The 70,092-nt window shown below is 51.7% G+C and overlaps 2 protein-coding genes across 7 annotated transcripts; both read right to left on the bottom strand.

Annotated features, from left to right (window-relative positions):
• Positions 1 to 8,952: 8,952 nt before the first annotated feature.
• On the bottom strand, positions 8,953 to 20,441 carry CD300A (CD300a molecule). Its single transcript, XM_063080516.1, has 7 exons — positions 20,381 to 20,441; positions 16,060 to 16,401; positions 15,412 to 15,571; positions 13,080 to 13,174; positions 10,057 to 10,094; positions 9,525 to 9,632; positions 8,953 to 9,087 (listed from the first exon to the last, which is right to left on the bottom strand). Exons 1-7 carry the CDS (start codon positions 20,439 to 20,441, stop codon positions 8,953 to 8,955), a joined length of 939 nt encoding a protein of 312 aa, XP_062936586.1.
• A 15,995-nt stretch (positions 20,442 to 36,436) lies between these two features.
• Positions 36,437 to 59,994, bottom strand: GPRC5C (G protein-coupled receptor class C group 5 member C). Of its 6 annotated transcripts, none has more exons than XM_063080582.1 (5): positions 59,901 to 59,994; positions 45,247 to 46,329; positions 42,818 to 42,912; positions 40,575 to 40,724; positions 36,437 to 38,725 (listed from the first exon to the last, which is right to left on the bottom strand). In XM_063080582.1, the coding sequence occupies exons 2-5, from the start codon at positions 46,295 to 46,297 to the stop codon at positions 38,693 to 38,695; spliced, it is 1,329 nt and encodes a 442-aa protein (XP_062936652.1). In that variant the 5' UTR covers positions 46,298 to 46,329; positions 59,901 to 59,994; the 3' UTR covers positions 36,437 to 38,692. The 6 variants fall into 6 exon arrangements, with proteins under 6 accessions (XP_062936652.1, XP_062936651.1, XP_062936655.1 ...); XM_063080581.1 differs by lacking the exon at positions 59,901 to 59,994 and adding an exon at positions 53,321 to 54,522; XM_063080585.1 differs by lacking the exon at positions 59,901 to 59,994 and adding an exon at positions 52,946 to 53,200.
• Positions 59,995 to 70,092: the final 10,098 nt, after the last annotated feature.

Raw genomic sequence — 70,092 nt, 5'->3', positions numbered from 1 at the left:
CTCCGCAACAGGAGCATGTTGTGGGCTCCACTGCACCAGAGGACCCAGATTCCCATAATGCAGATCAAAGGGGAGCGTCCAAAGGCTTGAATTTGAAGGAGATGGGAAGAGCCCTAAAGGAAAGCACTGGCAACGGAGAACTTGCTGACAGTGAGAATACAGGTCAGGGGTGCCTGGAAAGAGTCACAGAGGCAGCAAACAGCATGGAGGGCAGCGTGGGGCAGTGGCAGGAACCTTTCCTAGAGAGTTCGCTTCTGAGCCTGCTGAAGGAGAAGGTGCTGGAGGGGCACTGGGGAATGGATGGCCTTGAACGATGGCCCCAGACCATGTGACCATGACGACCAAGGGCAGAGGTGAGATTTAAGACCTGTTCTGTCTGACCCCAAATCCATTACACCAACCACAGGTGGAGTGACTGTCCCTCCCTTTGACATGCTGCAGTCAGGGTGGGAAAAATTCAGGAGTGGGGAAGAGCCAACGAGAGATGAAATAGCAAAACTCAAGGCTGGGGAGAAACTGAGTTTTCTTTTAGCACAATAACATCCAAGGGGTGGGTGGGAGGGGGATTGGAGAGCTGCACAGGGGTTTTCTGGCCTTTCCCCTACTTCAAGCCTTTCCCCTTCTCAATTTCAATTTCAAAATTGAAAGTGACCCAGAAAATACAGAATTCCCTCTGCATGGATAGACCAACTGCAGTAAATTCGACTTGCTTGGGATCCAGGGATGTGTGATTCCAGATATGGCCACAGGGTGGGGAAACGTGATTAGCCCATCTCTGCGTTTCCATCCGAGGCAGGGCCAGATCCACAAACCACTGCTGGGGTTTGCCCAATCAATGAACTTTGTAGGGTGTAAGGTTTAAATACAAACAACACACAACACAGTCTTGAGGTCATTTTCCAAACCTTGGATGGGTCAGCCCTGGATTATCTTTCTGATGGACTTAGGCTAATTTAAACACACCTTTTGCCTCCTTGGACCAGTTGTGAATAGACTGATGATTAACCTAACATTATTTGATCCTACGAATAGTTATCACGTTGGCACTCTGTGCCAAGCAAGGTGCTGTATTTTGAAGGGGAAACTGCATGGTAAAACAAAGGCAAGGCACAGCTATAGGAGGCCTTCACCAGACACCATCCAAAAACACAGCAGGAGGGCACCTGGTACCCAGTGCATTTGAACAGAGACCATGTCAGCAGCCTATTCTCAGATGGTTCAGGAAAAAAAAGGTATAGCTATAAACAGAATAACAACAACAAAAAATGTAGCAACATGTTTTTAAAAATAGGTGAATCTGGATTAAGGATATATGGGAGTTCTTCGTTTGAAATTGCTTCAAAATAAAAGAGTTTTTTAAGTGCTAAGATTCAGGAGTCCTGGGTTCAAGATTCAGATTCTTCACTACCCATCTGAGTGGAATTCGTCATTTCAAGTAATTTCTCTGGCTCGTGGCTCTTCTGAAAAATAAAGAAGGCAATCTGCTTTCACTGCGGTGAAGCGTTCCATTGTATGAATAAACCTCAGCTCACCCGTTCCCCTAAAATTAAAAAAGAAGGAAGTAAAATTGATTTTAGTGAAATATTTTATGTGCCCCAACATATCCAAAATAGTATCATTTCAAGGTGTGGTCATTGTGTTAAATGACCGATGAGATGTTTTACATTCTTTCATTTGTACCAAGACGTAAAGCACATCTTGGCTGGGACTGGCCTATTTCCAGGGCCCGGTGCCCACCTGCGGGGAGTAGCTCCCACCCCGGGCAGCGCAGGTCCCGGTGCTGGTTCTCTGGGTGACTCCAGGCCCCCTGCAGCCCCGTCCTGTCCCCCACCCCAGTCCAGGAACCTTTTCTGGTCTGAGGCTGGGAAGTTTTTTCCTGCTCCTTGCTATGCCCTCAAATCTATGGCCTGTGTACGTTGCTTCCTCTTCTAACAAAGGCTTGAAGGTTTTGAAACTATGAAGCCAACATATATCCTGTACCCTCTGCTTTCTGCTGTTTCATCTCTGCTCTGCAGAAGTGAGGGAACCACCGGAACAACGAAAGTGCACCGATGAGCTTTTCAAAACTACTTTCCCCACCTCGCAGCTCTGGGGTGCGGGGAGGAACGCGGACAGCTCCCTATCTAGGGAGGGATCCCCCAACTCCTACCTTCCACCACCAGGCCAGGATTCTGTGTTACCCGGTTTCTCTTTTCAGGTTAAGGCTCTGATTATGCAGCGTCATCATCGGCCTCAATTGCTTTGCATCATTTAGAAGTCATTCCAGGGGATGATGGTTTGCTTGGAGGACCATCATGTAAAGGGCAAACACGTAAACAGCCTGGACCTCTCTGTGGGCTGGGGAAGTGTTTTATAGCAGCTGCATTTATCATTTTTGTGTTATGTAACTGCAGTACTTTGCTATCATTTTGTCCTCACCACAAACATATTAAGAATTATAGGATTATTTATCCATTTTATGTGACATCCTTGTTTCATTTAGTTCATAAAATGCAGAAGGGAACTCAGACGCAAGGGTGCCTCCCAAGAAACCCAGCAAAAGGCTTCTTTCTCCCCACGTTGCAAAGAAACCAGGGGTGCAGAGGGGACCGCTTCCATCCATCCATCCTGGAGCTCCCGGGCTCATCTCACCTACCACTGCATGGTCTATGGCTTCTTGCATCTGTTTAACTATGAATTTAAAAGAAGAAAATAGGACTGGCAGGTTAGCTCACTTGGGAGAGCCTGGTGCAAATAACCCCAAGGACAATGGTTCAGATCCCCAGACCGGCCAGCTGCCAAAAATGAATCAATTAAGAAAATAATTGTAAAACTACGTCTACATGTTCCCACACGTCCTTTTTCTGTCTTCGCATGTGTGTATGTTTATGGATGCACACACAGACCTGCACGAAGCACGTTTTTAGAAAACAACGAAAAACCAAGTGGGGCCACTTCTCTCATTTATTTCATGCGCTCATTTCCGGGAACTGACATTGTGCCCACAGTTTGTCATTTTTCAAAGTCCTCTGCCTCTGTGTCACACATGATTTTGCCTTTCCCATCTGGGTCTCTCACCCACCTAGAATCTACCTCTATGTGGAGTCAGGTGAGGTCCAAGCTGGTTTTCTCCACACAGGGAGTGGTTTCCCCAGATCCAGCCACTAAACAATCCCTCCTCTCTGACGACCTCTGGTGTCACTTTTATCGTCATACTTTAAGTCCCCAGGTCTACGGCGGTCTATCTTCGATCTTTCTGTCTTTCTGGCGATCTGTTTGATCTTGTGCCAATTTTACCACACCAGTTTTATGCCTGTGGCTTTATGGGATGTGTTAACACGTCGTAGGACAATTCCCTCCTTTTTAACTCTTTTAAAAGGTGAAACTAGCTAGTCGTAGACCTTTACTCCACTGTATAAATTTTTAAATAAGTTTATTATTGTGGCTGTGTGAGGCCCTCCTGCTATTCCTCCTATAATTTCGTGATTTAATATCATCTCTAGCACTAGGCTGCAGGTTCCTTGAGGACACACATGATGTGTCTTTGTCACTGTGACATTCGCTGCTGTATTTAATAGTATGTGTGAGTGTCTGCTTGATATTTGTTGAACCAATGACTAGATAAATGACTGAATCCTGCCTCAGTTAGGACATACGAGGGGGACTCCAAACCAGTGTCCCCTCCTTTGGGTGGACAGTGTAACAAACATCTGTGACAAAATAGGAAAAGGAACTGGGTTAGAATATGGCATCAATTTAGAATGTAATTTCCTGTCAGTAGCAGAAACCCTGACAAAAAGTGACTTAAAGACATTCAGAGCTATTTATCTCACGTGACATGAACTTGGAGCAGGTGGTCCTAGGCTGGCTCAGGGCTCCTAGTGCCATCAGAAAAGAAATAAGGAGCTTTCTTCCCAACTCCACCCCCCGCCACATTCCACCATCCTTAGCCTGTTGGTCTTCATCGTCATGGTCACAAGATGGTGGCTGTCCCTCTAGCCATCATGCCTGTGTTCCAAGAAGAATGAAGGGCAAAGACAAGGGCGCAGAAGGCTGAAGAAGCGTGCCAGCCAAGTGTGTTCCTTTTAAATGGCTTTCCCAGAAGCCCACCTGGCAACATCCGCTTACATCCTCTTGGCCGGCGCTATGCCCCATGGCTGGCTGTTCCTAGATGGAAGGTGGCTAGGGGGTGGGGGCAGGGGTGGGGGCCGAGTCAGCCAAACACAGGGTCTGTCACAAGTGGTGTTCAAATACGAAGGTGTGGGTCTCTGTGGATGGACCCCTCGTGCGGTGTCATCACAGAGATGAAGGGTGTCAAGGACAAATGACCCCAGCCACCTGCAGGAGGTTGGACTCTGGTCCCCCAAGAGGAAGACAGCAAAACTGGCAGGGGCCAGGGGACACCAGGGGTCTCTTCTGCCCGCAAAGCTGCAGAAGTGGGAGGATGGACGTCAGCAGAGGAGGAAGCGCTAGAGAGAAGACCCGGCTGGCCACGCTCCCTGGGCTGGGGAAGATCTAGAAGAGTGGCTGGCTGAAGGCACAGGAGGACGTATGGACCCAGCTCGGGGGCCTGGGGCAGTCTGGGGGATGCTGCTGTGGGGGCTGTGCTGAGGGGGATTCAGGCCGACCCTCTGCAGAAGACCGGAATTGGACTGAAACCCTGACAAGCTGCAAATGCTCCGCATCCTGTCCTCACCTCACCGTCAGGCCTGGAGACATCCAGCTCCCCTGGTTCTCTCAGGCCCTCCCCGAGGACCTCACATGCACCGCCCCCCACAAATGCACGCTCTGTCCTCTGCTTCAAGCGCCTGCGGCTTGCTCAGTCCCCGTGTGTCTATGTCCATTTCGTGCTGCTGTAACAGAATACCACACACTGGGTCATTTATAAAGAACGGAAATGCATTTCCTCTCAGTTCTGGAGGCTGAGAAGTCCAAGATGAAGGCGCTGGCATCTGGTGAGGGCCTTCTTGTTAAATCCTCCATCTGGAGGTGTCCTCACATGGTGGAAGTCAGAAGGCAAGAGAGAAAAGGACATCCCCCCCCTCAGCCTGGAGACATTTGATGAGGGTCCTAATCCCACCCATGAAGGCAAAGTCCCTTAATGGCCCCACCTCTTAATACTATCACATTGGGGACTAGGTTTTAACAAGAGAATTTTGGAAGAGACAGAAGCGTTCCAACCGTAGCACTGCATAGCAGCACCTGTTTACTCACCTGTGCCCTACGTCAGCAGTGCCACTCCAGGGCCTTCCTCCTTGATGCTTGGGGGAAGGAGGCTCATCTCACATCCACCCCTCCCACCAGGCTCCCTTGCTTTTCCTCTCTGTGCCCCTCATGCAGCTCTGGCATTGTCTGTCCCCCTGGCACAATGCTGCCCCCCAGTCCCCCTGGCACAATGCTGCCCCTCTGTCCCCCAGCACAATGCTGCCCCTCTGTCCCCCAGCACAATGCTGCCCCCCGTCCTCATGGCGCAATGCTGCCCCTGCTTCCCAGGTGGCCTCAGGGACCATGGGATGATGTGGACACGGCCACACTTCCGCCACTTCCTGCCTCTTACTTCCCATGACCACACCAACCCGAGGCTGCGCATGTGTAACAGACTTGACTGAAGAGTTGGGGACCACCAGATGGAATTAGAACATTGGAGAATCCTATTAAAATGGATCTTTCCTATGATTGTCACCAGAGTACGTGGGAAGGCCAGAGATAGAATCCTTGCAGGGCCTCCTCAGGGGCACACCCAGACAATGGGACTTGTTACCATCTGGAGGTTGTCTTCTCACCACAGAAGCCCACACCCACCCGCCAACCCTCCCTGTGACGATTCCACCCCACCCCTGTGCCTGCGGGTTTGCCGCCAGCACCGTCTATGGAACGCAGTCTCGAGCAGGGCACGTCGGCCAGTGGCTGAGCTGTTCAAGCCACCTTAGCTGCACTAGTTCTCTCTGGCTTCTGTAAGAAGTTACCACACAATTATGGCTTAAAACAACACAGATTTTTGATCTGACAGTTCTGGAGATCAAAATTCTTAAATCAAGGCATTGGCAGGGCTGTGTTCCTTCTGGAAACTTTAAGGGAGGATCTGTTTCCTTGCATTTTCCAGCTTCTACAGGCTGCCTGTGTTCCTTGATTCATAGACCCTCCCTCCACCTTCAAAGCCAGCAGTGTAGATCGTCACATCTGTCTCTCCTCGCACCCCAACTTTGGTCATCACGTATCTGACTCTGACCCTCTTGCCACTCTCTTATAAAGACCCTTGTGATTTCACTGGGCCTGCCTGGATAGTCCCACCTCCCAGCATTCATAATTTAATCATATCTGTCAAGTACCTTGTACCTTATAATAATGTATTCACAGGTTCTGGGGATTAAGATGTGGACATCTTTGGGGACCATTTTTCTGTCCACTGCAACAGCACCAGGGAGACCCTTGGCAGGGGGCAGCCCAGGTGGGTTTGGACACTCCAGATCCCATCCCTTTTGGGGTCTCTGCTATTTGAGCTGACGACATCCCTCTGTACTCTCCCTGAAGACTTCCTGTGACTATTCACACCACCCCACACATGCCCCACCCAAGGACAAACAAGTCACTCTCAGAGATGGCACCGTCTAAATTCACAATTAAGCTCAGATTTCCCTCTCTTGATGGAGAAAGTGAGTTTACGTGGGGAGGCAGAGCAATGGCAGCTCCATTTTCTTCGTTCCCAGCTTCACTCCAAGCCCAGGGCACAGAAGGAATGAGACTGTCGCCTTATCTTTTAACCAACAAGGCAGTCAAGCCCTGATGGCCACTCTTCAGCTTCAGTTTGGAATGCTCAGCTTTTCTTTACCTCGGCTCAGATCTCACTCTTTAGCAGGCTGGCTCCCATTGCCCGTTTCTGTAAATGAAAGACAGGCAGCCTTGGAAGGCGTCCCCTGTCCCCACCCCTGTCCACAGCCCCGAAGGCTGGGAGATGAGTAGAGAAGGTCCATGTCCACATCCCTCTGAGCTTGAGAGTTCATCTGGGAAAGGGACTGTGTCACATGGGTCCCTGTGCCCCAGGGAATGGGTGAATGAATGAATGAATGAATGGATGGATGAATGAATGGATGGTTCCCTTGGACTGTCTGCCCCAGGCAGGACAGAGAGATGGGGGAGGCAGAGAAGTAAAAAAAAGAAGGGCGATGGGGCTGCAGCTTTAGGATAGGAGAAGCCATGTTGGGCTGTGTGGTCGGGAGCCTGGGTTTTCCCAGGGGTGTCAGCCCTCCCCCCTTGCCTTCCACCCTCCCTGCTACTTTACAGCCCAGTTTTGGTCACCCGGAGTGCGCAGAATTTCTGCCTGACTGCTCTGGGGCCCAACCCTCTGTCTGTTATTTTGGGCACAGCTTGCCCACTTCCTCCTTAGGGGAACAGAGTCCCATCTGCTCGTGTGGGGTTGAGATGAACAGAGAGGACAGTGCCCACCGCTCTCCTTCAGGTGGAAGGACCCTTGTCGAGGCCCCGCCAGGCACAGCTGAGAGCATCCGGGGTTCGGTGAGCTGCACCCACGGGCTCGGCTGGCTGACCAGCCCCTCCCAGCCCTCCCCACACACAGATGGGCCCAGCTCTGTGTGCGTGTGCGTGTGCATGTGTGTGTGTGTGTGTGCGTGCATGTGTGCGTGTGCGTGTGTGTGCGTGTGCGTGTGTGTGCGTGTGTGTGTGCGTGCGTGTGCGTGTGTGTCCACATGCATGTGCATTTCCCCTTTTGCATCTCAGAATGTAAGTTTTAAAAGGGCAAAAGTACGGGATGACACCTGCACACACATGCACACAAATGATTCCAGTTCTAACGACACCAACCAGAGCAGTGTCTCCACCCTTTGGAGGCCACATCCTCCTTGAAGAATCTTCTGAAAGTGCTGGGCCCACTTCCCAGAGAAAACTGCCCTAAAGGCACAATTTGGTTATAATGTCAGTGGTCAAAACCCCTCAACTTAAGGGACATACATCTCTGGCTTTCAACTGTTATTTACTAAAAACAGAAGATCAAAAACGTTGAGCTAGAAGAATTTCACTGAGACTTCACACAGCCAAGAGGGTGGTAAATGTGGTTTTTAAGCCATTGGTGGCCACCGCAGACTCGGGACAGCCTGGGTAACTGTTTGCTTCAAATTTTAAATCTCCATGACAAGATCACTCTGCTGTGTTTTCCATCGTGGAGGGAAGTGGCTGTGGCTGACCCTCCGCCACCCACTGGTGACCTTTCTCAGGATGTCCCCAACCTGGAACCTCCTCAACGCTTCTCTGTGCTTATCTGGAATCAAAGCCAGGAGCTTTGATTTTTCACATAGAACTGCAGACACGTCGCAGGCATTATTTAAATAATTCTTCTCCCTTAATAAGACATTCTGAAGTTTATTTAGATCTCTTATACTAAAAAGTAAACCTATCTAAGAGTCCAGAGGAACTTGCCACAGGTTCTGGAGCCGTGGGCAAGCCTCTCCACTGTCCGGGCCTCGGTTTCCTTGTCTGTGGGATTGGGGGGGAGGTTTATGATATTTAGAGCCCTCTACTCCCCGTGCCCCCTGCACATGGACACAGATCTCTTCCTTTGTAATCTCTTGGTTCTTCTTGCCAGTTCTCCCCAGTCCCCAGAGATCCCAGACATTTCTGGGGGACTGTGAATTCCAAAGCTCCTTGCCAGCGCCATCCTATGTGAGCCACGTCTTTTCCTGGTGCCCCAGGGGACGAAGGAGCTGCGTCCCCCGTGGACCCCAGAACCGGAATGAAGCAGGGACAGTGAGGGAAGATGCCACAGCCAGGGCCGGTGGGGTGGGAGGGCCTCCTGCTGACCCCCAGAACCCTTGTTCCTGCTCATGGTGGCCCAGCTGTCAGTCGGTCAGTCACCACCAAAGGAAGCAGGCTGAGGGGGACATGGGTGAGGGCTAAGGGGGCCATCCTTGGGCTTCCTGTGGCTCAAGGAGACCTCCAGGTGGCGAGGCTGGGGACAAAGGCCTATGTCTTCTTTATGACGCTGTACTCTGGTTCCTCCTCCCGGGGTCTCTGGGAGGGACTCCTGCTGGCATTAGAATCCCGACTCTGGACGTCAAATACCACCGAGGAATAGTGAAGATCTTCCCTGGGGGCTGCCTGCAGAGAGAGACCTGAGGCTCAGGGACAGGTGGGGGAAGGAGGACACCCAAGGGAGCCATGGGGAGGCTGCCCTGTCCCCAGCCTCCCCACTCTCCTGGCTGCTTTCTCTCGTACGGACTGGGCTCCACGATCCTGTCCACCCACCTGCTCCACCCCACCTGGCCAAGGCACAGCACAAAGTCCCCGGGTATCAGAGGCAGGAGGGTCCCTGGGATCCACAGGGCTGATCCCACCTGGTCCCTTTTACAAGGAAGAAACTGAGGCCACCAGAGCACTACAGAGCTGATCGGGCTCCCCCAGACACCTCTGTGCTCCCTTTGATGGAATGTGCTGGCAACAATGCAGCAAGGGTCCCTCACTGAGCAGTCAGGTGTCTGCAGAGGACACCTGGCCCCTTAGGCAGGGCCTGGGCTGGCCAGGGCTCTCACACTTACCACTGTGCTGTACTCCATCTCTGCCTGCCTTGGTGGCACTGGCTCTTTCCACAGGGGACATGTCTGCAGCTCCAGGTTCGCATAGTGGGGCTCACTCTGCTCGGCAGCCTGGGGTGGGCAGGTGGGGGGGGGGGCTTGCCGGGTGTCACGGACGGAGCCCCTATGGCCTCTGGGCCTGCTTCTCTGTGTGCACCCCCCGTCCCTCCGTGCTCTGGGAGCAACTTTCCCTCCCTGTCTTCACCATCCCCAGCTCTGGGCAGTATTTGAATGCCCCCCAGGTCATTCCAGCTGGGAGGACCTTCCTTCATTCCACTTCCCCTGGGGGGAGGGGACAGACTGTCTGAAACTCAGGGAAAGACCCAGTGACCAGATCTCCCAGGTATCGTTCTCCCTGCTCTGGCGAGCACCCCCTCCATCCATCCATGATCCACCCAGCAGGTCCACTGGCCAATGGCACTGTCCAACCCCCCAACATCCTCTGCGCCCCTTATCCAGACACCCTGGTACATCTCCTGCGGGAGTCTTTCCTTACCTGCCTGGGGCTCTGGGAGGGCTCTGAATGCTTCCCAGCTAGAGACAAGAAGAGATTAAGGAGGCTGAGTCCCAGAACAGGCACAGGGATGGGGATCCCTATAATCCATCTGGGAAAAGGCCTTTCTTTAGAGATTTTGGCCCTGGGGACCTATCCCCCCAGGTCTGAAGCTTGGCAGGAATTCCAGGGTTTGTTGAGTGAGTGAATTAGTGAATGAGTGAACAAATGAATGAATAAATGAGTGAAGACACGAACCAATGGAAAGGTCCTGGCTGGAAGAGCAGGTCAAACGAAGCTAGTTCTCAAAACTGTCACTCACAAAAATGTTCCCAGGTGGGAGAAGACAGGAGGGGGGGATGCCCACTAAAAGGACCTGTCCTTGCAGAGTCCCAGGACTGCCTCAAACCATAAGTCGCCAGGGGCATCTGTTCTGACCTCCTGTGCCTGGGGTCTGTCCCTCAGGACGGCCCACCCAGCTGCGGCCCCAGAAGCCTCCAGGAAGGCCTGTCAGCTCTGTAGGATCCAAGCTCAGGCTGACACCACCTCTGGTGTCAGCTTTTGGCTTCCAGCGCCTGCAGCGATGCTCGGCAGGCATCCTACCTCTGAGCACAGCTCTGTACAGCCCTGATTCTTTCAACCCAGGATCCAGTAGCAGGTGGCAGTGGCTAAGGCACACATAGCCAGATGCCCATGGCACTGAATGCCGCAGAGAGAGACACTGCCCACCCCTCAGGGAGCCTCCAGAGTCAAAGAGAGAAGCCACAGTGGGGAGACACAAGTCCACACATGGCCCCGTGCTTGCTGAGCCGACAGCACAGGTGACCCGGTGCTCTGCAGTGTGAACGCGTTCTGTTGCTGAATGCTGTGTGCAAGCTCCGGGCCACCCTTCCTCTCCTCATCTGGGACAGGCATTCTGATGGAAGGAGGAAAAGGGCTGGTGGGGAAGAGCTGGGCATTCAATGCCGGGGAAGGAAGATTTGGGGGAAAGCGAGATCCAGTCGGCCCTGGTGGCCATGGTGCTCCCAGGGCCCAGCACAGGCCTGGCACACAGCAGCTGCTTAGGACAGGTTTGCCATGTGAGTGAATAAATGAATGAATGGATGAACGAATGAATGATGGCAGTGGGCTGGGCGAAGAGCTGTGAGTGGGTGTGACGGGGCAGGCGTCAGGCTCAGGGGCAAGGAGCAGGAGATTTGCAAAGCAGGGGACAGAGACTCAGGGTGTTCAGACAGAGAGCCTCGCTCCTGTCACTAAGAACTGGTTCGAACAGAATATAATCCACCCATATATGGGTAAACTATGCAGTGTGTGATTTTTAAAGCATTTAATAGGAGGGGAAATGGTACAATATGTTAAGTGCAGAAATATAGGCTTAAAAGAGAATTCATGGTATGTAGTAAATTTTTAAGAAGTCATATATGCATAATAGGCGTAGAAAAAAGACTGGAAGGACATACCTCAGATGTCAGTAGTTGGTTTTCTCTGGGCAGTGGGATTTTTAGTCATCATTGACTATGGGAAGTGGATTTCCTTCTTTGTGCTTTTACTTATTTTTGAAACTTTCTACGACAATCTTACATCCCTTTTTTAAAGGGGGTTGGGGCTCTTTGACAAGCGAGAGACTTTCTAGGTGAAAGGGCACCCAAAGGGACCGCTGGGACTCAGAACTTAGGCGACCCGGGCTGGGAAAATCCCCATGTGGCAGCAGTGTCCACATGGGAGCTGATGTTTAGGAGGAAGGGACCAGAAAATGACACATGAAGCAGATAGGAAAGAGGAAGTGGTTTTCTTTCCATGCGTCATGCACAGTTATGCTGAGGCTGATTTTTCCCCCAAAGGCCTGGGCTGTGCCCCGGGGGAGGCTGAGCCCCACTGGAAGGGCTAGAGGAGAGAGTGTGAGGTGCTGTCCCCACCCCCGCCACATGCACCAGCTTGTCCTGCAGCTACGGAATGGAGTGGCCCCCTCTCTTCCACCCCAACTTCATTGCAGCCTTAAAAGGCTTCGGTAATCATGGGCAAAGATTCCCCTGAGAATCCTCTGCTCATGGAATCACAAATGCTTAGAACAAGGAGGAAACTTGCAGCTCACACTCTGTCTTAGAAATCTGCTCTCCTGGAGGTGACTGGTGGCCTCAGCCAGTAACAAGAAGGCTGAACCGCCATTGTTCTTCTGTTTCTGTTACATATTTAATTCGCTCGTCAGGTACCTACTTACTGAGTGCCAGACACAGTGCTGGGTGCACTGTTCGTGTTCTCTCTTTTAATCTGAGCTCAGAGGAGGGTGACTGGACTGTGGAATGCCTGGTGCCCATTGTGGCTGGAGATACTAAATAATGCAACAGATACTGATTGCGGACCTTCTCGAGTCATGGTCCCTGACCTTAACGAGCGCAGGGGTTGGCGGGAAGGAAGGCAGGAAGGTAGGTGATGACGATCTAGTCTGAAAAGGGCTGTGACAGCAGAGGTACAGAGGTGCACCCAGGAGGGGCCCAAGCCACTCTTTGGAGACAAGGAAGAGGTCCCAGAGGAAAGGAAGTCTGAGGGCAGTCCTTGGAGTCTACCAGGAATGGGCCAAGGAAAGAAGTTAGGGGAGGCTTTCCAGGTGTCCAGAGCAAACCCACAAGGAGAGACTGAGGTTGTGGCTCTTGCCAGGTTACAAGAAGTTGCAAGAAGTTGCCTTCCAGGGTGCAAGAACAGTGCGAGAGAGGTGGGCAGGGCCGGATCATGGAGGGCCTTGGCTATCCTGTGGAGGCCTGGACTCTTGAGGGTGTGGGAGGCTGTGCAAGGGGTTTAAACAGAAGGTCACTGCTTCCCAGGCAACCACCCACAGGCCCTGCAGTGGGAAAGGCCTCCCTCTAGGGAGCCCTCTCCCACAACCTGTGGGAGGTCACCCGGGATGTGTGGGTCTGAGGGTATGTGCGAGATGCCCATTCTGAGGAACAAAGATGGAGCCTGGAAGATGAGAGGCTGTGTCAGGGCCTGCCCACCTGGGCTGGCAGGAGGGACGTGGGGAGCTAACTCACCTTTGCCCCGTTTCTGAAACATCCTCCAGGCCAGCAGCGAGGTCCCCACCAACAGAAGCAGCAAAAGTGCTAACAAGAAGAGCAGCAGCGGGAGCCTGGGGGGACACGGGAAGGTGGAGGTGGGGCGAGGCCATCTCACCTTCCCTAACTTCTTAAATAGTTAAGGTCAAATTAAAGAAATAGTATAAGTCTCCTTTTACACACACACACACACACACACACACACACACACACACACACACACACACACACAGTGTACTTAAGAACCTTCCAGAAGTTCTTTATTCATATACAAGCAGATATGAATATACATGATTTCCCTTCTTTTTTCACACACAGGAGACATAGTATGAACACTATTCTGCTTTTACTTAATGCATCTTAGAGATCTTTCCATGGAACTATATAACGTCCCTTGGGCTGCACGGTTAGCTCAGCTGGTTAGAGCACAGCCTTGTAACACCAAGGTCAAGGGTTTGGATCCCCATACCGGTCAGCTGCCAAAAAAACACCCACAAACAAAAAAGAAGTACCTTGTTCTTTTATACAGCTGCATAGTATTCCATTGCATGAACAGAACATAATTTTTTTAACTACTCCCTCTGAATGGGTATTCCCCCCAGTCTTTTGCAATGACAAACATTGTTGCAATAAGTCACCTTGTGATTCTGCCATTTCACAGTTGGACAAGCAGCAGCAGATCTACTGTGACACAGACACAGCTAAACTTTGGCCCCTCACTTGCATGAGCCTTCTTTTTTTATACCTGAATTTGCATTTATAATTTTCTAGTCTTTTCCTTAAAGATGTCCCTCCTCCACCCCCAAATTGCACAAGCTTCGGGCCCCACAAACCCCCTGCCACTTAGGCATGCATCTAAGTGTAAACTTATGGAAATGGTGTGTTTGGGACCTGAATTTTGCCTTGTTTGATGTTAATGTCATGACTCTGGTTGGCAGGAAGCCTGTGGAAGTACTTCAGGAGTATTGTGTAGTAAAGAATCTGGCCTTGTCCCTGGTTCCTGGGAGGGACGCTCTAAATCCTTAGAATTTCCCAAGTGGGAAAAATTTTCCAAATAGTAGGAGCGTCTTTGTTACTCATGAATCACACCTGAGTTTGGCTAAGAGACGAGATGACGTGGTGGGTACTGGTCACCAGAAAGACCACCATGCAATTAGAGATGTGGGGCGCCCAGGGAAGGAAGGAATGGTGATTGAGATCTGTCACACAGCCAATAATTCTATCAATCTTGCCTATGTAATGAAACCCCAATAAAAACTCTGGACACCAAAGCTTGGAGGAGCTGCCTGGTTGATAAACACATTGACGTCCCAGGAGGGAGATTCTTCCTGATTCTACCCAGAGAGGGCATGGAAGCTGTGTTTGGGGCACTCCAAGACCTCACTCCCCATGTTTCTTCATTTGGCTGGTCCCAATCTTTATTTTTTATGATAAAACTGTATACAAGGATACTTCAAAAAGTTCATGGAAAGATAGAATTAAAAGATAATATGAATCTTTCCATGGACTTTTTGAAATACCCTTAAATAGTGCTTTCCAGAGTTTTGAGTCTAGTGAATTATTGAACCCAAGGGGGTCAGGGGAATCCCCAAATGTGTCACCAATCGGCCAGAAGGGCAGTGACCAGGGGATCCCCCAAGTGCTGCTGGCATCTGAATGAGGGCAGTCTTGTAGAGGTTGGAGCTTTCAACCTATGGGATCTGTGCTAACTCCAGTGCCCCAGTTGGAGTCAGAGTGGGGAGTCTGTGAAACCCAGAAATGGTTTGTGACTGCATGCATTTTTCTGGAGAGAGAGTGTATAAGTGTCAGATTCTCCATGGGCTTGGTGACTGAGAAGCGGGAACTCAAAACTTTGGAGTCACATAAACCGGAGCCCAGCCCTGCCTCTTGTAATTACCTGACTGGGCAAATCACTTAAGCTCTCTGAGCCTCAGTTTACTCATCTGTAAGACGAGGATGACAGCAGCAGAGTGTCATGGAAAGGTGCGGATAAGAGCAGTCATGGGAAGCATTCAGCACGTGCCTGCTAGGATATCACCAGCTGTCATTAACTGTCACTTTCCTCCATCCGCCCTGCAACTTCTCCCTACCCTGAGCCCTGTCTTGGAGCCCAGGGCAGGTGCAGCATGGCCTCAGCAACCCAAGCTGGGATGTACGGACTGAGGCTCCAAACCTGCGCCTGGGCAAAGGGAAACTGAGGCCCCCACCAGCAGGGGGTGGTTCCTACCACCGACTGGATCACGTGGCTGAAGGACCCCATCCTGAGCCCCTCCTGAGTAGAAGGCCCAGATCGGGGACTAGGGTGCCTTACCTTGGGTCTGGGCCCTGCTGGAAGTCGTCCTGGATGTTTGTATTGTGGGTGGCACTCACTGTGGCCAGGGAAGTGGACAACGCAGCTGGAACTTCAGTTGTGACTGTCGAAGTCTCGGCCACAGGGAAACTCATACTTGTAGGTGTCATTGATGTGGGTACTGGTGGCAAAACTACAAATCAGACCTGAAGATCTCTCTCTGACTCCTGCCACTCACCAGTGCCTTTTTGGTTTGATTTCACACCAAATGCTCACTCAGGAAGGTGGCAGGGTGGAGGACCCCAGGGCCAAAGTCTCCCCAGGATCTTCCTGGGCCAAGTGAACATGTCAGGACAGGACAGAGGAACCTCCCCCAGCAGTTCTGATTCCATCTGCTGAGGAGGGCCAGGGCTCTCCTGCGAGCCCCCAAGTTACCTCTCCATGCCCAGTGTGGTCCCCCCTCCAGCTAACACTGCAGGCTGCCAGAGAAGTCTGTCTACACTGCAAATCTGACAGTCACCTGACACCTGACCAGCACTTCCCCGTCCTTCAAGACTGGGCAGAGACGTCAGCTGTTCTACACACCATACAAGTCTCAAACCTGATTCTTCCCGCTCCAGCTCTTCTGACCTGAGCCTCAGCCCAGGTGTTGGTGCGAGAGGGACTCACCTGGGAACACGGACACCTCAACCTGCAAGATGGGATCTCTCTTCATACTGTGCCATGGTGTATCGATCCCACACCAGTACGTGCCTGTGTCCTCCACCATGAGGTTCTTCATGGTCACTGTGAAGCTGAAGTTTTCAGGATGGTCCCTGATGGACACTCGGCTGCCCCTTGCTTTTCTCTCTGACTTTTTGGTCTCCGCGATCTTGTCACATAATAAAATAATCGGTTCTCTGCACCAGTATTTGTTGTTTGTCCTGTATTCCTCCTCATACCGACACTGCACGCTCAGGGATCCCCCCACAGTGCCGTTCACGGTGCTGGGGCCGCTCAGAGAAAAACAACCTGGAAAACACAAGCCCCGTCCTGGGTCCTCACCAGATGGGCCTGGAGCGTGGGAGCCCTTCAAGGTTGCGGGTCCCCTCAAGGCCCCTCCACTCTGCATCACCCCAGCCCTGAGCCCCCGTCCTTCACTCCACATCACTCCCCCATCAGCCAGATCCCACTTTGGGCGTCCTCCCCCTCTGCTCTGCCATCCTCAAGATTTTGATCACAGCAGCCCCTTTCTCAGACCCTAGACCCCTTCCCTCTCACCCCTAAGCACCCTGCTCTCCTGGGAGGCCAGCCCAGCCCTGGGCATCTCAGAAAGTGGAAGGACAGCCCACACAGCGATCTGGCTCTACTAAGGGAATGTAAGCTGGGGCAGAAATAAGGCTGCCAAGCCACTGTGACAAGAATGCTGGCAAAGCTTGTGGATCAAAACAGTCACAAATGCAGAGGCTCACTGACGACAGCCTTCATTTCATCCTGCGTCTTACCTTAGTTTGCCCAGGTCTTGTAGAATTAATTTTCAATTTTCAATTTTATAGAATTAATTTTCTGGTAGAATTAATTTTTCTTACTTTTTTCTCTCTAAAATTTAAACTGGGGGAGTAAGGTGATGGCATGAAGCCATGCTGGTCACCACGCAGAGGACACGCGGCCCCTGCCCTGGGCACATGGGCAGTGGTGGATGCAGCTCCTCACCCCTTGTAATTCTGTGATTGGGCCCCAAGTTTTGGGTGGGGGGATAGAGTGGGCTTAGGGTTACAGCTCTTTAATTTTACTTACTTGTTCAGGTTCTTAAATCCCCATGTTTGAGACTTTGGGGTCATCCTAATGCAAGCCACAGGAGAGCAGGGTCTCCTTGTTACACCTTCAGTGCCTGGCACATAGTAGGTCCTTAGTAAATGCTGCAGCCTGAGCCCCTCCCCCACCCCATCAGCTCCCCACTCTCAGTCCATGGCTCCCCAAAGCTGACTGCAAGCTCCTCAGTCTACGAGTTCACAAGGATCCCTCCTTCTGGCCTGGGTGTACAAATCCCCTGTAGAGAAGGTCCTTCCAAGTCCTGTGTGACATTTACTGAGATCCTCAGTAGCAATTGCCAAGGCAAAGCAGAAAGGACCTCAGAAGAATCTGGGTTTAGTCTCAGCTCTATTACGTGTCAGCTGTGTGTCCGGAGCAAATTACTCAACCTCTCTGAGCTTCAGATGCCTCTCTGTGAAGTGGTGATGATTGTGCCTACCTCACACAGCATTTGGGAGTGTTAAATGAGATCGTGGGTGTAAAATGCATATAATAGTAGGTTGAACCATATGAAATTGCTGATATTCAACTGTTTTTGACCAAGAAAATGGGAATTTTATATAATTTGGTCAAATAAAAATAGACAGCACTCTGTCTGGCTTAAATAAGAAATGAAAAGAGAAAATAACAAATAATACACATACAGAGAAAACGAAAAGAATCGTGATGGTACCTTGCAGAAGTTCTCTATAAAAAAGTGTGACCTGGATGAATGTGGAATTTTCTAGAAAAACACAAATCACTAAGATTGACACATATTAAGTGCTTAACAAAGATACGTCAGTTCCCAGCCCTCCTTTACCCAAGACTCTATTCCAGGCCTCCACATCCTGCCTCTCCTTGGCTGTGAGTTGTCATCCTTTTTTCATCTGGGTCTTGGCTTTTTTCCCTGATCTGGGTGACCCCACCACCCCACCCACAGCACCCAGTCCTGTCTCTTGTTCTGTCTGCAGAGTCTGACTTCCCTCTGGATTTTCACATTCTCTCTCTCTCTCTTGATTCATTTTTCTCCTCTGAAATCTTGGTGAAAAAATTGTTACCCAGCCTCCCAAAAGGCCTGACTCACCTTGAAGGTGTCATTCTAATTTAGAGATAGGAGAGTGTCAGAAAACCTTTAGTTTTATTTCCTCACATATCTGGAATAATAACACCTATTTATGATCTTCCCAATTTTGCTTTTCTATGTTTTCTCCATTTCCGACACTTACCACCACCCCCAAACCTCTGATCATAAACACAGGAGGCGGAAGACACCTTGGGGCCAGGGCCTTTACTATTTTCAAAACTCTTCTACCAGGATCTTTCTCTGTCATCTTAATGTCTTACTTTGAGATCACAGAGTCTCGTCCCATTAAATCCCAAATAAATGAGTGAACTGTCCAACTCAGGAAGCCAGGAGAGGGCACCTGCAGACACAGCCAACGCAGTGGGAAAGAAAGAATAACACTAAAGCAGAATTAGTGAATTAGGAAACAGAAAAACAGTGGAACTAGTACATACATTGAAAAACTGACTTTCCTTTTGAGAGGGGCAAACCATGAAATCGACAGACTAGTGGGTAGCCAAGTCAAAAAAAAAAAAAAAAAAGAAGAAGACCCAAATACACAAATAAAAAGAAAAACAACCACCAGGGTAATTTGCAAGTCTCTGCAAATAAGTCTGTAACCTGGATGAAAACTGTGAAAATGATGATTTTCTAGGAAAATATAAATGGCCAAGTTAGGCCAAGAATAGGTTTAAAAAAAAATAGACCAATAATGATGTGTCATTAAATAATTATTTTCCTACCAAAAAAAAGTGGGGGGGGGGGGTAGCAAAACCTAGACAGTTTCATAAGTTAGTTCACTCAAACCTTCAAGGAACAAACAATTTCAATTTTATTTAAATATTTAACATTTGCAGAGAACATAGAAACAGAGAACTCTTCCTAATTCTTTTCACAAAGTCAGCATAATATACAGAGACTAAAATCTGGCCAGATCTCGTATAATTCACCTCCTGAATAATTTAAAGGAGGAAAAAAATAATCTCTATGGATAATGAAAAAGCCCCTGACACATGTTGCTGTTGTTATTAAAAACCCTTTGTAAATAGACATTGGTGGGCACTTTCTTTGTACTAAATGGGAAACGCTGGCCACCATCCCCTGAGTCAGGGACGAGGCAGGGATGACCAAGACCGCACGGCCTCTGGGCATCATTCTGGCTGTACCAGACAATGAGCCAATAAGAGAAAGAGAAACAGACATCAGAGAGGAACTGCGAACTCTAAAGCTCACAGATGCCATGGAGACAGAACACCCAAGGACTCAGCACAAATGCTAGTAACGGGAGGATGACCAGTTTCCAAACTAATACACAAAAAGTAATAGCAACCAGTTACTATTTAAACCTATAGACAACTAGTTAACAAATATAATAGAAGAGAACCTCCAATTTATAAGAAAAGCATCCAAAAAGATTTAAATTATCCTAGGGCTGAGCCTAATAAGGCTGCAGGACCTGTCTGAGGTGAGTTGTAAAAGCTTCCGAGGGCACAGAAGGTAAATGCGTGGGAGAAAGCCTGGTCCTTGGATAGAAGGCTCAACCCTACAGAAGTCTCCTCCCTTCTCTCCCGCAGTTTCTCTTCCCACCACCCTCTCCCCTCTGTCCCCATCTTCCTCCCTGAAGACACCGGCCCCCCCTGGTCCTCAGGCATACGTGAGGTTGCCACCAACCATGACAGCAGCAGGGCTGCTGCCTGGCTAAACCGGAGACCAGGCCCCAGCCCACCCCACCCCTCCCCACCCCTCCCCCCGCTCCACACCTTGCAGCTGGTGAGCCGGCAGGGCACCTCCCCCAAACTCACGGCCCTCAGGAGCGCCCAGCAGTGGCCACCCCTACCCATTTGATTCATCCTGCCTCTAGTCCTTCCTGTAATAATTCAACCAAAAACCTCCCATCAAAGCCGCTCCTCTGTGCCCACCCTTTGCCCTGAGCCCCAATGTGGCGCATCCAAAGTCAGGTGGGTGTAGAGGAAGAGAGACCCTTGCCCCTTTCCCTCTCAGGGGTGCAGTCCATGTGGTGGACAGAGCACACCCTACTCTGCTTTCTCTCTGGGGTCCAGGGTCTTGGTGGCCCACGCGACACCTCCCTTGCAGCCCTGCCCCTCACACCCTCCCTCCCTCCTGCACACCCGCCCCAGGCAGACAGCCCCTCACCTGGGACCCAGAGAAGCAGCAGAGCTAAAGGCAGCCACACGGCCCAGTCCCCCTGGGTCATTTCTCCAGCACAGATGTCAACTGCTACAGTGCCGGGCTTTAGCCTCCTCAAAGGAGGGTCACATCTCCAAGTCTCCTGCTTCTGCTTTTCTCTGCACCGTGCTGCTTCCTTGTTCAACTTCTTCTGGTTCTGTTCCTGGGCTGGTCAGAAAACAGAGGAAGCTGAGGGAGCAGACGGCCACTGGCTGCCGGACACACCCCGGGAACTCTGCAGCGTCCTCTTCAAGCCCAGTTGAGTGGGCAGGTTTCACAGCTGTTCCCAGTGACGAGCCCTCTGCACCATGAGCCCTGCAGCTCACAGGCCTGCTCTTCCCCCTCTCTCCTACCCCCCAGGACTGCACAGCCCAGGTCTCCTTCTAGCGGGGCCCATAACTCCCCCTTGTTTGCTTGTGGTCAGGATGAGCAGCCCTGAAGGGAGGGCAAACTGCGGCTGCTTTTCCGGCCCTGGGCTGTACCCACAATGAGGGCATCCTGAGGGCTCCCTGCCATGAGCCCCCAGCCCTAGGCCTGGATGTCCTAGTTGGCAAATGGCCCCAGAGTCCCTGAATGGTTCCTAGTCTTGAAAATGTATCCTCAACTTGACCTTCCTCACAGTATGACCTTCACTCCTGTTTAGCCCCCATTGGACCCAGCTCAGGGCTGGGGACAGAGCAGTGACTTGGCAGGGATACCTTTCTTCCCTGATGCTCATGGAGTTTGGACTCCAAACACACACACAGACACACGCGCGTGTGCACGCACCTTGTGATACGCACCCCCAGCTTGCACGGAATGGCCACAAGGGCACAGGAAACCCTGATCCTAATGGGTAATGTGTCCCCTGAGAGCTTGTAGTCACCAAGCTCCACCCACGCCGAGTCTTGCACTAGCTATGGGGTCCCAAGAATGCCCTTTCCTGCTGCTCTGTTTTGGATTTTCACTTCTCTTCTTCCCTCTGGACAAAGGAACATCTTGTTCGGACAGTGCTGGGAAGCCAAGGAGACTTTCTGGTTCTGCTGTTGGAAGACTCAAGGACAGAGCTTGGTAGACATTGGAGGAATTTCTTTCTTTTTTTTTTTTTTTTTACAAGTCAGCTAAAATTTTAATTTTTGCATTCTCTCATCAATGGAACACTATGTAACCACTGAAAAGAATAAGGCAGATCTTAAATGTGTTAATAGGCAAAGATATCCTGAATACCTCAAGTAAAATCAAAGACACAGAATAGCTCAAATAGTAGGAACCCACCATTAGTTTGAATAAACATGTCAATTCTTATAGATGCCTGGACAATTTCTCAAAGGAAACATAAGCAATGCTCTAAGACTGGTTACCTCTGAAGAATTGGACTGGAAATCTGTGGGGAAGGAACTTTTCACTTTATGTGCTGTACTGCTTGATTTTTTTTTCTTTTTCCTTTTTTTCCCCCCTAAATAAAACCTTTTATTTATTTATTTATTTATTTTTTCTTAATTTTATTTTGTCGATATACAATGTGGTTGATTATTGTGGCCCATCACTGAAACCTCCCTCCCTCCTCCCTCTCCCCCCTCCCACCCAACAATGTCCTTTCTGTTTGCTTGTTGTGTCAACTTCAAGGAATTGTAGTTCTTATGTCTTCTTCACCTACCCCGGTTTTGTGTGTGTGTGTGTGTGTGTGTGTGTGTGTGTGTGTGTGTGTGAGAATATATTTATTTATTTTTAGCTCCCACCAATAAGTGAGAACATGTGGTATTTCTCTTTCTGGGCCTCACTTGTTTCACTTAATATAATTCTCTCAAGGTCCTTCCATGTTGTTGCAAATGGCAGTATTTCATTCGTTTTTATAGCTGAGTAGTATTCCATCATGTAGATATACCACATTTTCCGTATCCACTCATGCGATGATGGACATTTGAGCTGGTTCTAACTCTTAGCTATTGCAAAGAGTGCTGCAGTGAACATTGGGGAACAGGTATACCTTCGACTTGATGATTTCCATTCCTCTGGGTATATTCCCAGCAGTGGGATAGCTGGGTCATATGGCAGATCTATCTGCAATTGTTTGAGGAACCTCCATACCATTTTCCATAGAGGCTGCACCATTTTGCAGTCCCACCAACAATGTATGAGAGTTCCTTTTTCTCCGCAACCTCGCCAGCATTTATCGTTCAGTCTTTTGTGTTTTAGCCATCCTAACTGGGGTGAGATGGTATCTCAGTGTGGTTTTGACTTGCATTTCCTGGATGCTGAGTGATGTTGAGCATTTTTTCATATGTCCGTTGGCCATTTGTATATCTTCCTTAGAGAAATGCCTACTTAGCTCTTTTGCCCATTTTTTAATTGGGTTGCTTGTTTTTTTCTTGTAAAGTTGTTTGAGTTCCTTGTATATTCTGGATATTAATCCTTTGTCAGATGTATATTTTGCAAATATTTTCTCCCACTCTGTTGTTGTCTTTTAACTCTTTTAATTGTTTCTTTTGCTGTGCAGAAGCTCTTTAGTTTGATATAATCCCATTTGTTTATTTTTCCTTTGGTTGCCCGTGCTTTGGGGGTCATATTCATGAAGTCTGTGTCCAGTCCTATTTCCTGAAGTGTCTCTCCTATGTTTTCTTTAAGAAGTTTTATTGTTTCAGGGTGTATATTTAATTCTTCAATCTATTTTGAGTTGACTTTAGTGTATGGTGAAAGGTGTGGGTCTAGTTTCATTCTCCTGCATATTGATATCCAGTTCTCCTAGCACCATTTGCTAAAGAAGCAGTCTCTTCCCCAGTGTATAGGCTTGGTGCCTTTGTCAAAGATCAGATGGCTGTAGGTGTGCGGGTTGATTTCTGGGTTCTCTATTCTATTCCATTGATCAGTGTGTCTCTTTTTATGCCAGTACCATACTGTTTTGTTTATTATAGCTTTGTAGTATAGTTTAAAGTCAGGTAATGTTATGCCTCCAGCTTTATTTTTTTTGCTCAGTGTTGCTTTGGCTATGAGTGGTCTTTTGTTATTCCATATAAATGTCTGGATAGTTCTTTCCATTTCTGAGAAAAATGTCTTTGGAATTTTGATGGGGATTGCATTGAATTTGTAAATCACTTTGGGTAGTATGGACATTTTCACTATGTTGATTCTTCCAATCCAAGAGCATGGGATATCTTTCCATCTTCTTGTATCCTCTCTAATTTCTCTCAGCAGTAGTTTGTAGTTCTCATTATAGAGATTTTTCACATCCTTGGTTAACTCAATTCCTAATTATTTTATTTTTTGGTGGCTATTGTAAATGGGAAGGCTTTCTTGATTTCTCTTTCTGCATGTTCACTATTGGAGAATAGAAATGCTACTGATTTTTGTGTGTTGATTTTGTATCCTGCTACTGTGCTGAAATCATTTATCACCTGACATTGGAGGAATTTCTATGACAATTTGGTCATAGATTTACTAAAGCTTGTTGAGATCCAAGATGCTTTGATGAGCTGAACATGAAAATGTAAGATAGGTGTCATATTTGGTGGTTTACATGGCCTGACCATTGCAAAATTTCCCAGAAATGTATTTTTAATCCAGTCATGATCCAAGAGGTGTTACTGCAGTCTTGAATGTCCAGGCCAGAAAGAGAATCAGGAGGTAGGTTCTCGTGCAGTGCATCCACTTACTCAGTGACCTTGAGCAAAACCTGTGGCTTCTGTAAAACATCAGTAACAATAACTCAACTGTGAGAATAAATAATGCAATGGTTATAAATATATTCCAATGTGAGACATTACTTGATGTCTTCAGGCCAGTCTTTTTCCAAGGGGATACAGTGAAAAGCCCTGGGAGAATCGGATTCAACAGGGAGAAGTATGCTACGCAGCCATCTGTGGGATGCAACCATCCTTAGGAACATAGAGAAACACCTGACCTACCGCCAAGGGGCAAGGTCAGGGGACTTGATCCCTGCCACAGCCATTCTACTCAGCCCAATCTGTCCACTGACCCAAAGGAAGAAACAAAATGATGCAAAACAACTGCACAGCATCAGAATGCTAAGGAAGTGACACTGTCCCCGCAAGTCCCTGATAGCCATCACCAGATGTTGGTGCAGGGCAAGATGAATGCCAGGGCCACAGGGCTGAACCCCCTTCTCAGGTGGGATCCAACAGCAGCCACAAAACCTGTGATGTGGTTTGAAGCCTCTTCCCAGTGTGGATGCACATGCTCAGAGGCCTGTGGGGCAGGGTGCTGGTGGGGATGTATGCAGGGCTTTTGGGGCAGACTTATAGCAGCAGCATTGAGTTTTGCAAACTCACAGGTCCCACGAAAATATCTGGGGAGTGGATGAACCGTGGGGCCTGTCAGCAGAACTTCCCTTTCCAAAGCTGCTCAATCTCAGAGCCGCCGTCCCACTGAGGCAGCCCTGTGGTCCCCGGTCCGCTCTGCCGCTCTGTCCCCCTGAGCTGGAGGCGGACCTCAGGGAGGGCGCTAGCTGGTGGGCACTGCTCAGGAGCGGGCAGAGGCAGGAGGCGGGTCTGTGTGACTGCAGCCCCACAGAAGGAAGAAGAGCTTGATGATTGTGTGAGCGTGGGACAAAAGGGGAAGGAAACTGACCTCCACTGAGCACCTGCTACGTGCCAGGTGTTTTTGCTGGGGTTGAATGCACACAGGTAGGGTTTGAATGACTGCAAGATCCATGAGGAACAGAGCCAACTCTGACTGACAAGCTGTCGGGGAGGTGCAGCAGGGAAGGATGGACTGACGACTGGGAGGACCTGGTTTCCCTTCCCCAGGAGCCTGGGTGAGACCCGCTGCCTGGGCCTGACCCCACCCTGTCTGGCCTGGCCTGCCTCGCCTCCCTGCTGGGCTCCCAGGGCCTGCCCACTCCCCATGCTCCTGCCCATCTCTGGGGAAGCTGCCCCTGCGTGGCTGGATCCTTCAGGGGCCGAGGCAGCTTGAACAACCTGAGTTCCAATGTGTCCCAAAGTCCCCGGCCACAGTCCACACCAGCTGGTCATTACAGAGCCATCATGACTGCCTGCTTGGTCTTGGGTGCACTGTGGTCAAGACAGACAGGAAGAGGAAGCTGCCGGCAAGCAGATGGGTGGCTGTGGCAGCCAGAGGTGCGAGAACCCTCACTGTCCCCCTTCCCTGAGTCTTCCTGCCCACAGAGCCCCTGCTGTACCCAGGGCCCATCCTCCCCCCCCACACACACAGGTGCCTGGGCCTGGAGATAATTTTTCCACCAGGGAGAGAGGAGCCAGGGGTGAGAACAACAGGCTGGGGCCCATGGAGCTCAGAAGGGCACCCATGAGCACTTAAGATTTGGACACTTCACCTAAGTTAAGCCTTAACAGAAAATAGGTTCAAGCAGAGGCTGGTGGTCTGCACAGCTGGACAAGGAAGCAGTAGTGGCTTCAAGTCACTGCTCAACCTCCACCCCATCCCCAGGGACACACAAGGGCAGTTGTCTAAGAGGGCAGCCTCTGCCTGGCACAGCCCCCCGGTGTCCCTTCTGAGTTCCCTCCACAGAGCAGGACCAGGGGCAGGAGATGGGTTAAGGGCACCTGCCTCAAGGAGGCCCCCCGACCATGACAATGGGGGTGGCACAGCAGGGAAGATCAGAGCCCTGCCCGCTTCATGCATTGCTGGGAGGCTTGAAATGAGATCAGAGATGTGAATGCACTGGGTAATCCACAGGGATGTTTTGAGATGTTTGCTGAACTCCCACCATGCGCAGAGGTGAATCGACTCCTCACGACTCAGGGAGCTGAGAAAACTTACCTATAAGAACCCAGATCTGGGGCTGGCTGGTTACTCACTTGGTTAGAGCACGGTGCTAACACCAAGGTCAAGGGTCTGGGTCCCTGGACTGGGCATCCACCAAAAAAAAAAAGGACCCACATCTGTCCATATTAACCCCCAAACTCCTGTCTGCCACTGTGACTCTCTAAGGGGGAGCCCTTGCTCACCTTTCTTCTTCTTTTTTTTTTAAATCCACAGATCCATTTTTAGTATTTCAAAGAACTGGACTCTCTCCTTCCTGCAAAGTGAGAGAAAACAGGGAAGGCTGTCAACAAACCAAGTACCAAAACAGTTAAACACTTTTGACAGAGGGAATGGGGTGGCTTAACCTCCCCCAGCCCCTCCCTGCTTGTCTGTCCCATGTCTGGTTGGCCCCGAGGGGACATGTGAGGGCCCTAAAGACTCAGGATGGCAAGGAGAGGAGTGAGTGGGGACTGGACAGAGCGGAGCTGGGGTAGACCTGATGGCCAAACTTGGCCCTGGGGCAAGTAGGCTGTGGGACAATGCTTGAGAAGGTCCTATAGTCCTGGGCCTACCCCCCAAGGTGGCCTGAGCCAGGGGACCCACATCAGGCAGCGGACCCGCTGAGGAGCGCAGTCTGCAGTCTGGTAAAGTTGCTCTCCTCAAGCAGCCCATGTTGCCATCTGTTGGTGGCTGCCAGGACTGCTGGCTTTCTTGGGCAGGTAACTGCTCCTGTCTCTACAAGCTGGGAAGTGGAGAGGTGGCTGTACAGGGAATCCAGATCCCCCAGCCCATAGACTGGGAACAGGGGAAGAGGATCTGAGGGCTTCAGAGAGGCAGGAGAGGACGAAAGGAGACAGGCAGGTGTCACAGAGGAGGAAATCGGCTGCACCCAGCCTTCAGGCCAGGCCACCCAAGAGGGACCGGGCAGGGGCTCGGCCTCTGGGATCTCCCAGGCTCCAGGTTGGCAGATGATGACACCAGGGGTCCTCAGATACCCAACAGGATCACTAGCTCTGAGGCCAACCTGGCACAGTCCAGCTCCCCGCTTAGGGTGAGCAGGCTATATTGCTCCACCTCCTGCTTCTGCTGGACTGTTCCAGAAGAGGGGAGGGGCTGAGCTGCAGGTAGAGAGTTGGGGGGAGAACCTGCCTCTCCTCAGGGACTGAGAAGGCAAAGACAGGGACATGGGTCTCATGCCTCCCTGCCCTCCCCTCCTGGTAAGGGTTAGGTTCTTCACCAGAAGGCTCCGGGTTCAAGGCCATGCCACCCCAAAGTTCCCAGCTGACAGGTATCCCTTCCTGAAGGTGTGTTTTGGCCCCAGGGGAAGGGACTCTAGGATGTGGCCTTAAACATTGCCAAGGTTTCCAGCTCCTAGGGAAGAGGAGGCTCCACTTTATCGTGGGTGATTTGGGGGGTTGGTGTGTGTGTATATGTGTGGGCAGGGTTAGAATGTAGAAGAAATAGTGCAGCACTAAAGGGGACTCTGTGGGGTGAGGCAGAAAGAGGCATGATCCTGAGACAGCCTCCCAGTCCCACTGACCATGACTGTTTCCGCACATGCTGACAGGGGTCTCAAACCTGGTGCACATTGGAATGCTTTGGGGAGCTTTTAAATAATACCCACACCTGAGCCCCCTCCCTAACCTCCCCCTTTTCCCTACCCAACTGCGACCCCAGATTCTTACACAATTGATGAGTAGAGCCCTGGCAGGGCATCTATGCCCTGAGGAAGAGGGAAGGTGGGGAGATGCTGTAGGGGCAGAAAGGAGGTTTCAGACACTGTACTGCGCTCAAGAGAGGGGGAGGGAGCAGAGGAGTCAGCCGGCGGTCTGATTCAGGGAGCTGCTGTCTAACCCCAGACCACCGAAACTCTCCCCAGAGAAGGGCTCAACATGACAAGTCCCAGCCTTTTACTGGATCAGGCCCATAAAGTTGGTTCTCAAAATGAATGAATGAATGAATGAATGAGTGAATAAATGAAAAATGCTGAAAGTGATTAAGAGCATGGACTCTGGGTTTCACTGCCTGGGCTTTAAATCCAAGCCCTGCTTCTGATAAGCTGTGTGACCCTGGCTGAGTTACTAACCTCTCTGAGCACCAACTTCTCCACCTGCAAAACAGGAACAGCAATTGCACTGCTATGTAGCGTCCATAAAGGCTTGGGGCTGTTGGTATCCCCGCAGCCTCTGTTACATCAGGACTGCCTGCCATGTTCTCAGGGTAACGCACAGTGGGCCACAGCTTGGGCCTCCTCTTGTAGACCCAGGGGACAGAACAGCCTCCTGTCCTTGCTGTATTAGTACCGCCTCCTCCTCCTCTTGGCTCTTCTTTTCTCTCTTCTTCCTCCATGCCCTGGGTGTCCCAGGCTCCTTTCCCAACTGCCCCTCATGGTCCTGGGAGAGTCCCGTTTTTCAAAGGTCCAGCTCTCCCCTCCTCACCAGAGCTTGTTTAGGGACCCCTACCCCTGCCCATCCCCACATGACCTCACACTTGGACAGGCTGCCCCAAACTGGAGGGCAGGGACGCATGCTTCCTGGTCTACTGTCCAGGTGGAAATCTAAATCACCACCATAATCTCTGACTCCACCAGGTGGCACTCGATGCCAAGGCTCTGTTTATTTAAAGACTATTTAATGGTTGCCCCCCTTGGGCCAGGCACTAGGCCCAAAGATGGGAACATGAAGATAAATATATGACAATATCTCCTTTCCAAGGAGTTTGTGGTTTAGTGCAAAACATTGAAACAAAGACAGGAAAATAAAGGACTACCTTACAAGGTGAGAAATGCCGCTGAAGACAAGGCAAAAATCCCACTGGCCTGGGGGAAGAGGGGACCAGCCCCCGCCTTCCACCCAGGCACAGGAAAATGACAGACAAGTAGCCCAGAGGTCCTGGACCCCAGCCCTGCACCCTCCCTCTCAGTCCCACTTGATCTCTGTCCCCCTTGAGGAATTCTGGGGGGAGGATGGACCGAGCCCTTGAAAATTCCAGAAAAACATTTGACCTGTCTCCAGATGGATCCAAAGTCATTGGGGATGTTAGGGCACCACAGCCCTAGGTCATGTGACCCTTCCCTCTTCTGCACCCCCCCCGCACAGTCCCCCCAAAAGGTGAGAAGGAGATCATTTGAACGGCCTCCCTGTCACTCGATCAGCCAGCTCCTCTCCAGACTCCCCAGGCAGCCCACACAGGACTGCAAGGTGGGGGTGAGGACAGTATTCAACCCATCTGGGTCTCCCCTACAGCAGTGGGTCCCCAGCTTGGCTGATTGCAACAAATACCCGGGGTACCGGTTAAGAATACAGATTCTGGAGCTGGCCGGTTAGGTCACTCAGGTGCTGATAACACCAAGGTCAAGGGTTCGGATCTCTCTACTAGCCAGCCACCAAAAAGATAGAAGAAAAAAAAAAAGAATACAGATTCTGGGGCCTGCCTCTGATCTCCTGATTCTTAGAAGGAAAAAAAGGGGGGGGGGGACAAAACAAAAAAGGATTCTCTCCAGCTGGGGACTGGGAAGCTGTCATTTTAACAAACTCCCCCAGATGATTCCTAAGATCACACAAATTTAGGAAACTCTGCTGTACAGAAATTATGGGAATACCAGGCACTTTACTGGTGCTCAGTAGTGGCAGGTAGGATGAGATGGGATGGGTTGGGATGGGGTGCGATGAGATGGGCAGGGTAGGGACAGGACAGGACAGGACAAAGCTGTGCATGGCACATGGTAGGCAAATCCGTAGATGTGCATTGAATGAAATGAATTGGTGGGAGTGGGCTTAAAGAGCTCCCCGGTGCCTGCACAAGGGTATGAAGAATGCAGCTCCTCAGCTTCCCCCAGTCTCTGGGAACTTCTGGAGTTCCTGGAGGTCTGGGGCATTACGGTGAATGTCCCAGCTAGAAGGAGGGCACTGGAGTCCCAGTGGAGAACGCAATGCTGCGTTCACTGTGCCTTTGCAACTTCAAAGGTCAGAAGTATTTGTGAAAGCATTGTGTGAACAACGATAATATAACTAATAGTGTGGCAATCTAGATTCTTCCAAAGCTGTGATGGGGGCAGGGTAAGAGGAGGCAAGGGGAGGCTGCTGCAATAATTCCAGCAAGAGACGTGGTAGCTTGGACCCTCTTTTGGTCACCCGTGAGGTTGTGGCTGGAGCATTCCTGTTTGCAGACAGTGCAGCCTGGCCTTAGCCTTGTCTCAGGGCTTTGTGTCCCTGTAGACTGTGTATTGGGAGAGAGGAAGGGGCTGGGACAAAAGAGATCTCAATGGGAGGAGGAGTAAATCCAGTGAGAGGGAAGGAAGGTGGAGGTAAAGAGGTTATGCCCAGAGGAAAGGATTTCAGGATCTGAATTTAGAAGTGGGAGCTCATTGTTATAACACCAAGGTCAAGGGTTCAGATCCTCCGGTAATGGCCTGCCACCCAAAACAAAACTAAACAGAAGTGGGAGCTCATAAAGAAACTTACCCTTATGAAGATAAAACACAGAACTTCCAAGGTCAGCATCAAACTACAACGAGATTCTTCAGACGGGAAGGGCGGTTCTGAAGTCCTCTGAGTCCTGCCCGTCCTCTGACTACCCTTTCCCGGCTGGCCCCAGCAGAGCCCTGCCTGTCCTTCAACAGCTGGTCCAAGGGTGACCAGATGGCCCTTTTCAAAGTCATTGTTCTTGGGCTGGCCGGTTAGCTCAGTTGATTAGAGTGCAGCCTTACAACACCAAGGTCACGTCATGGGTTCCGTTCACCATACTGGCCAGCCACCCAAAAAATAAATAAAAGTCATTGTCCTGAGCTCTTTGTACCACGCTGGGCACCTGCCCCAGTGGTCTTGGGCTCCGAGCTGGCTCTGCTCACTACTGGGGGGTGGTCCCACTTACAGATGGAGAGATGTCCACGGCTTTTATGGCTTCCCTAGGGGTTGACTCTGGGCCCACTGAGACATCCAATAGCAACTCTCTTACCTCATTTGGGATGCAGAGGGGGCAGTTTCTTCCCTATTCTTTTATTAAAACATGAAGGACAAGGAAGTCTGCTTTCCAAACAGAGGTTTACCCTTCATGTTTGCTTACTGCCTGGCCCCGCCTCAACCCATGTCTGTAGCCTGTCTCTGGGAAGGGGCATGTAGTGCTCCATGTCCTTGGCTTATGGACAATAAAGAGATAATTGTCTCTGTTTATGAATCCCATTTGCTTTCCTGGAGGAGGAAAAAATCTCAACATGGTGATGCCAAAGAGTCTCAGCCCTCATGTAGGGGTCCTCATCACCAGAGGAAACCAGACACCCGGGAGATACGTGGAACACAACCACTGCCACGTGCGCAGGTCCCACCTGTGAAGGATGCACTGCATGGCCTCCCCCTAGGCCACCGTGGGAAGAGTCTTCTCCACAGGCCTGCTCCCTCCAGCCTCATGCAAGACCTCAGCCCGGTGTGATGGGTTTGATTGACCCCCTGCCCCCAGTTCACAGGTTGAAATCCCCAGTACTTCAGAATGAGACCTTATTTGGAGATAGAGCCTTTATGGAGGTAATCAAGGTAAAATGAGGTCATCAGGGTGGGCTCTCATCCAATAGAACCGTGTCCTTATTAAAAAGAAATATTTGGACACAGAGACATACATACAGGAGTGACAATGTGAAGAGAGACACAGGGAGAAGACGCCATCTATAAAGTAAGTAGGGAGGCCTGGAGCAGACCCGTCCCTCATGGCCCCCAGAAGGAACCAGCCCCGCCAGCAGCTCGACTTTGAGCTTCCAGACTCCAGAACTGTGAGATAATGAGTTTCTGATGTTGAAGCTGTCCAGTCTGTGGTACTTTGTCAGTCAGCCTCAGCAAACAAATACACCAATTTCCTTTCTCACTGGTCCCCACGGAGAATGCACCTTCCAGTGATTCAGAAACTCCTCTCTTGACCTTTCCGATTATAACCAAGGGAGAGACTCCCCCATCCCAACCCAGGCTGTCCCCTCGGCTACACTTTCCAGAGACACAGCTTCTACCAGGTTATCAACAAGGTCCCCATCAGCTGAGTCCTCATCCCCAGCACAGGTGCATTGACACATATGCACATATGGGAGTGACTTTGCCCTTGCAGACCCAAGAGTATATCAGCCACAGTAAGTGGCTCCTTCTAGAGACATATGACACCTGGCTGAAGTGACTTAGAAAGATGGAGTCTCAGAATTGTGTGCCAGAAAGAATTGGGGGCTGGGGAGAGATCAGCGTGGGAACCGATGTCAGCTCAAATGATGGCAAGGAACAGCCTTTAATAAATATTGATGGAGAACTGATGTATGAATGAATTAATGAGCCAAATGTTATTCCCATGTCTGCTATCGTCTGCCCTGCGGGACACAGCATGTTTTATAATGATGAGCTGCACACAGAGAAGTGGCACGTGGCAACAGCACACCAATCTGTTCTGTGAACGCAAATCTAAGTCAGTCTTCTCAGAATTATTCAGCAAGGCTGGGATGCACGGTGGGGGCCCCTACCACGTACATGCAAGGACCTCACCCCGTCATCCCCAGGCCTGCCATCCTCAGCCTCCTCAAAAGCCCCCCAAGGGGAGAATGAATCCGAAAACCTAGGCAGGGTGAGGGCTGGCCTGTCTAGAAAAAAAAGGGGGGGAGATGAGAGAGTGGCGGAGGATTGCTCAGTCTGGCCTTTGCGAAGGCTGGGGAAGGGCCACCGCAGGCCACAGGGGAGAGCCACTGCCACACTCTGTGGTTCTTTTCTTTCTTCAGATAAATTTTTTAAAAATACGTAATTTATTTTCATGGAGAAAGAGGAAAAGGAATGGAAGGAGGAAGGATAGAGAGAAAGAGAGAGGAAGGAAGGGAGAAAAAGAGAGAGAAAAGGAAGAGAAAGAGAGGCAGAAAATAAAAAAAGAAAGAAAAGGAAACGAAACAAGACAGTAAAAAGTCTTCTTGTTTGTCACCTGCCTGGTCCAGGTGACTGTCCCCTTCTTTAACCTTTGTCTTCTGTTATTCCAGAGCTCCCTTATGCAAATACAGGCAAATGTGAATATATAGGGTGAGGGGTACCACTGGGATTGAATTCTTCTGAAAATTCTACTTTGTATGTGGGATGGGAAGGGCAGAGAGGGTGTGGGCGGGACGGCCGTGGGTACCAGCCCCACCCTCTGTCTGCCCTCCACCTGGTGACCTCTCCCCAGCTGAGACTGACTCATTCCATGTCCTTCCCTGAAACCCCACCCGTGTGGGGGTGGGGGGGGGGGATGGGCCCTGCTGACCAGGCAGGATGCTCCCCCGACCTTCAGTCCTGACAGCCCCTGGGTTGAGGTTGTGGCCTCAGCCCAGCTCCTCTCCCTGAACATGAGGCTGCCTGATGCACACACTATGTGTGAGTCTCTTTCTGGTGCCCCAGCTGCTAGTGACAGGAAACAGGCCTGAGTCCCCAGCATCCCCTGTCCCAGGGCTCTGCTCAGTACCCACATCCGGGTGGGAGCTGAGGTGTTTGCATGGAGAAAGGAGCTGGCCGGTCACAAGCTGCTCAAATGTCGTCAGGCCAAGGGTCACAGTCCCCAGCATGGAGAAGGGGAAGGCCCAGCAATACCATCCCAGAGTCCTGGGCTGCAGGGACCTCAAGCTCCAGACCCCATGCACTGTGTGGCTGGTTCTAATGCCGCTGTAAAGCTAGGAGAGTGTGCCCCCTAAGGAACAGTTGGACATGTCATCACAACTAAGGTTGATGGTACTCCTAGCACTTAGCAGGCAGAGGCCGGCGACACCGCCTAGCATCCTACAATGCCCACCACTAAGAATGTTCCATCCCAAAATGTCAGAAGTGCTGGGGCTGAGCCACTCTGCCCTAGAGCCAGGCCACAGACACTGGTGGGCTTCTGTGGGCCCTGGCTCCATGACACCCACGTGGAAACTTAATGAGCCCAGAGGGGATTCCTCTTCTTGGGAACAGGGACCTGCTTCTCCGTCCTCCTTCTTTGAGCAGGGCTGAGAGATACGGGATAAATGCTGTAGGTACTGGGGTCCAGGTCCTGGCTGGTAGCCCGTAAGGGGACAGATAGCTCACAAACAATCGCAATCCTGGCAGGTCATGTGGCTGGGCCCTGAAGGTGGGCAGGAGATGGGAGGCGACGGGCCAGCCCCGACCCAGCTGGCAGCAGGAGCAGGGACAGCTGGCACGGATCAATTTGCAGGGTGCAGGGGCGGAGATTGGGGTGGGGAGCGGGCTGCGGCCTTGGGTTGGCTGAGGCTGGAGTGGGCTGGTCCTCGCTGGAGAGTGACATCGGATCGTCTACATTCGGGTCCCATCCACACCCCAGGTGCTTGGGAAGAGTAGGGTGACTCAGGGTGGGGGGCCCGAGCCCCGCGCCCTGTGCCCATCCCACCAGGGCACGGCCGCCTCTGAAATGCTCAGTTAAGGACTCAGCATAAAACCTTCCCTGGGCCCCCCAAGGGCCCTCTAGTGCCATCGGAGGTGGAAGCGAGTGGCTGTCGCTTTTGTGCCCATCAGACCAGGGTGCGCTTTCTTGGCAGAACCAGAACCGGGCACCCTCTCCGGGCTTCTGGGTGGGACCTGTCCCAATCGCACACCCGAACCCAGCCCCTGTCTGAGGCAGAGTGAAGCCATGGGCCTGTGTCCGCCCAGTTCTGCTCCAGGCCTTGAGTAGAGGCCCCTGCGGCAGAGCTGCAGCACAGCCCTGAAGCTTGGAGTCCCCTTTTAAGTTCTGGGGACCTCAACTTCAGGGCGTAGGCAGTGCTGGAGGCATCGGAGTCCATTTTACAGTTGAGGAAACCGAGGGAGAGTCGAGGGAGCTGCTCAAAGTCACAGAGCTGGTTAGAGCCTGGCTGGGCCTGAGGACACCCTGCTGGACAGGAAGCGGGTGCCTGATGGAAGCTTGCTGGAGGCATTGCCTGCTTCATGCCAACACCACCCCGACTAAACTCACCACGACCACTTCCACTTTAGTCGGTGGGTCTGACCCGGCAGAGGAGGGCAGGGGCCCGATCTGGCTCACCTCTATATCTCGAGTAGATGCTCAATAAACTTGTTGACAGACAGCAAGCGGCTCCACCCCAGCTCTTCCTCTAGCTTCTTGGACATCCTCTGGGCACTGCTGACCCTCCTGCTGCCTTTACTGTTAGCCGCTTTCCTCTGCCCTTTAGGACACCACCCAGGGCCTGTCCTTCTTAGCATCACCTCCAATCCTGGCACCTGCATCCCACCCACATTGCGGAGCCAGTGCATGAGGCACAGCAGAGGAAAGAGAAGGTGTGGCGCCTCCATGAAACAGTAGATGGTGAAATCTGGCCTGGAGACCAGCTTGTGTAGGCAGGAAACACCAGGCAGCTAGTGCCTGGCTGCTCTGCCTTGTCAACCCAGGGGGTTGGTACTCCCATTTTTCAGATGAGGAGACTGAGGGTCAAGGGAGCAGTCAATGTCATAGAGCTAGTAAGAGCCAGCATCTGAACTCATGGCCATTGGATTCCTGAGCCATGTTCTCTCCACTCTGCAGAGCTGCCTCCTGCTACAAGGGTAGTTGGGTCTGTGGTCCGCACCTCCTTCCTTGAGGATGCTGGTGTCCCTCTTTCAATGATCTGCACTCCAGAGAGATCTGCTACCTCAGCCTCTGCCCCATCAGCAACTTTTTCTTGAGGAGGATGAGGTCAGAGCACTGCTGGGCTAGTGCAGATGCTAAATAATTCATGTGGCTGCTGGGAGCAGGGGCTGCAGCTTCCTGGAGGGCCCAGAGTGGAGACAGCAGACAGGAAACTGTCTGGTCACTGGCACCTGTGCCTGACCTTGGCACGTCCTCTGGGGGCCAGAGAAAATGCTAGTCTTGGTAAGAATGGGCCAGAGGGCTGACAGACCCTCATGAGCAGCATCATCATAGGCAAGTCACCTAACTGTTTCCTGCTCTCTTCTTATGAGCTGTGAGAGGCTGAACAAGAGCCCCATGAGTAAGGTAGAAGGCTGGGAGTGGCACTTGGCAGGTCCTCCTGCCTGGGAGAATCTTCGATCATCCCCTGACCCCACATGCCTTTCTGTGAGCTGAGTATTTCACCCAGTGGGTTGTCCTGGCCACCTCCCCCCACAATGTCAGGTAGCAGCAGGGCTACTAGCAGGGTCGTCCCTCTCCAGTCCTATCCCTGCATCTTGTGGCGCGCGGGGGGGGGGTCACTGGTCTCTGGGCTTGGCTGGCTGAGCTCAATCTTTTCTAGAGGCCAGTTTTCCCCCTTAGAATAAATCTCCAAGCAAGAAAAAGATTAGTTGGAATCAAACATGCTTTGTTGGTATAGAAGGGGTCTGGGGGAAAACTATACCTTTAATAAATCCTAAAAAAAATTCATGAACACACAGGAATTCAGTGGCAGCAAGAACAGAGGATAAGGTCATTTAATTCTGAGCACAGTTATTAAGCCCAAACTCCTTTGCTTCAAGCTCCGCAGTTTGACAGTGGTGGGTGTGAAATTCACCAAGGTGTTGGCCCGATGGTGAACCTGCAGCGACTTCTGGCCTAGTTTTCTTCCATTCAAGGCATGTTTGCGAAGCAGCTTGACCACCGCAATGAAGGAACCTCTCTCCTTCTAAAAACACATCTATCTTCTCCTCTAGGTGGCCAAGGATCAGAGTAATAAGCAGGGCCACTAGATACCCCTGAATCCCAGCAAATAGGCTTCTTTCAGAAGCTCATCCCTCCCCAAGCCTCACCAGCAGACCCCAGAGGGATCAAGCTATAAAACAATCCACGTTCACTGCAGGCTGCAGCCCCTGGCCACCTGGCACTGCCAGGGTTCCTGCAACCTGACACAATAAAGAAGTGAAGGTGCAGGAGTCCTAGGGGATACAGTCCTACTCTGCGGGGACTGTTCACTCAATTTATCTCTAGAAAAAAACTCTAGTGACAAAGGCACAGGCTGCTAGGGACAGGAGGGTGGTGTTGGAGACCTGTGCGACTGCCTACAGGGCACCTCCTCAGGGAGCTCCTCTTGTCCTCACCCTGCACCTTGGCACTCAGTGATGCTGGGCTGAGGACTGAGCTCCCGGGGCACACTTGGAGAGGACCCCCTTAGATAAAGAGTCCCAAGGGCAGGACAAAGCCAGGGAAGAGGATGCTGCAGAGATCTCATTCCCACGAGTCTGGAGCTGTGCCCATCTCTACCGTTGGTGCCAGCACCATGCAGGTCCTGACAACGCCCCACTCTTCCCTGGGTGGCTGACAGGACCCTCTGGAACATGTCCTAAGGCCAAGGACATGAGCGGCTCCTCCGGAGATGAAAACAGTGCCAGCACATCCAGATGCCCTAAGAATGTCTGCTGCTCAAGGAGAGGGAGAAACATACATCCGCCCATCCACCAGGAATGGGCACATCTTCAGTCCTGGATCACACTTACCTAAGGGGCCTCCCCAAGTCCCACAGTCTCAGTCATGGAGAGGCCTAGACCCCAACTCTTCTGGTCCAGGACTCTTAACTTGTTCCTGAGAATGCAATTCTGACCTCCACCCTGAGAATCCTAAGGGTGCTTCTAGGCCCTGACCAGAGATGTCCAGGTAGCCACAGTAGGTCCCTGCTGCATGGCCAGAACCTGTGAGATCCAGGTAATTCAGGGGCATTTACACCTGCAGCTGCCCCAGGAGCCATCTTCTGAACTGGTTCAGAAGCCAAAAGCCAGTTTTGGAGGGGAAAAGAGGCTCTAGGAGTTTTGCAGGCAGGTAAATGGTGCCAAGCCCCAAATGCCCCTGTGTCCTGCCAACTCCCCCACTCCTTTATAGAGTTCTCCATGAGGTAGTGCTGGACGAGGAGAGCTTTCCTGGTTGTGACCAGTGTGGGAGTCCCCATCCCAGATGGTGAGGGGCAGTTGGAAGCAGAGGACAGGGCTGGTCTCTCGGTAGGACCCAGTTCATTGAGGGTGGGTGAGGTTTGAGGTCATGGTGCAAAGGGACTCAGATCCAGAACCCATGGGCCATAAAGAGAAGCAGAGTCTGTCCAGGCCTCGGGCTGAGCTCTGCCCCAGCTCGATGGCTTTCCACAGTCTAGGTGGTGGCAGGAGGCCCTGGTGAGAAGGGCAAGGGCCATCTTCTGCCATGGCTTGGCTCCAAAGGCTCATAGAGAAGATCCACTAGGTACAGAGTGGGGCAAGCTGCTGCTGGACACCAAAAGATGGCCAGGCTGGGAAGGTCCACAGTGTCGAGACAGGGGCAACTGGGGCCTGTTGTTCACAGTAGGGAGGAGGATCTGTGGAGAACCACAGTATGGGGACCCAGGGGCTGTGATTTGGCGAGGGAGAGTGTTAAGGAGGGGAGATGGAGGCAGGCTGGGTGTCTGCAGACAGCTCCTTGCAGCCGCAGTCACCTGGGGACCAGGAGAGGTTGTGTTGGGCAGGAAGAGGGTTGGTCCTAAGAGCCCCCGCCACATGCCTCGGGGCTTTGCAGCGTCCCCCATTCAGTCCACAGCTTCAGGTCGGTGGCCTCCAGTCCCTCCCTGCTCCAATGACAAGGGCGGGAAAGGTGCTGGGCCCTGCCCAGACTGAGTACAGAGGAATGAGGACATCAGAACGACGTGCAGTCCAGGAAAGAGGGCATCTACCATCGCGTTTTATTTTGCGGGGACTGAGCCTAAAGTAACCAGAAAGAACAAGAGTCAAAGGGGACCCTACTGCTGTTTACCCAAGAACTGGCTTTTACTACAAAAAAAGTGTTTTGGTTCCCAGGGACATTGGTGTAATCTGAAAGTAAAAGGAGAAGTCTGGGAGAAATCTTATTTTTTTCGGGCAACCTTTCTCTCCCTTTCAACAAAAACATTTTTTTTTTCCTTATAACCAGTGTCAGAAAATAGCTTCTGACCAGTTGGGGAGAAACATTCCCAAGGCTGGGAGGGGCAGCCCCCTTGCAAATCTTGAGCCAGTGTCCAAGGGTTAGGACACTACTGTCTCCTCTGCACGGCCCAGGCCACTGGGGCCACTGGCCATCCCGGGCAGGGCCGAGCAGAAAGCCCGTTGCACGTCAGTTTCGAGAAAACCCAGCTGGTCTTGATCTGGCCACCTAGAGGCGGTGTGGCCTCACTGGGTCAGTCTGCTTACCTGTGAAAAGAGAACTATCCCTGCGATAACTACCCCTAATGTCCTCTCTAGCCCTAAAATGATTTTTTTTTTTTAAAGATGACTGGTAAGGGGATCTTAACCCTTGAGTTGGTGTTGTCAGTACCATGCTCACCCAGTGAGCTAACCGGCTATCCCTATATAGGATCCGAACCCGTGGCCTAGGTGTTATCAGCACCACACTCTCCCCGAGTGAGCCACGGGCAGGCCCCCTAAAATGAAATTTGATTCTGGAAAGGGGACAGAATACTTGTCCTGCCTACCTTTCAAGGCAGCCTCCGGGGGATTAAAATGAGCTGATGTGGAGAGGCTTTTGTTTACCGTAATGTACTGAGCAAATGGACATTTTGACTACCACCTAGGATTGAAACCAACCGAGACCTGGCCTGACCTTTTCCACCTTGGTAAACCCACTTTGTAAACAACTGCTGGCCCTGTCCGATCCATGCCTTTCCATGTATAGCCCGTGTGGCCTCACAGCATGGAGCAGAATGGTTTTCCACCTCACCCCCTGAAGGATCTTAACTATCATTCCCCCAAGAGCAACTGAAGTGACTTGATCCTCCCTTACACAGACGACCTTCTGCCTGTAGGTCCGCCTTCCCTGTTCTGTCCCTGAATACGGCCAGGGGGTCCCTGAGGAAAGGTGCCTAGCTGCCTGACTTCAGACCAGCCCAGGTGGAGGACCGCGTCCCAGGCCTGAGCTGAGCCCAGACGTTCATTCCAATGCACAGCACAGAGGATCTGCTCAAGAATCCTTCCCTGGGTAGAGGCCGTCAGCTACTTAATTGCACAGAAGGAAAAAGCAGCAGCAGCTTTAAATGTGAGCTGGATTTGGAGGGAGGAGAAAGAGGAATCGCCCACAGGTGGAGGAGAGGTTCACCGGAAGCTGACAGCCCAGATCAGAAACCACGATCCCAGAGCAAGTTAATAAAGCAGAAACGTGTTTATTAGGCACCCTTGTTCCTCACAGAGGAGCAAGATCCAGGCCTGAAGCGCCTGCAAAATCTCTTGAGGCTGCAGGAATCTCCAGAGAATGTAGGCGCTGACGGGCCAACACCCCAAGAAGAACACTATTTGGCTGGAGCATGACCACCGGAGGTCACCCTGGCATGCAGCCGGGGTCAACTCCTCAACTCCACAAACACTGAGGAGTGGGTGGGGGCACCCAGGACACCCACTCGGACATTGGCAGGCAGGGAGGACCTCAGGCTCTGAGGGCAAGCTGGCCTGAGCCAGCAAGGGGGCAGGGGAAGCCATAGGGCACAGGATTCCTGGAGAGTCCCCCACCCCGGCAAGGTCCTGAGGGCCCTCCCCAAATCCTGGCCCCTGCCACCTCAGTCCCACACGTAGGGGTTTCTAAAGACCTGAGAGTTCTTGCCGTCTTTGGGCAGAGCGGCCACCTGGTGGCTCTGGGCCACGTACATGTCTTCAGCCCGCAGGGTGGAGTTGGCACTGCCCATCACCTGGCTGTTAGCTGTGGCCCGTGGGAGGATGACGTCATAAGCTCCTTCAGACTGAAAGGAAGAACAGGCGGTCTCACAGTCAGGGGGACCGGGAGCAGGTTCTGCCAGGGTGGATGAGCACACACTCTGCTTCCTGCAGGGCTGTGCCTGCCAGCCCCACTCCTAGTCCCTCCTACCCACCCTCTGGCCAGGCCCCAGTGGTGGCCAGGGACAGATGACTCCGCCTCTGGGAACAGAGGCCTGACCTTGAACCCCTTTTCTCCCCTGCCTCTAGGCATGGAAATGAGGCCTCTGGTTACCTTAGGTGGTCCTAGGGCTGCACAGAGGGGGGTCCTCTTCTCAAGTCCCCTCCTGCTTCTAGTTTCTTAGGGAAACCTTAGGTCTAATGGAGGATGAACCCCACAGCCTCTATTACCTGCCCGGTAAAGCTCCCAGGCTCCATTCCTCCATGAATTTACCCCGAGTCCCCCAACTTTGGGGGGACGGGTCACTACAACACCCAACAGCATCATGGCTGCTGGTCTTCCTAACCTGGTACACCCTTCTGTTAGGCCCTGGACATGCCTACACATCTCTCGTCTAGGAGTCTGGGCAAGCCAGTCTGATTTGGAGACTTAAAACCCAAATTATCTGCCTGAACGTGGTCAGAGCTGCAGCTGGTCCTGCCAGCCATGGGGTGAAGAGGATCCTGAGACACCTGCCCCAGCCCCCACCCTGGAGGAAAATTGAACTGCTAGCCCCACCTGCTTTATCCCTATGGAGAAGAGCTGCCACCAGCTGCCACCAAATCTCTGCAGCTCCAGGGCCCCAAATCAGCCTTCGATTTAATCTGACCCAGCTTGTCTTCCCACTTGTTTATGATCTCCTACTCCCACGAGGCCCCTGGAACATCCAGATCAGTGCTCTCAAACCAGGGTCTGCACCGGAGTCACCTGGACTGCTGGTTAAGCCACACCCACTCGTAGCTGGGCCCGCTCAGCAGCGGGCTGGGAAATGTGGAACAACTGCAGTTTGCGGGTCTGTGTGGGATAGTTACTCCGAGGGTGGCGGATCCTAAGCTACCAAGGTGATGTCAGGAAGGGACACTAACAATTGGCTCCATCCCACCGTGCCCCTTCCATCTGCATATTTAGCAAGTTTCCAGGTGATGCTTACGCTGGTGGTCTGGGGATCACATTTTAAGATAAAATAGATAAAATATCCCTGTTAGTCCAGATCATCCCCCCAGGGAAGCAGGACTCAAAACACACCAGGGACTGAGGGGCAACAACGGTGGGGGTAGCTCCTGAGGACAGTGTTCAGTGGTCGTCCACACCCCTGGGGGTCTGCCCAGCTCAGGTGCTGGCAGCCATCTTCTCTCCCAGGCCTGGCCGCAGGTTCAGGTTCAGGGAGAGGGAAGGAGCCGGGATTGGATGTTTCTCAGCCTCACTTGCCTCCCCCTGTCCCTTGCTCAGAGGCGGGGTGAGAACGCCACTCTGCTGACCTCCTCGCTTCCTGTTCCCAGCATCCTACCAAGGCAGGTCACTGACCTCTCCCCACAGCCCTGCCAGCCGGGAGGAGCGTGCATGGAGGAGAACCTACCCTACCCCACCGTCTTCCTGTTCCTCCCCTCCCTTGGCTAATGGAGCATCTGGTTTCCAGAACCCAGGGGAGGTGTAAGGTCGAGATTTGCTGCCTGCCAGTAGGGGGAGGGGAGTTGGAGGCCCCTTGGGACAGCTGTGGTTGAGAAGTAAATACCTATCCAGACCTGCTACATTTGGTCCCATGTCCCTTTTGGGAGCACCTGCTAAGACCGTCCCCTTTGTCCCTCCCCAGGCTCCTTAGGATAAAGCTGGCAGCTGCCACCCGGCTCAGTGAGAACTTGTTCTGCATTCTCTACAGCATCCAGCCCCCAGTCTGTGTGTGACACCCCAATAACACGAACAGGTCCCACTGCAATGTAGCCAAAGGTGGTGGATAAGTCAACTCCAGGAAAAGGGTGTTAAGAACTGGGGCTCAGGGTTCCCCAGCTACACACACCAGATGGAGAAGCCGGCCTTCTCCCTACCACCTTCACCCAACCCTGCACTGACCGCACAGCCCTCTCCATCCTGCCTGAGTCTGGGCTCCGTGGCCCTCAGCTGGATCATGGGGACCCCACTCACCGGGCCTTTGTGCATCAGGGCCATCTCGGTGGGCTGGTACACACTGGTCAGCAGCTGCCCATTGTACCCACTGTATGGTGACACTGGTCTCTTAGCTGCAAGAAAAAGCAGGGGCAGTTTGAGGATACTTGGACTGTCAGCTTCCTTTTCCACCTCCCACAACCCAAGCAAGGCTCTCTTGGGGGCAGGGAAGGGGGGCCAGGCTGGCCCTGGTGTAACATCTAACCCAGGAGTGGCTGCCTTGGGGGTGAGGTTGTGAACGTGAGGGTCCCCTCCCAAGCCCAGAATCCCTTTGTGCAAATGGGAGAGTACAATGCCGCTTTGCTTCCCTGCAGTGTGGGACCCCACACCCAATAGCTCATAAAAATGCTTCATCAACAAACTTCACATCCCCATCCGCCCTCTGGGGCTAGAGGCCAAGAGGGGCACATGGGCCTTCGGCTGCCTTCCAAGATGGCCAGCCTCCAGCTCTGTCCTCTGCGGTTGCAGGCCAGCTGCCAGGCACCGGGGTAAATGCAGCTGAGACCCCTCAGCCCAAGACTCTTCATGTCCTCCCAGAGCACAGCTGGGTGCCGACTCTTCCCCCACCCCAACCCAGAGCCCAGCCAGGGAGATCGAATGCACGTCCCATCCTGTGGCCCCTTGGCATATTTCCAGAACTATTTTCAGCTCCAGGAATACTTTCCTTTGCCTTCGGGGTGTTGGCTGCCCATGTGTTCCACCCCGCTGGGCACTCCCAAGATGCTGAGGAAAGCTGCTGGCCAACCTCTGGGGCCCACGAGCAGGCCTCGCTGCTCAACATCTGTCCAGCAGGGCTGATGGTCCCACAGCTCTGAGGGACCAGAACCTCCATAGGGTTTCCTGAGTGCCGGGACCACTCTATTGATTTTTACATTTAGAAAAAAAAAAAAGAAACAAAAACTCACAGCCCCATAAGTGTTTGCCACGAGAGGATAAAGGCCTCTGCTAGGCAGGCATGAGGGCAGGAGCAGTGGTGGGGACAGGAGACTTGAAACTCCTCCCAACACTTGTCCATCAGCCCCTCTCTCCTGCTGGCTTCATCAACTTCCCCCAACCCCACCATGCACGCTCATTTGGCTGTACTCTGTGTCTATGCTGGGGCCACCTCAGGGTGGGGGCCGCACTCAGCCGTGGAGGGCAGATCAAAGGTCAAATGCTCGGCAGGACAAGGGTCACTTCTTTCCCCACAGCAGGGATTATGAGGATCTCACAGTTTGTAGAGAAGAGACAAGGATGTCTGTGATTCTGGAACTTTCACTGCCTCTGCCTCTGACCTGGCAGAGGCCCTAGAGCCAGGCATGATAACCAGGCAGTTAGGAAAGTTGTTAGCCCCCAGCGTCTTGATCAGTACCGCCTGGGTGGGGGTCAGTGCTCTGAGATTGCGCCTCCAGCTTTCCTGGTCACGTTAGGGGAAGGAGCTGTGGCCAGCAGGCTGAGAAAGCACATGAGAGGCAGGCAACAGGACACACCGGGAAGGGGCTTAGCACAGGGCCTGGCACACAGTACGTACTCAAGAAATGTTAGTGGTCCTTAAAATCGGCCACTAAGATCACTACATGGCACGAGTGCTTTTATTTAAAAAAAAAAAATTAACTGAAAAAGACTTAAAGGAAATTATGATTATGAATACATAAATAGAAAAATGGGCTGGCCAGTTAACTTACTTGGGAGAGCATGGTGCTGATAACACCAAGGTCAAGTTTTGGACTGGCCAGCCACCAAAAAAAAAAGAAAAACAAGTTCTGGAAGGATAATAATAATAGTAAGATGTCCAGCTAATAGCTAATTCTTTTAGGGTGCTTTCCATGTGCCAGCCAGGCACGTGCATTAATTAATTTAAACCACACAAGAACCCTATAAAATAGGAACTGTTATTACCCCTGTTTTACAAATGAGGAAACTGAGGCATGTGGGGGGTATAATACCAGTCAACGGTGGTCAGTTCTGGGGATGGAACAGGATGGGATGGGGTAGAATTGGGGAAGCAGTTGAGGATAATTTTGTCTTACCTATCATTTGAAATTTTACAATGAGAATATATGCATGAATTGTATGAATATAGAAAAAAAATTTTATAAAGGGAATTTAGGAACAGTTAGGCAGAATATTGTAGAAAACCTCAAGAGCCTTCCACTTTGCTCAAGAGACTGGCTCCCTGTCCTGCAGTAAAAGACTTGGGATGGGCCGGCCCGTGGCTCACTTGGGAAAGTGTGGTGCTGATAACATCAGGGCCATGGGTTCAGATCCCTATGTAGGGATGGTCGGTTAGTTCATTGGGTGAGCGTGATGCTGACAACACCAAATCAAGGGTTAAGATCCCCTTACCGGTCATCTTTTTAAAAATAAATAAATAAATAAATAAAAAGACGTGGGATGGGGAAGGGACATGGGAGGGTCCCAAGACCTACCTGAGGCTGGCTCATCCATAGAAAATGCCTTGTTCTCCACGAACATGCTCTGGCCCTTCTGCTCTTTCAGGATGGTCTCATACCCCACGCCCCGGGTGGGGTACATGTCCCCCTGGTAGCTTTGCTCTGGGCTGGCCTTAGTCACCTGGGTGACCTCAGGGATGACATAGAAGAGGACAAAGGCCCAGGCATTCGCAGCGAGGGCGATGGCCAGCGTGGGGTCATCCCAGGTGGGGCTGTGGTGCTGCTTGTTGCCGTAGGTATACATGACGATCCACACCACCCAGATGGCGATGGATGTGGCCGTGGTGAGCAACATGAAGACCCCGTGCTTACGCCAACGCTTGAAGCGGCCACACAGCACGGGCCAGGCCCCCATGAAGGCGCCCAGCAGCAACAGCATGACGTAGATGAGTGCCATGACAAAGTCCATGTTGGCGATGGCACAGGGGGAGGCCATGGCCCAGCTGGCACTGCCATTGCCCCAAGGGCCACCCTCACCACCACCCCGGACCAGGGTAATGATCAACCACTCTGTGTTGATGATGACCTCCACAAGAGTCAGCAGCAGAGCCACGGTGAAGATCACCCAACCCCGGGGCCCATGGTTTTTTCGGGCCAGGAAGTTGAGAGCAAAGACATGGGCCACCAGGCAGGAGAAGCAGATGGCAAATAGGACCCCAAAGAGGAACCTCCGAGAGGCGCAGGTGGAGAAGTCAGGCTTCACCACGCAGGCAAACACAAGGCAGAAAAGGCCCAGGGTCCCCAAGAGGAAGAACACCTGGGTCCCCAGAAGGCTCCGCTTCTTGGTGTCCTGCACAAAGGGGAGGCTGGCCACCAGGATGATGGTGAGCACAAAGGTGGTGACGATGCCTGCCCCAGCCACCGCCTCCAAGACAATGCCCCAAGCCTCAGAGCGGTCACACAGGTTGTAGTAGAGAGGGTTGAGGTCTGGGCTGCAGCCGGGTGGGGCATGGTTCTGGGCCTGGGCCCCTGGGAATAGGAAGAGAGGCAGTCCTAGGCACATCAGCAAGGCTTTGTGGATGGCCATCCTGGCTCCCAGGCCAGGCTCCAGCTGGGTCCCTAGAGACAGAGGGAGAAAGGGCAAAATCAGTCCTCCAAGACCAAGATACATGGTGCTGCTTCTCCCATCCAGAATCAGGGCAGACCATGGTAGCTGATCATGAGACTGTCTCTCTGGGCTTCAGAATCCTTCTTAACACAGAACTCCTGCAGGCATATCAATTGACCAGAAGGCAAACGAGATGAAACCCATTTGTCATCCCTATTTCCCGCCATTGGAAAGGAGGAAACTGTCACTGAAATTTTCAGTTCCCTCCCCTCCATCAACCATAATCTGGGTTCAAACATTCCCTGAGCAGGTTACCCAGTTAGCTCACTTGCAAGAGCATGGTGCTGGGAACACCAAGGTCAAGGGTTCGAATTCCCATACTGGCCAGCCACCAAAAAAAAGTGTTAGCCCAAACATTCCCTGAGCTCCTGCAGCCAGGACTGGGGGTGAAGGAGCTCGTAAGCAAGCCAAAACCAAGCATAACACCCGCTCAGCACTTCCTTCTGCCTTGGGACTTCAGAAGGTCAGACATTATGCCCCAAACTCCGTCCCTGTGATGCCAAAGTCCGTGCTAGTCAGCCCCACATTCGTTCATTTAACTATTCATTTATTCAACAAGTGGCAGGCATAACCTGCAGCCAGAAAAAAGTGCAGAGATAAATGGAAAGTTGTGTTCATCTACTCTCCCGCTTCACCTCCTTTGTTTACCCTTCATTTTCCCACTTTTAGCACCAACTCTCCTCTTCAGAAATTAAGGTTCTTTGGGCCAGCCCGTGGCTCACTTGGGAGAGTGTGGTGCTGATAACACCGAGGCCATGGGTTCGGATCCCTATATAGGGATGGCCGATTGCTCACTTGGGTGAGCATGGTGCTGACAACACCAAGTCAAGGGTTAAGATCTCCTTACCGGTCACCTTTAAAAAAAAAAAAAAAGAAATTAAGGTTCTTTGTCTAGCTCAGATGCTGAAGTCAAGAATAAAATAAATGAATTCCCCAGCTAAGGAGTTAATGACTTAATGCAAAAATTCTCCTATGAGGCATTAACATTTTAAAAGCAAGAACCAGGCAAGGGCAATACAAAACCCAAAGGAATTAATCTTTAACGGAAGACTTTAAGACATTGTAGCTGGAAGGCTAGAAAGATCTCTTTTATTAACATCAAGCAGGCTGGCCGGTTAGCTCAGTTGGTTAGAGCGCCACCTTCTAACACCAAAGTTGATGGGTTCAGATCCCTCTACTTGCCGGCCACCAAAAAATCAAAACAAAACAAAAACACCAAGAAGGTAATTTGTTACTCCAAATGCTATAGATCTGTGCCAAAGAAGAAAGCTGTATTAGCCCGTTTCTGTTGCTTATATCAAAATACCAGGAACTGGGTAATCTATTTATTTTCTTTTATTTTTATCTTTTTTTTTTTTTTTGGAACTGGGTAATCTATAAGAAAACAAAATATATTGCTTACAGTTTCAGAGGCTGGGAAGTCCAAAGTCCAGGAACGCATTTGGTGAAGGCAATGGTGGTGACAGTGACCCAGGGTCTCAACAGCAGAAAATGGCAGAGCAGAAAGGGGATAGTTTCTCATGCACTCTTTTTTTTAAAGCCCTCAGGACCATGGCCATGACCACTATTATTAATCCACTCACTGGATATGGTCCTACAATCTAATCACCTCTTCAAGGCCCCAGCTTGCAATTACCATAACAGGATTTCCCACCCTCTTAACAGTCACACTGGGGATCAAGCTACTAATACATAAAACCTGGGGGACATGATCCATATCAAAAGCCAACCCCCTGCTCTCAATACCAATTGAATTTTCCCTGTGTGAAGTGTGGGTAAAGATGTGACAGGTTAAGAGAAATTAAAGACCAAATCAGGGAGTCTTTCAATGAAGGACTTTAAATTTGCTTATAGGAGACCTAACAGAAAATCAATCAATCAATCAATTTATATATATATATATTATATATATATATATATATATATATATATATATATATTTATAAAGATGACTGGTAAGGGGATCTTAACCCTTCACTTGGTGTTGTCAGCACCAGGCTCTCCCAAGTGAACTAACTGGCCATCCCTATATAGAGATCCGAACCCGTGCCCTTGGTGTTATTAGCACCACACTCTCCCAAGTGAGCCACGGGCCGGCCCTTAACAGAAAATATAAATGCTCAAAAAGCAAGTTGTAAATCCCAAAATTCTATGAAATGCAGGTACTCCACATTTAAATCACCCTATATGTTCAAATAACTAGTGGTAACCCTGTCTCTTCCTGCCTCATCCGGAACTCTCCAGAAAGACAGCAACCAAGCTTTCCTGGGCTGATAGTGACCATTAGTGGCTGGTAGAGGAATGGCATTATCTAACTCACTATCCTCCCGACCACTTTACTTCCTCCTTTTTGGGGCTAGCGGGGTGCTTACACAAAGTCTACCTCCTTACTGTTTTTCACCATTCCTGGGTACTGAATTTCTAATAAGCAAACAAAGATCCTAAATTTCAGTAGATAAAAACCGTCTCTCTCTGTAACTGATAAGTGGAAGAACACTTACTAAATCTGGGGAAATGAAACTCATAAAATGAAGTGAAATTGACATAATAAAGATGATCAATTTTCAAATTTTTATACCCTTTGAAAATATTTTAGGTATCTTAGCCATCTCAGCTATCTTCTCATCTTTCAATTAAGTTTGCTTTTCCTCAAACATGACCTATCATTAACTCACAACCTATCACATAGTGCTGATAACACCAAGGTCAAGGATTAGGATCCCCATACTAGCCAGTTGGCAAAACAAAATAAAACAATTAACATGCTTATGAAAATTTACTGTTGTTTTCCTAAATAACCAGCACTGTAATGGCTAGTTTTTCTTTACTTTCAACACAAAAGCACGGTTCGCCTATACCATGACTAAGATAAGCCTTTATAGGGAGCTTTGTATAATCTTATGTCAATAAAGCACCACTGTATTTACACGGGCTGGAAAGAGAAAAGTGGAGTCAGAGGGGGCTAATGGGTATTGAGCCACTCTAGGGAGATAATTTGTGGATAACAACATGCTATGAGATCCTAAACATTTAACTGCATCATGGGCTTTTTTGGCCCAGCGAATCAGCCAGAACTTGGGGTGAAATTGGAAATGTGGAAGTGAATACCAAGAATGACCACTGAGACAGCCTTCAAGGGCTTTTCACCCCATCTGCCTAAGCCAGGTCTCAGTTTAGACCAATTAAGCCAATCAGCAAATATCTACTGTGCTTTTAGAGGGGACAAGGACCTGTTGTTCAGAGCTGTGGAAAATACAAAATGAACACACACAGTTCTTGTCTTGATGGTATTTAAACTCTAATAGGCGATAAGGTAGGTATATAAAACAGGACACAAGGAAAAATATATGAGCGCCGTACAGGATGTACCTGTAGGAGAGGGACACGTGCTTCAGGAACACAGAAGAGGAAGAGGTCTTCTTGCTGAGGGGTCAGAAGAGACAGAACGGAGGTGGCCTTTCAACAGCACTGAATTCAGTATTTAATAAAAACGTGCCACGTCCCAGACATTACCACGAGACATCACAAAGAAGCTAAGCCCTGAGGAATGTGAGGTAGGGGCTGAGCAGGAAGGAAAGGGAAGAAACAGGCAGAAAAGATGGTAAAAGTCAAAGCCCTGAGAGAAGCCCAAGTTCAGAGCAAGAGAAAAAGAAATCGAGTTCGCCAAGTATGAACCGAGTTTGTAAGGGAGGTTGCAGCTGGTTTGTGACAGATTAAAAATGCTGCCAGGGAGGAGTTTGGGGCCTTGTTCTAAAGGCACTGGGAAGCTGTTTTTAGCACAGTGGGGCCATAGCCAGGGTTGCGCTTTAAGAGATGAGTCCGGCAAAAAGCACAGACAATCAATTTGTTGGGGACACATTCATCCCATGGTTTAAACATTAAGGCCAAAGTTAAGCCATAATGGCCAGATCTGGGAGATTCTTTCCAAAAAACAATCTAAGGACTGGTCGAATGTAGAGGGAAAGGATGCTAAAGCCCATATTACAAAGTTCAATGTCGCCACAAAAAAGCAAGCCAATCGCACTTCATGTGGGGACACTTAAGTCACTCATTCTTCTTGATCCATCTGGCCCTAGAGATATTTGCCTGTACTCTGCCCCCAGCACCCCGACGGGCACGTGGGCCAGGGTCAGAAAAGCTTCGCAGCTTTCCCTCCCGCCCCACCCCTCATTTCCTCCTGACTTTGCTGTTGATCCACCAACAACTTCCTCCTGGACCTCACCCTCCAAATCTCACCTCTGTAGCCAACCCTCCCAATATGGGAACTTCTAAGAAATGAAACAGAAGCCCCTAACTGCCCCTCTCCCCTGCCCATCCAGGCAGGAACCATGCTGCTGCCCAGCTGCCCTGAGACTTACCAGCCTCAGAGGAAACAACCTGTTTCCATCCTGAAATGTCTTATTTCTCTGGTCCCCCCTGAAAATGGAAGGGCAGGTGGAGAGACAGAAATACATGGACTCAGGTGGGAAAATGGGGCCAAGGGGCCTGGCTCTTGTCCACTGCCTGGGACAGGGACCCTTGGGAATCAACAGGAGAGTTAAAGGAAGGAAGCTCAGAAGAGCTCAGCTCCAGCTCTTTGACACCCAGGAGTGCATAGTCAGCCAAGGCCATCTTTTAAGATGGTGGCTAAGGGGACGGACAAGACAGACCCAGCCCTGCCCAGAGGCTCTTGCTCAGGGCCCCAGAAGCATCTTTCCTCTTATGGGTCCCTACACCCTGCACTTAGACTGAGCCTCCTGAGCCTTGACCATCAGAATCATGAGAACGTGTATCCCCTGCCAGGCTGCAAGGTCTTTGAGGCTAGTGAACAAGACTCAGCATCCTCTGCAGTGTCTAGCACTACTGTGCCTTGGACACTGCAGGCATTTGAAAATCACCCTCTGAGCAGCTCAGTGCACATTTCTCCCCATCCAGTCCTGCCTCCTCTGTGTGGAGTCACTTCTGCTTAAAGGTTCTCGGAGAATTCAAGGAGAGTGGGAGGGGGACCTCCTTCTGCCCTGTGAGTCTCCCCCACCCCATGGCTGAAGCCCAGCCCCAGTCTCAGATTATTTTCTGCACAAAAGGGCCCTTTTGCTTCACCTCCCTGGAATCAGATGTAGAAATATTTTTAATCACCTTGGAAATCAGCCTTTCCCCAGGCTCAGCCACCCTCCCTCCAGCTCTGGTCTGAGTCAGTCCAATCCAGTTCCCAAATCCCCTTCCTCCCTTTTCCTTTCTCCAGGGAGAGCAGAGAGGCCTCAGTGGTGCTGGTGGGCTCAGGGCCCAGCCAACCCTGACTGGCCACACCCAGCAACAGGTGAGGCAGTCAAGCCTTCTACCTTTCCAGAGCAACACCCCCTTCATCACTCCCCACTGTCCACACAAAAGCCTGAGAACCCTCTCACTCACTCCCACGACCCCCACCCCAGGGCCAAGAGATACCTTCCTGGAAAGAGATCTCCGTGGTCTGTCTCCTTACTCTCCCAGAACAAGATACAGACCCATGGCCAGAGGTTCCCTTCAAGGGTGCCATGACCGTTTAGAGCTCCCTCTTGGAGGGGGATGTTCACCCAGGGGTACCAGAGCACCACCCACTGACAACCTTCCTACCTCCTCCCACTCTCCCATCCCTCCCACCTTAGGTCCCATTGTCTTACTCCTTGGTCCGGGGGCTCTGGTGTTTGACCCATCCAGTGAAGGAGCACTGGAAATACCTGTGCCTGGAAGGAGCTACCTCTGTGCCCAGGTTGGAGGGGGAGGGGGAGGGAGGTGCTTCTTAAACCCCAGCCCATACCCCCACACCAAGAATGGACATTTGGGCCAAAATGCCCTGAGCATTCTGAGACTTGGAAGTCTTCAATCCAAGGGTCTGCTCTGGAATGTCACTCTGGAATGCGCCCCACCCCCAACAGCACACCTCCCCCAGCCACATTACAAGGCACTTGGGGTGAGGGGGGGGGGGCGGAGGTGGACTCCAGGAGTACAAAACCCTACTTCAATACATTTCTGGTCCCAGAGCTTCTGGCTCGAGATCGTTAAGTTTTTAAGTGACTGGGTCTTCCACGGGCTTGGGGGTGGGTTTGGGATCCAGAGACCAGGCTGCCATGAGTACAGGCGCTTTGATAGTCTGAAATTCCAAACTTCCCGCTGAGAGATTCCGAGCTCTCCCCCCACCCCCATTCCTCTCTCCGCTACCGGGGTCTACCCGCGCTCCCCCGAATATCCGAACAGAAGCCAATGGAAGCCAGCCACTCTCTCCCCTTTCCTCTGGCCACAGAAACCTGCCCTCCCCATCCACAGGAGCGGGCAGCGGAGAGGACGCCGACCAACAAGAGTCACCATTGACCGTGGACTCGCGCTGAGACAGCAGGGGGAGGCGCATCCCTTGGAGACCCCGATTGCGGAGTCCTCACCCCGCCCTCCACCAGACCCCAGCCGGCTCGGGTTTGGAAACTTTCTGCGACCGAGCGAAGTTGGCGCGGCGGCTCTCCACCCCGGGGGCTCTGCCCTGGCCCACTCCCCGCCAGCCCGACCCGACTTTTCCGGGCGGCCGAGTGGAGGGCGGAGCGGGAAGGCAGCAGCCCTTACCTGGGACGCGCCGCCCGCCCGGCTGCGGCGCAGCGTTTGGGGCCAGCTCCAGGCGGGGCGCGGGCGGCGGTGGGACGGATTCGGCGCAGGGCGCGGGGCCAGGCCCAGCCCCGGCTGAATGGCGGGGCCCGGGCGGGGGCGCAGGGCCTGCCTGTCCCCGGGACCCCGGCTGAGCTGGCCGCGCTCGGTCGCTCGCTCTCGCGCCGTCCTCTCCGCGGGCAGGAGCCCTTTCTCGGGGCGAGGGTGGGCCGGCGCCAGCATCACCGTGACATCACCTCCACTCAGGACGCTTATCGGGCGCCCGCGGCGCTCCAGGTAGGTGCAATCCGTTTACCCGGGAACAAAGCCCGCCCGGCCCTGCCCCCTCCGACTCACCTCCAGCCTCGGCCGAGTCGCACTTTCCGGAGTTTCTGGCGAAGCGGGCCCGCGGGTTGTCGCTGTTTACTGCCACGCCCCCGCACACGGGCGCGCGCACTCACGCGCACTCACTTTGTGGACTCGGCTTTCTCTCCGGGAAGCGGTTTGGGGTGCAGCCCAGCACACCCACTATCTCCCAGCGCGCGCGCTCGGGCACGCGCGGGGGCTACCTTGGCGTGGCTCTCCGTGTCGGACACCCAGCGTTAGTCACGTCCGTCCTGGCTCTCCCGTGAGGCACACGGCGGGCCCAGTTCGCTTCTCCGGCACGGAGCGAGGCGCACACAGAGGCCGCTTTTGTCACGCCCTCGGCGCCCCCTCCCTTCCCGAGCTTGCACACGTGGACACGCCACACACCGAGTGTCCGCCTCTTGCACGCGTGCTTCTTCCCCGGGATCCCAGCCTCCAAAACGTACGTGAGAACGCCACCGCACGAGCCCTGTACGCCGGGGGCCCAGTCCAGGACCACTCCGGACCGTGGCCAAAGGTCGCCCTGGGTCCGACCGACCCGTGCCCGGGTTTCCTGTAGACCGCCCTAGACAGGGCCCAACTCGGAGCTCGCGCTCCCCTCCCCGCGTCCCCGTTCCCTGTTCCAACTTGTCCTAATTAGCCTTCACGGTTCTGTTCCCCGAGGTACAGTGTTCAAGCCGGCCCCCGCGGTCTGCGCTCCGGGACGCGTTGGCCTGGACTCTGAGTCCTGCCCCTCCCGCGGCCCGGGGACCTTGCCACGACTTCGGGGTCCCTCGCGCCCCACCCCCACTCCCTGCCCTGGGGTGGATCGGCGGGTTGCCTCCCCTTCCCCTCCGGCTCCAGGAATCTGCAGAACAGTAACCGCAGAATAGGGAAGGGAGTCCCAGCGGGGACCTCTCCGGCCCAGTAAACAAGAGGAGATTTTGCGGGCCCCGCGGGAGGGGGGCCGCGCGGCCCCGGGGACCCCGAGGGGGCCTAGTTAGCTTGTGCTGGAGGCCCGAAGGGGCCGAGGCGCTCAGAGAAGGGAGAGGTTGTTGGGACTGGCCTGGGCCCTGGGGACGCGGAGAGAGGGCAGGGCGAGGGTCTCGGGGTGCCGGTTCCCGTGACGCCGAGTTGCCTGGGGGACCGCCAGCAGCGCGCGGTCGCAGCCAGCCGGTAGCGGGGCGGGGTGCCGGGCGTGTCTGCTCTACCCGGAGCGCCCGCGGGGGCAGGGGAGGCAGCTGGGCACGGGCTAGGGGGGAGCCAGGTGGGGGCGGAAGGGAAAGGGGAGGGGTCCCTCCTGGGCTGTTTGTTTGCGTGCCTCGATCTATGACAACCAGGAGTCTAAACTCAGTGAATCACCCGGAGTTGCCCCAGCGATCAACCCCCGGCCTGTTCCTCCCCTCATACACGGGCTTTTCTGACTCCAGGAGGGAATGTTTGCTTAGCGGCGGGAGCTGGCGGTGGAGCCCTGGTTTTCTAGAACCCTGTATCCTTTCCTGTTCCTTGCCCTCGCTGGCTGGTCTAGGAAACGAAAGGAAGACCGAATTGTTTCAGTCTCTTTTAAACATTAGTAGGAGGGCTGGCCCGTGGCTCACTTGGGAGAGCCTGGTGCTCCTGATAACACCAAGTCAAGGGTTAAGATCCCCTTACCGGTCATCTTTAAAAATAAATAAATAAATAAATAAACAAATGAATGAATAAATATTAGGAGGAAGAGCGGTTTGCTACTGCAGAGCTGTGCCTAACTCCCTGCCCCCCCCTCCACCTCCCACCCCAGAACTCAGGAACCCGCATGCTACCAAGGCAAAGGCTTGTATGGTCCAGGCAGCTGGGTGCCCATGCTGGAAAGACAAGCGGCCCATCAGAGCTGATAAGACCACAAGTCACTCTGGCCTCTGGCTAGTTTTCCTTAATGGGACAACTAATACAGAACTCAGTTTGCTGTGGGGGGTGGCTCATTAGCGTATGTGAAAAGCCAGTTAAGAGAGTGAGGGAAAGATGTAGGGGAAATAGTCTGGGAGCCTGGAAGACACATGACCTTAAAGTGCTCAAAAGGAATTGTGGAATTCGCTGTCTGGGTTTGCTTTCCAGTTTTGGCAACCTCTTTTCCCTACCTAGATTCTCCAAAAAGGCAACTCTTCTCCCCTGCCTCCCCACCCAGGCAGGGGAAAGGCTGGGGTGTCTGGAGCCTGGCCACCCACTGGGAGTTATTTGGAAAGAGGCCCAGACACCTCAGCCCTGCCCTCGGCCACCCTGTGCGGTAGGTGGTGGTGGAAATGTAGGCCAGTTTTCTGAGAACCTTTGGCTCTTTCCGTGTTCACCCCATCTCACTCTGGAACAGGATCTGCCTTCAAAGGATACAGCAAGTTCCTCAGGGCAGATGACCTGGGCCGCTGGGTCTCCAGGGTCCCTGTTGCCCACTGCTTTAGTCCCCAGGGTCTGTGCTGACCAGGGGTATGTTGAAGCGGATCCCCCCCCCCACCCACACAGTAAGGCAGACGATGGTGGGTGCTGCTGCACAGTGGACCTGCAGTGCTGGAAGGGGAGTTCTGCAGAGGTGCCCCTGCTCTCCAAGACTCCCACCACAGCGTCACCCATGCCCCCAGACTCCCCTAACCCTGATTTTATAATCCAGTAGGTATATAACCCATTATGAAGTCCTATTTTCACCAAAAAAAAAAAAAAAAAAAAAACCACTTGGAGAAGTGGTCGCATACAATTACTGCCTACCCATTGTTCAAAGAGATCCTGACTTACTGGACTGTGGAGGAGCCTGTGTCCAACCCCCAGCAACCCCCACCCCCACTATGCGGTGCATTCATTCATTGTAAAGTTTCTTTCTTGAGCTGCAAGAGTACCTCTCATCCTGGAGCCCGAGTAGTCTGAGGTACTGACAAGGCCCAGGCGTGGGAACAGCTCTGCCACCTGCCAGCTGTGTTATCTGGGTGAGACACTTCATCTCTCTGAGCCCTACTTTCCTCTAGTGTAAAGCGGGGATGATAACACCACCCCCAAAATGAAGCTTTATCTAGAAAGTTCCTCATGCAAGCCTGGCACTTACCAATGCTCAGTGGTCAGCTTCTCCTGTCCTGGTGTGACTGTCCCTCCCCTCTGAGCCTTAAGCCTTTCAGTTAAAGGCTCTAACAGTTTGTAACCCTAATTCCTGTAGAAGCTGCTTCCCTGACATTCTTTCAGTCCTGTGTCACCATTATCAGACCACCTTTGCCATGCTGTGCTCTGGGCCTCTGCCTGCACTGTTCTCCTACCTCGGACACCCTGTCCCTCCTTCCTCCCTTTCTCAGTCTGACCAAAAATATCTAAAAATCTTCTCTGCCTCGAAGCTCAGCTCCAGTGTCCCTTCCTCTGTGAAGCCCTCTCACCTTCCCCAGAATGAACCATAGTGAGCTTCCCTATTTACCCACAGCCTATTATGCATTCATTTATTTATCATTTATCTTCCTGTATCATATTTAACCTTATGATGATGACATCATAATTGTTGTCTCCCCAATTAGACTGTGCCCTTCTTGAGGGCAGGGACACATCTCAATGATCTTGTTGTCCTGGCCTCTGGCACCTAGCCCAGCACTTGGTAGATGTTTTCAGTAAATGCCTGTGGGCTCTCCATTGCTCTGCGATTTTCCCCCTCACACCAACGGCCTAGCAAACAGTGCCACCCCTGCGCCATGCCTTCCTGGGCAGCAGGCGAGCCCCAGTGCCTGCTGAAGTCCACCTGACCTGGGCCAGCAATGCCCTGCACCAGAGCCCAGGGTAGGAGGCCCTGGCAATCCAGTTTGGGCATGGAAGAGACTATCCAGGGAATGCCAGAGGTTAGTTATGTTCCCTGGAGGGAATTCCCAGTTTGCCTGGGCAGCAGGAGTCCAGGCTTACAGCTTCAGCTTGCAGAATCTTCTGGGAGCTCTTTCCTCCTCCATGGAGTGGGAGGCCCATTCCTTCCTGAGGGGTCAGGTGCCCCTCGCCTCACAGCTAGGCCCCAGTGGAGCGAGAACAGTCTCTCGCTGAGCTGAGTGTGGGGCTCCTGGCTCGCTAACAGGTGGGGGCCTGGAATCCTGGGCTAGGAGGCTGGAGGCCCCACAAGTGACTGGTACACAGTTTGCATTTCACTCTGCCTTGCTCCTAGGCTCTGGGTTAACTGGTTGCTGACCACACTGCGGTCGGTGTCTGGCCAAGTCTCCTCTTCTCATAGGCTCCTAGCACTTCCTGCTTGGAGCAGCAGGGACTGCCTGGTTTTTTGAGAGGACTTAGGTACCATGGTGGCCCCTTCAGAAGCAGGAAGCCAGGGGCCAGGAACCAAGCAAGTTAAAGCCTCATTTGCCACAACCGGCTGCCCACGGATGATCCCACTAGATATGTACCCGGAAGCAGGCCTTGGGCAGAGCCTACTGGAATGTCACCTGGCGCTGAACCCTTCCACAGCAGCCGCAAGATCTGCTTCTCCCTTATCCCTCCTCCCTGCCACGGCTCAGTAGCCACTAACCAACTGCCTATGGAGGGAGAGAACTGGATCTTCTGAGCTGCCTAGGTCTGGACAGCCTCCATCAACAGACACCAGGCCTCAAAGCCAAGGGTCCAAAAACAAAAAGGAAATGTTTAACCAGTGCAGCATTTAGCTCCCCCTACCTTCAGGAAGTCTTGCACCAATCTGAGAACATTTCAGGGTCGAGTGTAACTTCTGCCTCACCCCAGTCCCCAAACTGATTGCCCCTACTTGCAGTCTCCCCTCCAGTCACCCTCCGAATTCTCACCCAAAGCAGGACATTCACTGACTTCGCACCAGCACCCCTTGCTCATAACACCTTCACTGGCTCCCATTGTCTTTGTGAAAGTCCAAACTCCCTCGCCCGGCATTCGAGGCCTCTGCAGCCTGTGCCCAACCTGGGCTCCAGCCTCATTTCCATCCTCTTCCCCCCTGGGAATGGTCACTCCAGCCTGAGAGGTCTGCTCCAAGTCTGCCCCCCAGACTTGCCTTCCTGTGGCTTTGCTCCCATTGTCCCCCACTCTCAATCCAGGGACTTCCCCCTCCTCTCTGCCTCTCCAAGTCCATCCCTTTCAAGGCCATTGGCTCCTCCCAGAAGCTTTTGCTGGTGACCACCCCATAGTCCTCTTTCTCCCTCTGCTCTTGTAGAGCTCCCCTCTGGCATGCACTTGCTGATATTACACTGCCTTGCACTAAGTATGTCTTAGGCAAGATATCTTACCTCCCTAATACAGAGATAGGCTCTATAGAGAATGGACTTTAGAGTTCATATCTCTTCACCCCGGCAGCCCCTAGCACAGTGCGCCCAAGAAATGGACACGAAATATTGGTGGGTTGGTTGGGTTGATTGTCCAAGAGCTGAGAGAGGCTGTCAGCGCTTTCTTTCTTTCTTTTTTATTTTAAAGGTGACCGGTAAGGGGATCTTAACCCTTGACTTGGTGCTGTCAGCACCACGCTCTCCCAAGTGAGCTAACCGGCCATCCCTATGTAGGGGTCTGAACCCGCGGCCTTGGTGTTATCAGCACCACACTCTCCCAAGTAAGCCATGGGCTGGCCCTAGCCTTTTCTAAGGGGAAGGGAGGGCTCAGGGTCTAGCCTTGGCTTTGGTACTGACAAGAACCCTGTGCTCAGATCCCTGGCTCTCTCTGACTCCCAGAATCCCGGGTCAAGAAGTTCAGAGGATGCTGGCTAGTTTGGTAGTACAATATCCATAATATCTTACCTCTGTATAGCACTGTACAATTTCAAAATGCCTTTTATGTATTTTTGATGCTTACAACCCTAGAAGCATCCACAAGGCATGTCATCATCTCTATTTCATCGATTTAAAAACTGAGGATGATAGAGGCAAAGCAACTAGCCATGGATGAGAACCATTTGTTTTAACTCTGCTGGATTTGCACTTCACTGTGCTATTCTGCCCAGAATGCTTTTCTCACTTCTGTGAAGCCCTTTCCATTTTCTGTCTTATTAATGGTTATGTACATGCCTCATGTCCCCAACCGGGGTGTAAGCTCTTTGAGGGGAAGATGTCCACCACCTGATCCATCTTTGCATTCTCCTTGGTGACTTGCCCGTAGTAGGGTGTCAATTAATATTTGTAAGGGAATAAATAGATGGAGGATCTGCACAGGCCTAAAGAGAAGGACACTGGAAGCAGAGCAGACCTGTCAGGCCAGCAAGGGTCTCGGCCACCCTCCCTTCTCCCAATGATCTCTTTGCCTTCAGCAGCCAACCTCAAGACAGCACTGCACAAGGCAACTGCCCAGCCTGTGGCAGGGCTGGGAGTCTTCCTGTCATCCCTCCTTTGTTCGCCAGTGCTGGTCTGCTGGTGGCCACTGGCCCCCTGTGCTCACATCGGTTCTGCACATACTGTAGCCTTCCCTGACTGTAGGGCCATTCAGCCATTCTCCAGCCTCTGCGGCCACCACCAACACAGTCCACTCAACAGAGCCTTCAAACGACCCAGTCGCTGCCCCCATACCCTGGCCTGGGATTTGAGGCCACCCCCTACTCTTGAACCCAGCCAGGATGCCAGGTGATCAGAGGAGAACCAGGGGCCACGGAGGAGCCAGACATGCTCACACTCACCAGAGATGGTGCCTCCGGCAGGGCAGGGCACGGCACGGCAGGGTGGGGCAGGGCAGCCAGCTGGCTTCTGGGCCGTGTCCAGCCCCAGCTGTTCCGGGCGCTGCTGCCTGAGGCCTGACTGTCTCCCTCACCGGAAGCCCCGTTGCGGGAACCTGGCCGCGCTATTCTGGGAGTTTGATGGAGCTCGCGGAGGTCTGGCGGAGGCTGAAATTTCAGTCCCTTTGGTTTCCACGCTTCTCCTCCTTCCCTCTGATGATAAGGCCGAGTTCAGTCATTATGCGAAGTTCAGAACCACTGATGGCGTGTTTGAGGGTCTTAATAGCCGCTGTGGTTATGCTAAAGTGGGACCTGGGCAGAAACTGTACTTCAGCCCTGGGAAGCAACAGCCTTCATTCTCGCTGTCACTCAGGCTGCCCATAGTCATTTCCCTTTCGTTTTATAATTTGCCCTCCTACCCACCCTGCTGCATTAACCCTTCACAGGCATTCTGGCAATGTCCTTCTGGTGATATTCAGTGATGGATTTCCTCCACTGGGCCCTTTTTTCCCCCTTCTTTTTCTTGAGACTGGATGATTCTGCAATGTCAGCAATAAAAGTATGAAGATTGAGTTTGGGTGACGAAATATTAAAGTTTTAATCAAACCCAACTTACAACAAAGTTAAGTCTCCATGATTAACCTCATTTTGGATAGACCTCTCAGAAGCCCCAGAGACTGGAGGCCAGGATGGGAAGAGAGCTGACCCCAGAGTCACACGGCGATGGACACAGAGCTTCAGTGTGGCACTTTGACTTCACGTCATGTAATGACAGAATTTTAGAGCTGGAAGGGGCAGCAGAGGGGTCCAAAGAGCATAGAACTATAGAACTGGCTGTAAACCATTCTGAATATGCACAGGCAACACTTCCCAGGAGTGTCAAAGCGAGCAGAGCCACGGGGCTGAGGAGCGAGGCTGTGGCTGGGTGGTGTGCGGTAGGAGGGCGACCTGAGTAAACGGACACGCGACGATCCTGGAGACAGGAGTTCTCCTGGGGGAGAAGTAGCACGAGTGAGGGAGGGGAGTGAGGATCCTTAGGGGAGAGGCGTGAGCCCATTTGATGCAAAATGCTTGGATGCCAGCATGGGGCATCTTATGTTCTGGTGACAACGCAGGAAAAATCACACCCTGTAATCTGCCTTTGACGTTTTCCACCTGGCCATGAGGAGGAGTCAGAAAGCTGCAAGCACACCTGGAGGCTCTTTGCATCCAATTTTTATACACAGTGTTGCTCATTCAAAGGTAAATTTCACACATCACTGCCTTTTCTTTTTTTTTTCTTTCCTTTTTTTTTTTAGGGGCTGGCCTACAGGGATCCAAACCTTTGACCTTGGTGTGTAACAGCACGATCTAAGCAACTGAGCCAACCGGCCAGCTGCTTTTTTTTCTGCTTTGCTTCCTTCACTCCAACCATTCACTGTTTCCTCCTCTCAGATGAGGGTCGGGAGCCACAGATTTAGAAGAAGAAGGGGAAGTGGGTACTTCTTCTAGGGGAGCTCTTGGCTCCTGAGCCGCTGCTTGTCCAAGGTCATTTTGCTCGGCTTAAGCTAAAGCAGCCCATGCTGTAGAGATTTATTCCCGACGGCCCATTTGCTCTAATACCGGATTGCATTTCAAAACAGTTGTCCAGTTCTCCCGGCCATTTCCTAACCAGGGCTGCAAACAGCAGCTCGACTCTTTCCCCATCCTTGCACCTGCTCTGGCAATGAAACGTGATCCAGAAGAGCCCCTCTCAGAGGGTGTCCAGTCTGCAGTGTGCATGCTCTTGCCCACCTTCCTAACACCTCTCTGCAGAAGAGAAGGGGCTCTCCTCCCAGGGTCAGGCCCACAGCCGCAGCCTGACCCAACTGGCTGCCCTCCCCAGCCCAGTGCAATGTGTTGACAGTGCACTGCTGCTAAACGGCCTGCTGCCGCCGGAGAAGTTGCTGACTCACGGAACATCTGACTTCCCCAGCCACTCTACTGTCAGGTTTCAGTTAAACCATGAGCACTGGACAGGGAGTCCAGAAGACCCAGGTTCAGGGCTCAGCCCGGCCACTGAGTCGCTGCCTACATAGCCCTGGAGATGTCTTTTCATTCACCTCTTTTGAGCTGTTTTCTCACCTGTATTATAACAATAACTAATATTTACTATGAGACATGAGGGCTGGCCGGTTAGCTCAGTTGGTTAGAGCATGGTGCTGACAGCACTAAGGTTCAGGCTTCCATCCCTGTACTGGCCAGCCACCGAAAACAAAACAAAAATACTATGTGGCAGGGACTGTTAGAAGTTATATATTAACTCCTTTGCTCTTTCCAACAGTTTGATAAGATGGATACAGTTATTCTACCTGCTTAAAATGAGGAAACTCAGAGAGGCCAAAGCAACTTACTCAAGGTTAATAGCTAGTAAGTGATAGTTGACCCCAGAAGTTTTAACCACTATGCATGCTGCCTCTGATGGGATAGGAAAAATGTATTAGCAATCTACTGCAAAACTTAATAGTGTAAAACAAGAAACATTCTGGGCCGGCTGGTGGCTCACTCAGGGAGAGTGTGGTGCTGGTAACACCAAGGCCACGGGTTCGGATCCTATATAGGGATGGCCGGTTCGCTCACTGGCTGAGTGTGGTGCTGACAACGCCAAGACAAGGGTTAAGATCCCCTTACCGGTCATCTTTAAAAAACAACAACAACAACAACAACAAACAAACAAAACAACAAACATTTATTATGACATGCAGTTTCTGTGGATCAGGGAGTGGCTTAGGTTGGGGGTCTGGCTTGGGATCGCTCGTGGCGTTGCAGTCAAGAAGTTGGCCAGGGCTGCGATCATCCGAAGGTTTCCCTGGGGGTGGGATGATCTGCTTTCAGGGTGGCTCTCAACCATGAAGCTGCTTGTTGGCTGGGGACCTCAGTTCCTCATCACACAGACCTCTCCATGGGCTGTTTGAATGGTCTCCAGACGTGGTTGTGGGCTTTCCCCAGAGCAAGTGATCCAAGAGAGGGCAGGGCAGAAGCTGAACCATAGCTGTGGAAGGCACGTGCTGCTCTTTCCACAATATCCTGCCAGTTACACAGGTCAGCCCTCTTCATTGTGAAAGCGGACTATACAGAGAAGTGTATACAGAAGGTGGTACTGTTGGGGCCATCAGGGAGGCTGGCTATCACAGATAGTAGCATGTAGCCACTAACAGGGTAGTCAGGAAAATCAATTCAAAGAATAGATATAAACAGGCTGTACGAATTTGCCAGGGCTGCTGTAATAAATTACCATAAATGGTGTGGCTTAAAACAACAGGAATTTTTCTCTCGCTGTCCTGGATGCTAGAAGTCCGAAATCAAGGTGTCAGCAGGGCCATGACCCCTCTGAAGGCTCTAGGGGAGAATCCTTCCTTGCCTCTTCCAGAATCTGGTGGCTGCTGGCAATCCTTGTCATTCTTTGGCTTGTGGCAGCCAGTCTCTGCTGCCAGTCTCCAGTCTCAGCTACTGTTGTCACATGGCTGTCTCACTGCGTGTCTGTGCCTCTTCACATGGCCTTTTTACAAGGACACCAGTCCTATTGGATTCAGGGCCCTAATCCAGTATGACCTCATCTTAACTTGATCACATCTGCAAAGACCTTATTTCCAAATAAGGTCACATTCACACTTATGGGGGGTGGGGTGGGTCAGGACTTCCCCATATTTTTTAGGGGGGGGACAGCGGGGTGGAGGCATAAGGCAAGCCACAGCATGTCTATGTAACGTGTACAGCCATGTGTACCTGTGAGTCAGTATCATCCTCAGTGCAGTGGTGCTGGTAGAAATAGTGACCATGGGGGGGCCGGCCCGTGGCTCACTTGGGAGAGTGCGGTGCTGATAACACCAAGGCCACAGGTTTGGATCCCTCTACAGGGATGGCCAGTTAGCTCACTTAGGAGAGTGTGGTGCTGACACCAGGTCAAGGGTTAAGATCCCCTTACTGGGGCCGAGCCCGTGGCGCCCTCGGGAGAGTGCGGCGCTGGGAGCGTGGCAACACTCCCGCCGCGGGTTCGGATCCTATATAGGAATGGCCGGTGCACTCACTGGCTGAGTACCGGTCACGAAAAAAGACAAAAAAAAAAAAAAAAAAAAAAAGATCCCCTTATTGGTCATCTTTTCATCTTTAAAAAAAAAGAGAGAGAAGAAATAGTGGCCATGGGAGCTGAGTAAAGAGCGGTGGTTAGAACAGCCAGCTTTATCAATGCCATTGTCATTGGATGGCAGTTCCTTAAGTCCCTTTGAAAGCCCGTGATATGGAGGACGTTTTTCCAAGCTGTGGTGTTCTTTCTCATTGAAACTCCCTCATGGTTGTCAGTAGATTATGGACTCTGTCCACGGAATTCGTCTCCATGAATTTCTTCCTTGTAGATGTTCCATTCCCCTAAGGCTGACTCTGCTCCAGAACCTCATCTGAGTGTTCCAGACATATCTGTGGCCCATATCTCCCTCCATGTTTCTGAAGCCACCATTTCTTTAAAAGTTCTGTTTCTAGGGCCGGCCTGTGGCTCATGTGGGAGAGTGCGGTGCTGATAACACCAAGGCCACGGGTCCGGATCCCTATATAGGATGGCCAGTTAGCTCAGTTCGTTGAGCGTGGTGCTGACAACATCAAGTCAAGGGTTAAGAACCCCTTACTGGTCATCTTTAAAAAATAAAAAAATAAAATAAAATAAAAAATAAAAGTTCTGTTTCTGGGCAGAGTCCTGGCACCCTTCCAAGAAACACCAACCCAGCCGCTCATTCCTGGTGTTCACTGGCTCCTCAGCCAGAACAGGCAGAAAAATGCCAGGGTGGAAATTGGTTACTGGTCTCAGCTCTGCTGCCAGTGGGCTGGGTGGCCTCAGGTAAGTCCCTCTGCCTCTTCAAATGATAGCCTCCTGATTTCTCAGGTCCATTTCAACAAATATTTAATGAATACTCCAATATGCCAGGCCCAAGGTACAAGGGAAACTGAGTCATGGTCCCTGGCCCCAAGACACTCATAATCTAATCAGTGAGATGGAAATGTCAAGCAGTCACCAAGATACAGGACCAGGATGGGAGTCACAGGGCAAGTATACAAAGTGCATGGGAACGGACACTGGAGGAGGGACTCCATCTGAGCCAGGGTTGGGGTGAGGGAATCCAGGAGAGAATCAGAAAAGAGGGGAGATTGGAGCTGGAGCACTGAGCAGGAATTCAGAGGCAGGAGGGAAAGGAACTCTAAGCAGAGGGAATGGCATGAAAATTTTTATTTGTTTTATTTTATATTTTCATTATATTTTATCTTTTTTTTGACAGATAATATTGACAAATAATAGCTGTATATAATTATAGGTGCAATGTGATGTTATGATAAATATATACACTGTGGATGAAGACACGGAGGCTGCAAGGTCTTGGTGGATTCAAAAAGCAATGAGGAACTCAATGTGTCTTCAGAAAGGGACAAAGGAGGGGGAGGAGGACTGGAGGCTGGTGATGAGGGAGGGACAAGACCACAGTGGCCCTGATCTAGCTTCTGAAATGCACACCTCTTGGGATTCAGGGTTGGTGGTCCAGATGAAAGAGGGTGGGGAGCCGGACTATAGGGGCCCTGAAGGTGGAGAGGAGAAGCCAGATGCGAGACCCTTTACAAGGCAGACACAGAGCCTTAAGACTGGAGGCTGAGGGCCGGCCTGTGGGTCAGTCAGGACAGTGTGGTGCTGATAACACCGAGGCCATGGGTTCGGATCCCTATATAGGAATGGCCGGTTAGCTCACTTGGGAGAGTGTGGTGCTGACAAAACCAAGTCAAGGGTTAAGATCATTTTACCAATCATCTTTAAAAAAAAAAAATGACTGGAGGCTGAACCGCTGTGAAGGTTGAGAAAAGAGGCAAGGCATCTACAGCACCAGGTTGAGTTAGACGGTCACAAATGCAGATGTCACAAAGAGCAGCTGGTAGGCCCAATTCAGCCTATAGACATGTGTTATTTTATCCACCCAATGTTTAAAATTTGAATTGGTGGCTATGATTTAATCACCAGATTTTTCATTAAAAAAAAAAAAATCTGGATTTCCTGCTTCTCTTGGAAAACTGAAAGATGTGGCAGCTCCAGGCCCACGTTCCTCTATAATCAGCTGGAGCTGTCCAGTTTGTCCCACTCCCCACCACTCCCTATTGTCTCATACTCAACCTTCTTCCTTCGATGCTGCTTGGCCACTGTCAGCATTGAAGTTTGCAGCCCCCTTTCCACCTGTGGATGTCCATGCTTCTGTAAAGAACTGTATTTTGGTTAAACCAACTTCAATCAAATGCTGGATCCCAAATCCACACAAGATCTTTGAAGAAAGGATTTTTGGCCACACTCTGCTAAAAAGATGAATCATGGAGGTTGGCGAAAGATAATCTAAATTCTAGGATCAATAAATCAAGGCCCCCAATAGGTCATCCATATTTTTGCTTGTTTTTGTTTTAGGTGAACGTTTCCACAAGGCACTTCTAGAGATATACAGCATTCCCAAATGGCAAGCCACTTCTCTGCGTCTTGCCCTGAGCTTTCTGTCTCCTCTGGGCCTTCCTCCAGCTGTTTGTCATCCAAGGAGTCCTGATCACAAATCTGTCCTCTTGTTCCCCTAAAGAGCACTTCTGTTTGTGAGTTCTGCATCTGATTTAGGAGCCACGAAATACGAGGGTATTTCAAAAAGTTGGTGGAAAAATAGAATTAAAATTTAATATGAATCTTCCCATGAACTTTTTGAAGACCCCTCGTGCAGTCGTTGTAATGATAGCAGGGGGCCCTCAGTTGCCTCCAGCCTCAGCTGAGTTTCCTTGGGCTGCCATAACGGATGACCCCAAATTCATGGCTTAAAATGACAAGAAACATTCTTTCACGGTTCTAGAGGCCAGAAGTCTGAAATCAAGGTGTCAGTAGAGCCACGCTCTCCCTGAAGGTTCGAGAGGATCCTTCCTGCTCCTTCGAGCTTCTGGTGGCCCCAGGTGTCCTCGACTTGTGTCTGCGTCACTCCATTCTTTGCCTGTTTCATGTGGCCTTCTCTCTCTCCCTGTGTCTTCTTTTCTAAGAACATGGGATGTTGGATTTAGGGCCTACCCTAATCCAAGATGATCTCATCAAGATCCTTATCTTAATTACATCCGCAAAGACCATTATTCCAAACAAGGTCACTTTCCAAGATTCCAGGTGAGCATCTCTCTCTTTTTTTTTTTTGAAAGGGGATACTATTCAGTCCATCCTACCCCAAACACCCTGTTCCAGTTATGTAATATTCCTGTGGAATAAATAACAGCAGAACTTAATGGTGTCAAAAGACAGCAATCATTTTATTATCTCTCATGGCTTGTTTGGTTAGGAATCTAGGAAGGGTGTGGCTGGGTGGTTCTGGCTCCAGCTCCTGGTCTTTCTTACAGTTGCACTCAGACAGTGGATGGTGCTAGAACAGTATGGGGCTGGGGGAGCTGGGGGCTGGCCAGGCATCTGTGTCTCTTTGTCTCGCCTCAGGGCCTTTCCATGTGGTCTCCCCTGGTATCTAGTTTGGGCTTCCTTACAGCATGGCAGCCTCAGGGACGTCAGACTGCTTCCTGGAGTGCAAAGCAGACAGCATACACTTCATGATCGAGCTTCCGAGATCACAAAGGGTCATTTCCACTGGGCTTTCTCAGTGGAGCCGTCACAAAAGCTCGCCCCTCCCCTTCGCTCACGGTGGCTCTGTGCAGTAGCTCTCTCTGCAGCAGTGTGTCTCTGTTTACAGATGAAGAAACTGAGGCTCGGCTAGCTTAAGTAACTGCCAAGTTCTCTTAACTAAGCACAGAGCCACACCTGAATCAAGGAAGTTGACTCCAGTGCCTGTGACTAACAGCACCGTCCTGCCTGTGGTTAGTGTCTTTTCCCCTCTTCTCTGTTCCTCCAATCTGGGTAAATGGGCCTAACTGAGTCCAAAACTGCTATCCAGGATGGTTTGGGGACAACAGGGATGTAGTGGGAAGGAGGCCTGTGGACAGGGAGCCAGATGACCTGGCTTCCAGCCCTGACTCTGCCGTTCCTATCTGTGTGGCTTTAATGTAATTTCCTGCTCCATTGCAAGAGGAATGATGCCCACCCTGTACCTTTCATGGTTGTCATCGGAGAAACGAGGTTGGATATGGTAGAATGCTTGGAAGGCTTTTTAATGCTCTGCCAATAAAAGGTATTATATGTCCCTTTGATACCTCAGAGTGCCACAAGCATCTCGATGCTCTACAAATATTTGTTGCTTTTGACTTAAAGGTTTCCTATCAACAGCAGGAGGAACAGTGCCACCCAGCAACTCTGTCCTGTAACCAGGGCTGGTCCCCACTGGATCAAATCATTAATGAAGAACTATGGACTCTGGGACTTGGGCGTCCTTGTTGCCCTCAAGTAGCCAGAGAATGAGGATGAAAACAAGGAAACTAAAGCTTAGGAGATTAAGTAACTTGTCCGAGGTTGTTCGGTTAGTAAGTGGCAGCGCGTCTGAGACTTGAACTCCCTTCTTGCACCTGCATCCTGATCCTAAGACCAAAGTGATATGAATAAGGATAAAAACGTCTCTGCTGCTGGGCCCTGCTGAGGCTCCCAGCCTGTTTCTTCTAGATTCTCATACTCCTTAAAGGCGGGCCATCTTTTGTCTTATCTCTGTAAACCCCACCTGGCCTACCTTTGCGATTTATGGGGCCACCAATATGTGTTCACTGGGGAGGTGTCCGCTGAAGTTTAATTAAATTGGGCGGATGTGAAGTGATTGGCCAGGAGGGCTCCATTCAGCAAACGTCTGCTTCCTCTCCCTCTGTACATATGTTTTAAACTCTGCTGCTCCATGGCTGGCCAGTTAGCTCAGTTGGTTAGAGTGCAGCCTTATAACCCCAAGGTCACAAGTTCAGATCCCCGTACCAGTCAGTTGCCAAAAAAAAAAAAAACAACTCTGCTGCTCCTGCCTCAGTGGACAGCCAGGCTCTCAGTGGAACTTGGGATGGCTATTGAGGGACGTCAGCTGATCCTAAAGGGCACTCAGACCTGCCCTAGGAGGAGTCTGATGAAATAGAGCAGGGGACAGCAAACTACAGTCCTCAGGCCAGGCCTGGCCCACCACCACCTGTTTTTATAAATAAAGTTTTATTGGAACACAGCCATGCCCATTTGTGGCCTTATTGTCTGCATCTGCTTTCCTGCTGTAATGGCAGAGCTGAGTAGGTGTGATGGAGTCCACATGGCCACAAAGTCAAAAATCTTTGCTATTTAGATCTTGACAGAAAAAGTTTACTGACCCCTGACTTGAGAAGTCCGCTGACCCTCAGGGTGCTCTCTGCATGAGATAGTTTCTGTCTGGGCTTCTGTTTGGGCTAAGGGAGGAGGGAAGGAGTTTGTGTTTGGAATCAGAAACTGTGTTGGAGAGGATGTGTCTCACTCAACCCGATGGGCTGGAGGGTCTGAAGTTGTGCTGACTCAGGGCCTGGGTCCTCCTTCGTCTCTGCCCTGGGCCTACCACCGGCCACCGAGCAGCAGTGGCCCCCCAGGCTCAGGGCAGCCACCAGCAGAGGACAACTGGTTCTCCCTCCCTTCTCTTCCCCCAGTTCCTGGCATCCCAGGATGACAGGACAGAACTTGTTCTCAGCACACAAGGAATCCTCCCCACCCCCCATACCATGCCCCAAACTGACTGGGGAGCCTGGGGGCGGCTAGAGGTGAATTCCTGCGGGAGCCCAGGAGCTGAGCCACTGTAACTTGAGAGCAGCTGTTAATGCCACCCTGTTTATGCCGCTGGCTGGAGGGGCCTGGGCTCCCTGCCATCTCTTCCTCTGTCTCCCCTCCAGAGAGAGGTCCTGGGGGGCCTGCCTTCCCGTCACTGGTCAGAGGACAGTCGGTCAGGGCTGCCCTCATTAGGGACAACAAAGTGGTCCCTTTTCTTGCTCCTGGAGTGTCCTGGCTTCTCCATGGGCTGCACCTTCAGGGCTTTCCCAGATCTGGGAGGGGCTATGCGGAAAGGGGGCCTGTCCTGGGTGGACCTCAGCCACATGGGGAAATCGGAGCACCCACCCCACCTGCAAGGGGCTTCAGAACAGCAGATGAACAAGCACAGATGCACCTGGCCCAGTCCTCCTTGCTGCCCGGTGAAGTGGTGCCAGCCCCCGGCTGTGCCTGTGGGCACTGAATTTTGCT

Source organism: Cynocephalus volans, chromosome 16, assembly GCF_027409185.1.
Source record: "Cynocephalus volans isolate mCynVol1 chromosome 16, mCynVol1.pri, whole genome shotgun sequence".
Lineage (NCBI taxonomy): Eukaryota > Metazoa > Chordata > Mammalia > Dermoptera > Cynocephalidae > Cynocephalus > Cynocephalus volans.
This window is presented reverse-complemented; position numbering and strand designations above follow the sequence as displayed.

Coding starts and splice junctions, on each gene's coding strand:
- GPRC5C (XM_063080582.1), bottom strand. CDS start 46,297: ATGGCCATCCACAAAGCCTTGCTGATGTGCCTAGGACTGCCTCTCTTC. Junction 40,725..42,817: donor CCCTGATGCACAAAGGCCCG/GTGAGTGGGGTC, acceptor TCTTCCTTTCAG/TCTGAAGGAGCTTATGACGT. Junction 38,726..40,574: donor AAGACGGCAAGAACTCTCAG/GTCTTTAGAAAC, acceptor TGGTTACTTTAG/GCTCAGTCCCCGCAAAATAA.
- CD300A (XM_063080516.1), bottom strand. CDS start 20,441: ATGACCCAGGGGGACTGGGCCGTGTGGCTGCCTTTAGCTCTGCTGCTT. Junction 10,095..13,079: donor GTTTCAGAAACGGGGCAAAG/GTGAGTTAGCTC, acceptor TCTTGTCTCTAG/CTGGGAAGCATTCAGAGCCC. Junction 9,633..10,056: donor CCTCCCAGAGCCCCAGGCAG/GTAAGGAAAGAC, acceptor TGCCCACCCCAG/GCTGCCGAGCAGAGTGAGCC.